This window comes from Canis lupus, chromosome 5, assembly GCF_011100685.1.
Source record: "Canis lupus familiaris isolate Mischka breed German Shepherd chromosome 5, alternate assembly UU_Cfam_GSD_1.0, whole genome shotgun sequence".
In the NCBI taxonomy this organism is placed as follows: Eukaryota; Metazoa; Chordata; class Mammalia; order Carnivora; family Canidae; genus Canis; species Canis lupus.
The window spans coordinates 17,705,356-17,770,939 of record NC_049226.1 but is presented as its reverse complement, the minus strand read 5'-3'; the positions used below and the strand labels follow the sequence as shown (position 1 = coordinate 17,770,939).

At 50.6% G+C, this 65,584-nt stretch overlaps 2 protein-coding genes across 3 annotated transcripts; one reads left to right on the top strand and one right to left on the bottom strand.

Moving 5' to 3' along the window:
- The first annotated feature begins 5,388 nt into the window (after positions 1-5,388).
- On the top strand, positions 5,389-62,017 carry LOC119876283. The gene is made up of 4 exons (XM_038535572.1): positions 5,389-5,835; positions 47,458-47,519; positions 52,294-52,381; positions 59,567-62,017. The coding sequence occupies exons 1-4, from the start codon at positions 5,389-5,391 to the stop codon at positions 59,822-59,824; spliced, it is 855 nt and encodes a 284-aa protein (XP_038391500.1). The 3' UTR covers positions 59,825-62,017.
- On the bottom strand, positions 39,244-44,181 carry LOC106558795. Of its 2 annotated transcripts, XR_005359251.1 has the most exons (4): positions 43,709-44,181; positions 42,815-42,903; positions 40,850-41,166; positions 39,433-40,510 (listed from the first exon to the last, which is right to left on the bottom strand). XR_005359251.1 is itself a non-coding variant. In XM_038536064.1 (2 exons), the coding sequence occupies exons 1-2, from the start codon at positions 41,557-41,559 to the stop codon at positions 40,249-40,251; spliced, it is 972 nt and encodes a 323-aa protein (XP_038391992.1). In that variant the 5' UTR covers positions 41,560-42,307; the 3' UTR covers positions 39,244-40,248. The 2 variants fall into 2 exon arrangements, 1 of the variants encoding a protein (XP_038391992.1); XM_038536064.1 differs by lacking the exons at positions 42,815-42,903; positions 43,709-44,181 and having other exon boundaries at positions 39,244-40,510; positions 40,850-42,307.
- Positions 62,018-65,584: the final 3,567 nt, after the last annotated feature.

Sequence of the window (65,584 nt, the reverse complement as noted above, 5' to 3'; positions counted from 1 at the left end):
TGCTTGGTCACTGGCTGCGTGACGCGGGAAAAGCTGCTTGATTTCTCTGAACCTGTTTCCTCATCTGTAAATAGGCACCTCATCCACTCTGCTCATTTTTTCATTAAAAATACAGGAATGATTTCGAATAATGATCCGAATAAATAAGAGGATGCAGGTGATTACAGGGAGGAGGTGGCACTGCCATCACTTCAAGCCACACCCGGGTCTGATGCCGACAAGAGATCTGCACTGGAGATGACAGGCAGGGGGTGGCTTGCAGAGCACAAGAGGGAGGAATCTGTAGGAAAACGAAGGAGGGCTCCAGGGGCACAGACATGGGTGAGAAATCCCAAGCACGTGGGAGCTGGCAGCAGAAATTTACGTGGTGGTGACTTGAGGACGTCCTGCCAATGGAGCCAGACTCAGACCTCATGACAGGACACGGCCTGGGACCTGTGTCTGCGGGCAGAAGTCCCGCAGGGCATTGAGAGTCAGTGCCAAGCCAGGCCATCCTAGGAGCAGAGGATCAGATCCGAATTCAGGAAGGGAAGCTGGAGGTGGAGTCCTGGCCCTGCCCCCGGATGGTCCACACCACCTCTCCATCCAGGGTTCCTCGTCTGCGAATCTCAAGTGGTACCTGCTCTACCTGGTGGGCATTAATGTCAAAATGCTCTTTAAACTGCAGAGAGCTGAAGAAATGACTGCTTCTGGTCCTGCCCTCCCCACCCAGGCAGCTAAAAGATGGTGCTGTCTTCCCAAAAATACTTGCAGCTGTTGTCATCAGTTCTCGGTCTACAGGGCCCCCCCATCTGCCCAAGACACTTTGCTGTTCGCCAGCTTTGGCTGCCCAGCTTGCCTATAAAAACTAAGAAGATGTTATGAAACCTGCCGTAAGGTTTTATGAGCCCTCTTTCCTTCCCTGGGACCAATCTCGGTGCTGTGAGTCACAGCAGATTCCATGTGAGGGGCTCAGAGCGTGGGGCCGGCAGGAGGAAGCAGCGCAGATGGGCAGATGGGACGGGGACAGGGGGCTTGGTGGAGCGTGCTGCCTCAAGTGGGCTCTGGCTCCAGGTGACCTTGGCTGACACTCCTGCCACCTTGGTTGGGCCATCCAGTCTAGCCCAGGGGAGAGGGAGGAAAAAGAAAAAAGAGAGAGAGAGAGAGAGAGAGAGAGAGAGGTGGAGAGCGAGGGATAGCCGTGCAATGCCAAAGAGTGGAATCAAACAGGCCTTGGTGCGCAGCTCACCTCCTGCACGTTCTGGTGTGTGACAAGGCAGCTCACTTAATCTCTCCGAGCCTTAATTTTATCATCTGTCCAATGGGAATAATGATAGTACCAAGCTCCTGGGGTTGTTCAGCTGAGATAAATGGGGTAGGGTGATCAATATGTGTCAAACATTATTATTTTTTGCACAGTGTTTAGCAAAGTAGCGAGTGTCCAATAAATCTTTTCTAAATGGGTAAGTGAAAGAAAGAATAAACACAGCCACAAAATAGAACCTTTGAAGAAGAGGAGCAAGAGAAAGGGAAGAGGTCTCACCTGAAACCTTAATCAGCTCCTGCTTCCGTTTCCCCCGCCCGCAGACGGAGGGGCTGAGATCCGCTGGGCTTCAAGCTCTCTTTCAGCTCCCCTGCTTGAGGCCTCTTGATTCTTTTCCTTACGCCCTTCCTTCGTCCATTATTTATTGAGCACCTACCATGTGCTAAGTACTGTTCCAGTCACTGTGCACAAAACACAGGAAGCCCCTACCCCTCCCCCCCTTTTAAGATTTTATTTATTTAATCATGAGAGATACAGAGAGAGAGAGAGAGAGGCAGAGACACAGGCAGAGGGAGAAGCAGGCCCCATGCAGGGAGCCCGACATGGGACTCGATCCCGGGACTCCAGGATCACGCCCTGGGCCAAAGGCAGGCGCTAAACCGCTGAGCCACCCAGGGATCTCAGTCCCCGCCCTTTTGACACTTGTGGTCTGTTGGTAGCAAAAGGGAAACTCCACAAAACATAATGAATAACCAAGTTATATAATGCACTAGGTGTCATTAAGCGCCAGGGGGAACTGGAGAGGAGGGTGAGGGGGTGGCGAATGCTGGAGAGGGTATTATAGTGCCAAGCGGGGAGGTCAGGGGAGGTCTCCATTGCTGCCTTGACATGACCCCTTTGAGGCAAAGACTTAAAGGAGGTGAAGGAGTGAGTTATGCTGATATCTGGGAAAGTCCAGGTAGAGGGAAAGCCAGTACAAAGGCCCTGGGGCAGGAGATTATCTGGCATGGCTAGAAGAACAGTAAAGAGTACCAACACCATCTTCCCTGAAAAAGAGAGCAGAAGACAAAGTGCATCCCCCTTAGTTGACCAGGAGATGACTCCAGCTGTGCTCCACCACCTGTCTTCCCAGCCTGTGCCCCACCCCCCCATTCGTCTGGTTCCCAGTCTCTCTGTGTCCTGTCCTGGCCAAATCTCTCCTGCCTGAGAGCAGATGGGGTTAAGGAAATTTCTTTTTGAATTAGATAATTCAAATATTATCCATTTCTCACCCGGACAGCAATGAAACACGAAACCTTTGTTTGGGTGGGAAGGATGGAGGAGCAGCTGCCGACCATGCATCCTCACCTGGAAGAAAGAGGTGGGCGGGGAGGGCGGCCAGGGCTGGGCGAAAGCAAGGACGATGAGCCACTCTGGCAGGGCTAAGTGACAGAGCCGGCTCCTAGTTGATTCTGCCTTGTAGGGGGAAGAGCACTGGACTGGGAGTCAGGACACCAGGTTCCAGCCGTGACCCCGCCCTCAGCATGCTGTGACACCTGCCCGAGGCGGTTCCCTCGCAGTCTCTCCGCTATGATTTCAGGCTGTTTGATGTGGAGACGTCTAATGTTCTCCAAGCTTAGCAGCTGTGGGGCCCCTCCAGCTCAAGACCACAAACTGCTAACAGGGTAACTCCCATCCATCCTTACGCCTCAGCATTCGTGTCCCCGGGATGCTTGATGGGTCAGTGTAGGCCTTGGTCTCAGGGGAAAGGGCTTGCTCACAGCCCGGCCTTGGCCAGGCACGCCTTTCTCAGGAGAAAGCCTGGACTTGAGCCCTTGGCCTGTTCTGGTCTCACAAGCCCGCTTGACCGCAGACTGACACCTCAGCCCACAGGACTTTCTATCGGTTGATGGGAAAACTGTTTACTTTTCATTGACTTTTCCTAAGCGGGCTGTGTGCAGGGGGAGAGGCTGCTGGGAGCTGGGTAGATGGGTGGACCGGGCGCCGTCAGCCTGTCCCTCAGAGGGGGTCTCTTCTCTTCCTCACTAGTCCTCAGGTCAAAGCCATGCCCCCACAACGCCCCCGGCCCCCAGTCCTAGAAGTGTCCAGGCTCACTCTGGCCTCACTTGGAGGCCACCTGCCCTAATAAAGGGCACCTATGCTTCTGCATGCGTCCCCACGCGCCTCCGGAGTGAGGCCCTGCTGGCTGCATGCAAGGCCTAGTAATTGCCCTGGGATTGATCTGTGGATGGTAATTCCGAGGCAGCCATCCGTGCTCCATGGGGGAGCGAGTGGTGAGGATGGGGTGATTATGGAAGAATGGCCTAGACTGCCAAGAAGTCTCCGGGAACTTGCAGTGGCCCTCAACCCTGCGCAGCAGTGCCGAGGCGCTTGGGGATGGAGCCTCTGAACCTCCACACTCCCCGGGCAGCAGAGGGTGGGGAACAAGAGGAAGGGTCTCACTCCTTAGGCTGATTGGTTGACGAAGTGGGGAGGGGGAGACAGGAAGTGGACTTTTCATCCAAGACCTGCCGATGCCTTTTCCCATCAAGGGGTTGAGGTCCTGTTGGTGACCTGAAAGTGATATTTCAGGCTAGTGTGCCAAGTTAAGTTCCCTCCTGTGGGAAAGCAGCTCTAGATGCCTGGGCCACATCCAAGTGGAGACAGTACCTGAGCCATTGACTTAAGAACATAGTGAGTGTATCCGATCACTGTGCTGTGCACCTAAAACTAATATAACATTGTGTGTTGGACAGCCCGGGTGGCTCAGCAGTTTAGCGCCACCTTCAGCCCAGGGTGTGGTCCTGGAGACCCGGGATCAAGTCCCACGTCAGGCTTCCTGCACGGAGCCTGCTTCTCCCTCTGCCTGTGTCTCTGCCTCTCTCTCTCTCTGTGTCTCATGAATAAATAAATAAAATCTTAAAAAAAATTGTATGTCAACTCTACTTCAATTAAAAAAAAAAAGATGACAACACCCTCTACCCATATTGTTGGGTATCCACCAGGGCCTTTGCACCTGTTTTCTTTCCCTGATTTATAGGGTCTGGCACAAAAAAAAAAAAAAAAAAGTGAATGAAACGAGGAAATGAAAGGTGGCTTCAACACCTTACTTGTACGTCCTCAGTCTCATGCAAGAGAAATCCCTGAAGCCCTGGCGGGTCTCCCCAAGAAAGGCTCTGAGATGAGATACGGTGGGAAGACGCTGGGCTTGGGGCCTTAGGTGTTCCAGTGACAGCTTGTGCCCCGCCCCTGCCCCCCCCCCCCCCCGGGAGTTCTTGGCCTTGTCTGAGTCTTGGTTAGCCCCTTCGAAAATGGGGATTCCCACCAACAGGATAGGTGAGAGAATCCTGTGAGAAAGCAGATGGGAAAATGCTTTATAAACCATAAAGTGCTCATGAAAGTTAGCTATTGCTGCTGCGTTCCCTTGTAGCAGTCACCAATGAGAAGCATTTCAAATCAAGATTTCTAATACAAACTAGGGTTTTCTACCTGGGTCATAGAAGCCCACCACAATTTCCGTCCCCAAAAGGCAATAGGGCTGCTAGGGCTTGGATAGCTAGCTCTCGGCTCTCTTGCAGGCATCCACCCTCACTCTCCTCCACACCTGCCAGCTCTAAGACCTTGGATAGTGACCTAATCTCTATGGGTCTCATCTTCCCTAAGCTTTGCTAGCGCTGACATTATTCGCTGGAAGACGGACTCCACTTATCTTCTGTGATCTCTCTCCACCCCTGCATTTCTTTCCCATCCTGCCCGGAAACTTTTTCTCCTCTTCCCTGGGGAATGTACTTTTGCCTTCCGGGATCTTCTCTTTGCTACCCCCCATCCACACACCCCCCTTTTCTCTTTGGTCTTCCCAGGTTTGGACAAGAGAGATCTGTGTCCTTCCTCAAGAGATGTCCCTGCGAGTTCTTCAAGTGGCTGGGAAGGGAAAAGGATCTCATGTATTTTTGGTACCAGAGATAATCAGATAATTGTGCAATTAGCAGTAATTTTATCGCTCCTGTAATTTCCTTTTAACAAGAGCCCCCTTAAAAAAAAATAAGAGGGATTTCTTCCTTTTATTTTTTTTTTTCCCCTTGTGTTGTTTTGTCTGGAGTGTCTGTCATCAGGAGTTTGGTGGGACACCCACGCGCTCTGCTAGGAAGCGGGAGAGAAGGGGAAAGATGCGGGAGCAGCCCTCCGGGGGGGGGAGAGAATCTGCGGTGGGCGCAGGCCGGGGGAGCGGGCCCGGCGGGCGGGAGGGGGCTCCTCTGGTCCCCAGGGACCGTCTCCCGTCTCTGCACGCCTGTCTCCCCGCGGTGACCCTGCGCTGGGAGGGATGCTCGGGGAAGCCTCCAGAGGCCGGAGGGTGCAGCGGGGCTCACGCGGGACTCGGTGAGCAGGAGGGGGCACCCGCCGCCCTCCTCCCGCCTCGTGGGCTGGGACACAGCGGAGGCCGACACCCCTCGGGTCTCGTGCCAGGTGATTACCCAGCGCACCCCCGGCGATTTCCTCTCCTCCCCCGGGCAGTGCCTGCGGCGCGTTCCCTGATTCGGCCCGGGCTGCGCAGTCGGCGCCGGGCAACCTGCGGGGGCCGCGTCTTCGTGCGCAGGTGCCTGGGACCCTGCAAGGTAAGCGCTCGCCGCCCGCGTCCCCCGCCCCGGGTGCGCACCGCGAGCCCGCGGACCCCCCCCCCCTACCCCCACCCCGCGTCCCGGGCCCCACGCTGGGTCCGCCGGAGCCGGGGGCTGCGGGGCGCCGCGCCGGGCCAGGGGGAGGGGGAGGGGGAGGAGGGGGAGGAGGGAAGGGGAGGGGGAAGGAGGGAAGGGGAGGGGGCGAGCTCCGGTGCGCGGAGCTCAGACCGCAGCCGCTCTGCGTGCGCTCCCGGGGCCCGGCGTGGAGAGGCTGGCGGGGACCGGGGCGACTTGTGGCAGGAAAGGGGCCACCTCGCCACGGCCCCAGGAGGAGGAGGAGGAGGAGGAGGAGGAGGAGGAGGAGGAGGAGGAGGAGGCCTTCGCGGGACATGGGACCCTCCCGTCCCTTCCCTCCGGTGGAGAGGCGCCTCATTGATGAGCCTTGTCATCATCCTTCAAGTGTAATTTTTTTAAATTGCAAAAATCTTACAGAGCTATTAACCTCAAAAGAGTTTAACATATGGCAGACCGAGTCTCCCTCTTACCCTAATTATAAGGCTTGCAGTAATGGGGCTGTCTTTTAAGTTACAGCTGCTGCGCTTTTGGCTTTCGCTAACATTACATCCTATTAAAGAGCTACATTAAATGCATGCAAATTGCCGGAGCGACCGCGCTCTCCCGACCAATGAGGGGGACGGATTGCAGCCCAGGCGGCGATATCGAGGGTCAGACTCACCCTGCTGCGAGCGCCATATGATCTATCAATCAAACTCCTCTCATTAATTAACTAATTCATTAAATATCTTTATATATGAAGGCCCGGCCAGGCGGAACATTGTGTTGACAGGGACGTCCCGTCAGCACTTAGCCCAACGTGCGCCCCTCCCCTCCCGCACAAATCACCAGATGACTAAGAGAGGTCAACTTCACAGAGTCTGCAGGGATCCCACCCCCTGGTGCCCTCCTTGGGCCTCTCTGTGTCTGATGCCCCCGTGTCCCACCTTCTCGTTGTGCACCTGTCCTGCACTCACCAGGCCATGGTTGTCATGAGCGCTCTATGGGTCTGGTGCCTCATCTTCTCTGATCCCCATAGGGGCCCGGGACTGGACCGGCTCTTGCTCATCTCTTACCCCCAGTGCCTAGCACAGAGCCTAACACATGGTAGGTATCCCCAGTGTTTGTGAAATGAAGGAAGACATGCTGTAATGAGTGTTTCCCTCTCTCCAGTACCCCCAAGGAGGCACCTACCTGGCCCTACCAGGTAGGTACCTACCAGGCCCTCCCTTGCAATGCTCTTTGGGTAGACTGGTCACTCTAGGGAGGAGAGGATGGTGAGTGAGCCGGTGGCATCTGTAGAGAGGGGTGGGGGAAGAGAGGAACTCCTGAAGTTCAGAGCTGGTAAGCCATGTAGCCACAATTCACAGCTTCTGAAGCAAACCCTTACCGGAAGAATGAATGTATGCCATTCTATGAACAGCAGAGACGGTTTAGAACCAATAGTGGGCTTGGAATGAATAGTGGGCTTCCTTAGTTCTTTCTACAGACACACACACTTATGTGTATGGGTATATCTATTTGCTGTGTATACATACATAAATGCATATGTATTTCTGTGGAGCAACTGTTACAGAATCATTCTTTTCCTGTATTTATCTCATTCAATATTGACAACTTGGCCAGGTGGTTATTTTTACTTCCAGGCTACAGGAGAAGAAACAGAGGCTCAGAAAGCACGAGTAACTCATCCAAGGTCAAGCAGCAGAGCCCAAATTCAGACGTGGGCTTGCTGGATCCAGGACCAGTGCCCACTGGTGTGTCATCAGCACGTCAGAAAATGCCTCGGGGTGGGGTGGGGGGGATCAGTGGATGCGCTGCTCTCCTGGGGGCCTGCTGTTCCCCTTTGTCCACACAGTTGTCTTTCTCTCCTTGCATTGCAGCAGTCTCTGCACCACTGCCTTCTCTGCCGGGCTGGTAGGTTTTTGCTCTGTTTGGGAAGATGGATGTCACAGCACACCCTGTGATCAAGGCTGCTGGCTCTTGACTGACTCGGAATGATTTTCCATATAGGACACCTAGGGCGGACAGAGCAGGCTGTCTTATAGCAGTGTGTCTGCAAGGATCTGTGCCCTGAGCCACTGGGTACAAGGAATGGGGATGGGATGGGCACCCCCAGGCTGGCTCCTTGGAGAACACTCCCCAAGCGGGCTCTGGCCCCTGTCAGAAAGGGCAGTGGCAGGTGAGGGCTGCAGGGTCAAAATCATAAGGGTCTGTACAGGCGTTAGCTTTAAGTCCTGCTATTCAGCTCATGCAAGTTCCCAACCCACCCAAATGAAATGAGATGTGCAGGCAAACTTCCAAACCCTAGAAATACCAGGGGGAAAACACATGCCCAGATCTTTTATGCTCCTCTCTCCCCGTCTCTCTCCATCTCACTCTCTTGCCCTTCTGAGACATGGGGCTAATGGACTTTAGCTGTTAGCACCTGTGAGGTTGGGCACCAACCTCGCCGTGGGCCTCTATAGCTTCCTCTGGCCCCCTTGGATCCCAAGAATAGTTTTGGAATGGGGCATGCTGTGCTAATGGGGGTTAATGCTAACCTCGGAATCAATTTTCCCTCCCAGAAGAAAATTCTCCTGGCTTAGGCCGCGCAGACCGTAATAGTGAAAATGGCTCTAGATTTGAAAAATTGGCACGTTGTAGTCCAACAAGGCAATTTTTCAATTGTTCTGTGCGGCTGTGTGCCTCTGGATGCTATGCCGTTTGTGTCCTGGAGCTATAGGATGGAGAACGCTTTCCAGCCAAAAAACAGCTCAGAGGTGGCCTTTACGTCTCCCACACCAGCCTGAATTTGTTTGGCTTTTTTGTTGTTGTTCTTGTTCACTTGCCCAAAATCCTTGGAGCTTTGTCCTCTCTACCCTAGCAGCGACCAGAGCTGTTGGATGAGGAAAGAGTGTTGTGGCTCTCTGCAGGACCTCACTCCTGAGGGCAAAGGGCCAGAGGAAGAGGGGTTCATGGGTCTGTGCTCAGGCAGCAAGGAAAAGCCAGCCAGCCCAGGAGCCCAGCTCCCAACCAGCTTTTCCTGGCCAGTGTCATACCAGTGTCCTGGCCCTTCTCAGGCTCAATGATGAGAACCCAGAAGAGGAAATGTCTGTGATCATTGTGCAGGACCCTTGGTTTTGATGAGCTGGGTTACCTCTATTATAAAATGCAAATCATTTTGTCTTGTTTTCATGAACATTACAATGCAAAGCAAGGCATCTTAGAATAAAAATATAGGATATGTATCTCAAATACGAGAACTTCAGGATGAGAGCACTGCAAGGCAGTTTACCAGTTCCTTCGTAAATGTCCTCATTGTACAGATGGGGGGGATGGAGGTTGCCCAAGGTCACACATCTGGTCGGTGGAGAACATGCTGTCCCGGCGTGTTGGGTAATGATCCACGTTGCCAGGGAATGCCGTGGTCGGCTTTCTTTCTCCTGTGGCCACAGCTCTAGTCTTTCAGATCATTTGCCCTTCCGTGAGTCCTCTTAAGGGTGCGCTTATTTGGTGACTCAAGATCAGAAGCGTGTGACGTGTTGAAATGGAACACGGGACAGGGCTGAACTGAGACCTGGCGGCGGGCTGGTGTCCTACCGCCGGCAGTGCTCCCCTCTCCCCCGCTTCCCACAGCACATCCTGTCATCTCCACCGTGCCGGGGATCACGTGGTCCCCTTACTTCTCCATGAAGCGCAGGCTCCCTTCTGTGGCTTTCCCCGTGGTTCCCCAGGTCTCACGGCCACTTGCCTTCTCACCTGCACTGCCCTGTGTCCTCCCCTCACACCCAGGTAGCCCCTCACACAGACGTTTCTGCATTTCCTTACGTGCATCTTGCCTTTGCTCACCTTCACAGTCCCTGTTTGCCTTTGCACATTCAGTTATCCCCTCCTCCCAGAAGTACACACCTCCCTGGTCCCCATATGCCCACCAGCCACGCTCGCCTCCCATCACCTGGCTAGGTCCAGATTACCCTTCAGGCTCTGGAAATACCAGTTTCTCTTCACTGAACCCCAAGGTCTCTACCAGCCGCTCTTCCTATGAGCTCCTAAAGCACGCCTCGCTTCCCCTGGGCTGTCACTTATGACCCTGTATTGCGATTGCCTGTTGACCAGTTTGAATCTTCCATTAGAATGGGAGCTCCCAGGGGGCGGGGCTGTGCCACGGGGTCACTGTTTTAGGCGGGTGAAGATGGCCCGGCTCAGGGCAGGCCCTCCTTGCGTAGTGGAATGGCTTCTGTAGAAACCGTGCTACTACTGTTAGAACAAGTAACAGCAGCTGATGCTTAGTGAGGCTTTCATGTGCCAGCAACTATGCTAAGTGCTTTCTGTGCATCATCTAATTTATGTTAGTTTCTGTATGAATTGAGTGAGGCGAGAGACAAGGGTTCTAATTCTGGCTCTGCCACCAGCTGACTGTGTGACTTTCCACAATTACCGTGGTTTTCTCATCTTCGGAATAAAGGAGAGAGAAAGGGGGCAGCCCAGACTTAATTTCTCCGTTCTTTTTTTCCCAGGCAAAGAGGGAGCCAAGAGTCAGTCGACGTGGGCCTAGGGGACTCAGGATTCAGAGAACCAGCAGACAGAGGGTCAACTTTCTAGTCTGGGAGCAGGAGGAGAGGAACATGGCTGAGAGGCTGGGAAGGGCAGCGGGTTGCTCTCTCATGCTGTGGTGGAGCTTCCAGATAGAGAAGCCCGCTGCTAGCTGAGTCATTAACGCTGGTCTCCTCGCCGTCACCTCGGGCATTGTCTGATTTAAGTGTAATAGCTTGTTTGGTGGATTTTGCCTTCTATAGAAATCCCCCCAAGAGTGAAGTGCTTCATTCAGCCGGGAGAGCACAGGCCTTTGTGTGCTGATGGCCTGGCCTCGGCTGAACGTGTTTGGAGTTGGTTATCAAAGGGGAGGATAAATTAGAGCTCAGAGCTGAAAGGAGAAGGAAGAGGGGGCCCTTTCATGAGCAGGGCTGAACACTTAGGCAGCTGACTTGGGGCCGAGAAGCCCCAAGGCCAGGCCTCTTGCCTTTTGGCAGGGGTAGTGCTGGAGGCAGGCCTGGCTGGGCTCTGGCAAAGCCCAATCTCAGACTCAACCAGGCCCCCGCAGCTGGAGGAGGGGTGGCAAGTGAGGTTCCTAACAAAATGGCCTCTGGTACCTGGAAGGCTCGCTGCTTCCCCCGCCCCGGGACCCCCCGCCCCCACCCCGCCCCCCGTGCCACTCACCCTGGTGGCCCTGTTCACATAGTTCATTTATTGAAATCATATTCTGATGGTGCCCAAGGGTCCAAGGGGCCTTGTTAGTCTGTGGGGCCCCATTCCGGGGCTTGGGCCCTCTCTTTATTGACCTATCCCCATGTGCCTCCCTCTTGTCCCCCAGTACTCACAAACAAGCTGGTCCTCAGGATGGTTTTATGGAGTGCACCGATCAGCCAGGAATATGGAGCTCCTGGGCACCCATCCCTCTCCACGGATATGGCTTCTGCTGTCCAGATTCAGAGGCGACACTGGGCACAGCTGTCAGCTGAGTCACAGGCAGGGCAACCTAAATAGGAAATTGCACTGAGTGCTCAGGTTTTTCCTGCAAGAATGCCTCTCTCTGGTTTTTGGTGGGTCTTCTTCTCCATCAGTGACAGGTGCTTGCCACCTGAGATCTAGAGCCACAAGGTCATTCCTCAAGACACCAGAAACCTACCTGACTTCCGTTTGCCCATTGGCGACAACGTCTTAGGTGCAGATCTGTTTCCGGCAGGAAGGAACCCAAGACACCAAGCTGTAGATTTGTTTGGAGTTACAGACATTTTAAGGGATTGTCTGAGAGTGATGACCCCGCACCCCAGCAAAGCACATAGATTCTCACGCAAACAAAATGCAAATGCATGCACAAAATGCATACCTGCCGTTTAGGGGATAGGGTACTTCTACCCTCCAAATCTATGAATACATCCCACCCTGGCTGCACATTTTACAAAATTCTGAGGTCTGAGCCTTAAACACAGAGACTCTGACTTAATCGGTCCAGGATGGGGTTTGGGTGTTAGTATTTTTTTCTAGAACCCTCTAGGAAATTCTTATGCTGCCAGGATTGAGAATCATCACCTTAGGGCCTCTTAGCAAACCACCCCCCTCAGATTACGAACCCCAGCTGTGGACAGTCAATGCTTGTGCAGAGAGACACATAGGAAGGCGCATGCTGGGGCAGTTGCAGGGAGTGGGTTATACACCATGAGCAGATTTATTATTTTGCCCACTGTGTTTAAAATCCTTTCCTTCTTTCTTCACCCCTTGAGGGGTGCTTCCTTGGTGTTCACTTAAAATAATTTAAGCACACCACAGTGGGAAGGGAGCCTGGTTGCCTTGATGTGCTTCTGTCATTTCAAGGAGCTCAATAAAAATTTAGTTTCGGTGTTCGCTCAATGCAACTTCCACATAGAGGTCTTATGTTGCAAACCAGATTTCTCTTTTCATCTGGTCACCCCCCGGGGAAATTGTGTATTTGAAATTCAAACAATATTTGGGCAAAAAGAATTTCTCATTATATGTGGTGGGGAAGGCCAATGAGAGGAAAGCACTGAGAAATGATTGAGTGACATTTCTATTTGCTGGTTTGACTTTTCCACCAGTGGCAGCCGTGCTTTGGGGCTGCCAGAAAACTCCTGGTGTGGACTGGAAATGCCAGACCCCTGGAAAAAATAATTTGGAAGAGAAAAATGTGAGCAGGCGGTTAGACGTGGGTTTGAAGAGTCAATATGACCTCCAGCTGACATCATCCACACCAGTAAGTGTAAGATGGAATTCTGTGTTTTGCATTAAGGTCTCTCCAGGGAGGAGGTTCCTTGAGTTCTAGACTCTCAAGGTTGAAGGGAACTGAGAAGTCATCTGGATCTTACCATCTTTGGTAAGTGAATCTCCTCTCTGCCATCCTGACACTGGTCAAGCCTTTGAAGTAATTGACACAAAAAGCATTTATCGAACCCCAGCAACGTCTGGCACTTGGCATGGTGTGTACGGGAATTCAGAGACTGATGCTTAATGCCTCCCCTAAAGTGACATTCGGTTTTCTGAGGACCCAAAAAGCCCAAATGGCGGGGAGAAGTGGTAAATGCTGTGCCGTCAGGAAGCAGAGGTGACCTTGGCTGAGAGTCCATTAGGAGTCAGGTACTCTCCCCAGATGACTTTCTTGAATCATTACAACAATTTTGAAAGTAAGTACTATTATCATCACCCTCTTTTTACAGGCAAGGGAACTGATGGTCAGAGAGGTGAATTTGCTTTCTTACGGTGACAGAGAATGAGCATTTTGACCTGAGATGTCTGAACCCAACGCTTTTGCTGTTATAATAATCTGCTTTCCTAAAATAAGGGAACGGGGTTCAGAAAAGGGCAGAATGGCTTTGGGTGGGGGTGGGGTATGGCAGGGAGGGCTTTGGGCAGGTGGAAATGGCTGAGAGAAGATGTGTCCAGAGCACAGGTACCCAGGCTAGACAGTGCTCGGGGAAAGGAGGACCTCCCCTTGGGCTGGAATGCAGTCCTAGGGGGAGACGGAGGAAGGTAGGTGGCCTAGCACAGATTTTTGAAGGCCTGGAAGCTAAGGATTTAGGATCTGTGACAGGACAGGCAGTGGGAAGTCCCTAAGAAGTTTCTGAGGAGAGACAGAGTATAGAGTGATCATTGCTACTCCTGATTTAAGATTAACAGGGGAGCTTCCCAATCCTGGTGCTCATTGCCTAGCTGGGTGATTTGAGCAGATAATTTTATTTCTATGTGCCTCCCTTCCCCCATCTGTGCAATGAGAATGATCAACAGTGGTCACCTCGTGGAGCTGTTGTAAGGATCAAAGAAGTGATGTATAGGGCAGCCCCGGTGGCGCAACGGTTTAGTGCCGCCTGCAGCCTGGGGTGTGATCCTGGAGACCTGGGATCGAGTCCCACGTCGGGCTCCCTGCATGGAGCCTGCTTCTCCCTCTGCCTGTGTCTCTGCCTCTCTCTCTGTTTCTCATGAATAAATAAATAAAATCTTAAAAAAAAAAAAAGTAATGTATGTGAAGCGCTTAGGATAATGCCTGGCACACAGTAGGCTCTTCCTGTAGGTTAGATATGGTTTTTACCCTTTGGGGAGGTGATTCTGATAATGGTGTGTGTAGGAAGTGGGGAGAGAGGTGGGCCTGGAGTTTAGCTAGGAGGCCACTGCAGTGGTCCAGGCCAGAGAGTCTAAGGGCTTCACCCTGAGTGGTCAGGGTGGAACTGCAGAGGGGACAAGAACACGAGGGTCAGCATTACTCTGCCTCCCATCGGCGGTGGGGGTGCCCCGGGAAGTGCAGAGAGATCTCTGAGCTGGGAGAGCAAGAGTGCCAGCACAGACCTTGGCCCCGGAGGAGCTGCCGGCCAGTGGGGAAAGATGAGAAATTTATCTTAAGCTTATGTTAACCTGGAGTGAGAAAGCAACCCTGAGAGGGAACAGGGGACCTGGGAGGACAGTCTAGCCTTGCCCTTGGCCTCATTCCGCATGGCTGCTCTGCTTCTTTGCATCCCCATCCCCATGCTGCCCTTGACTCCTCTGTTCCTGCCTCCATCAGCCCTACCTGGGCTCCCCACATGCCTGTGCCCTCTACAGCTGCTGCCCAGGAGCTCGGGGCAGGGGGACCCCGGGTCCCCATAAACGCAGGCCAGTTTGGGGATCCCTGGGTGGCTCAGCGGTTTGGCGCCTGCCTTTGGCCCAGGGCGCGATCCTGGAGACCCGGTATCGAATCCCACGTCGGGCTCCCGGTGCATGGAGCCTGCTTCTCCCTCTGCCTGTGTCTCTGCCTCTCTCTCTCTCTCTCTCTCTCTCTCCCTGTCTCTCATGAATAAATAAAATCTTAAAAAAAAAAAAAAAAAAAGCAGGCCAGTTTGGATGCGTGGGTCTGACACCAGGTCTGATGCTGGCTAGAGGGATGGGTGGGCTGACTCCCCAGGGTGTGTGTTTAGGAGGCAGAGGGAAGGATTTAGGAGATGGTGGTAGGTAGCAAAAGGAAACAATCCTGCCTTAGGAGGAGGAAATAGGTGAGTGACCAGCTGTGCAGCTTTCAGGGTCTTCCCGCTGCCACAAGAATCTCTGCATGTGACATGCAGTGCCTTCCCGTGCGCCCCGAGCCTGCGCCTGTCTGATGCTGCTTGTGTGGCATTGGGAGGGGCGGCGGGTACAGTGACAGGCTGGGAGCGGTGCCGCCGGAGGCAAGGTGGCCTCTGGTGAGTCGAGGGTGCTCTGCCTGGAGCCCCCCATCCCCGGCCCCCCATCCTCCAATGGATCGCATCCTGCCTACCCGCTGCCTTGCTGCCGCCACCACCATTGCCATGGATTCAAGTGGTTCCTGGCCTTGTGCATCAGACATTCAGAGAAAACGAGGCCTGCATGGGGAACGGGGCGTCTTGCAGCAGCATCACCAGCCTGCTGTCAGCCAGGCGCTCTGCCTCTGCAGAGCAGACTCCAGACAGGTTGCTGTGTGTCAGGCCGGGCCTGCCTGGGCTTGGCAGGGGGTCTTGTGGACAGGCACAGTCAATTACCCAGAAAGGTTCCACTTAACTTCCCCAGCTATTTGCAAAGCCTGTCCTGGCCTCCGCGGCCGTGCTGGCCTCCGCGGCCGTGCTGGCCTTGGCCAGAGCTCCATCAGCCTGTGCTGGAGGCAGTTGCCTGACAACCCTGTCCTCAGACGTGTCCAGCGCCACCAGTTCAGGGGCAGGGGTTGGGAGGAGGCAGTGGGTGGGCAGACTCGGGCCCTCGTCAGCTCTGGGGTCACCGGTTCTGGTCCCAGCCAGTGGATTTCCATTTCTGCCCTGCAGACCTCCTGGAATCATCAGTGAAGGCTGCCTCCCCTCCATGTCCACTTTTCTCCTCTGGCAGGCATCCCATGCGCTCTCATCCTTCCCAGTCACTTGTCTAGCCCAGCGGATGATTACAGTCTGGGCTCTGCAGTCACACAGCCGTGGGTTTGAAGCCTGGATCAGCCACATACTGCTGTGTGGCCTCGCATTTCATCTGTGAAATGAAAATTAATAATAATAATAATAATAATAATAATAATAATAAAAAATCTCTCATGAGATAACTACAGGGATCAAAGGAGATATTGGGTGTTAAGTATCCAAAGTACCCAGCACAGGATAAATGCTCAGCTAATATTCTTACCCCCTTCCTCTTCCTCTCTCCTCTTCTTCCCTTCTCTTCCTATTTAATTCTTTAAGAACCTCACTTATCAGGAAGTTGGCTGTTTGTTTCCTCCCTTCTGCTATAGAAACCTGAATTAGCATAAAACCCAGCCTCTAGCCCAGCCTTATCTACCACATCTCTCCATACGGAATTTAGTCTACAATTCCAAAATATATCATGAAGTGAGGCTGTGTTTCCTCCAGCTGCCTAATGCGTGGGTCCAGGACTTTGGGATATTTAAAGTCTTGATGGTTCTACCTGCTTTCCCACTGAAGTTTTGTATTTCCCGGGCATTTCCTCTCTGGGCACCACCCCCAACCAGCCCAGTCATCTCCCAGATGTTTGCTATTGGGCAGAAACATCCAACAGGTGCATGTGGGGCTCAGCAGGTATTACACGATCCTGAGACTTCAGCCTGAAACATGCGCGCTATGGCCGGAAGGCAGAGAACGTTCAGTCATTTGGTCATTAAGTCATTCAACAAACATGGAGTATCCACTATGTGCTGAGGGTCTAAGGCAAAAAGACGCAGCCCGGGCCCTGAGGTGAGCAGTCTGATGGGGAGGTGGAAAAGCATGCGGATGATTGCAATACAACATGCTAAGACCGACGTAGGATAATGTGGCTGAAAAGGGGTTGGAGAGGCTTGTGTGTCTAAATGGGAAGCCAAGTCTGCACGGCGAGTAGGAGTTAGTTTAGATAATGGGGAAACCCAAACCATCCCCCCAACCTTTGGTGAGCAGCGGTGTAGCTCCGAAGGGAGCAGCTGACCGAGTCCAGTGTAGCCGCCAGGGAGCTTTCCCAGCGTGGACTCGTCTTGCAGCCCGTTCACAGGGCTCTTCGTCCCAGGACCGACCCGCTGCTGCTGGTGACGCGTGGCCAGTGCAGGAGGCTCCCCTTGCGTACATCTCAGGTTTGGGGCGGTGTCCCCCACCCCCTGCCTTGCTCTGGAGGTGGGCTGTGAGGTGGGACTTGCGGATTCCGGGAGCAGTGGCTGCACCCCAGCACTATCCTAATTGTGCCAGACAGAGCTGTTTAAATACCACCAGATAGAATATTACTCAAATTAAAATGAGGCCTTAAATGTCATTATTTGTGTCATTATTAATAGCCCTTAATTGTGTTCTCTAATCATCATGAAATTATGTTAGTATTAATATTCACGTCAAAGCTGCCTAGGGAACTTGGAAGATTTCAGAAAAAAATTATACCATATGTCAGTTCCCATGAATGTGAAGCAAATGCTGGTTTAGAGCTTAGTTGAGGCCGGAGATGAGACGGCGCCCTCGACACCTGGGGGCCGCGACGGCCGCCAATGGCCAAGGTCACTTGGTTCCTGCTCCCTGGGTGGTGGCCTCCCGGACCCCTGCACCCGGCGGGACCCCTCGAGGTGTCAGTAGGACCTGTTCTGGGGGACCCTGCGCAGGGCTGGGGCCAGCTGCCCCGGCTGCTCAGGGGATCGGGGTCCACTCGGACTGGCGGGTGTCCGGGGCCTCCTCTCCTCCTCTCCTGGCGGTCTCAGACCTCCTGGGTGTAGACACCACAGGAGAGGACCGCGGCCACCCCGCCTGTCCTCCCGCTCCACCGCCTCGCGGACCTCACCGCGGATTCTGGGCCCGGCCCAGAGGGCCCGTCGTGGCTCGGGGAAGCAGTGCAAAAGGCGTCAGGCTGACTTTCCCAGGGAAACTTCTGCACAAGCAAAAGAACTTTGAGAAAGTGAACTCAGAGACCTGGAATTTGAAAGGAGTGTGTATGGAGTGTCCCTAAAAATCTGGAAACAGGTGAATGGCTCTGTGTCCTCGGGGATGTCTTTCTACTGTAAGGAATAAAATAGCACCATCCGTGTTTCCACGCTTTGCGGACAACCTGTGCTTTGCCCCCCGCCAACCTTGCCGGGGCTTCTTTGGGGGGTGGCGGGGTGGGGGGGACACTACCTCCCAGTGTAAGGACAGCAGTCCCTTCGGATGCTTTCTTTTCTTATCAGAGGCTTCAGGAGTGAGAGCCTCAGTTGGGGAGGAGCAGGATCGTGCCTCTCCTCACGTCAAGCGGGACTCTAGCTCTGCCTCTGCTCACAGTGACACCGGGTATAAGAGGTGGGGTGGTGACAAGGCAGGCGATATTGCCAATTAGACTCTCCCTCCCTGTGGGGATGTGTGGGGCGAGTGCCCTGGGACCCCCAGAGGCATCAGCCTCCTGCTGACATCACTCACTGGCTCCTCTTCATCATTTCTACAACATTCCTTTAGGCTGCCTGCCTAATGCCTCAGTCATCCGCTAATGGAGTCCACGTGACCACGATGTGTCAGACAAATCTGGGGCAACCGCCTCACTCTCTTCCCAGAGCCCTTGGAATTCTCTGGAACTGAGAATATTCAAATGCCTTTCTTGGTGAAACAGCAGGCTTCCAACCCCCCAAATATTATGACTTGAGTTAAATATAACCCAGAGCATGAAAATAACGGCACAACACTGGGCTTGGAGAAGCCACGGAGGGAGCGGCTCATACACAGTCACACTCTCTGTCACCCTAGGGGTGGCGGGCTGTCCACAGGACCCGTGGCCACGCGGGCAGAAGCCCACAGAGACACGCGGAGGCCTCCGGGCCTTCTGGGCTGGTGAGTAGCGACGTTAGCTGGGCTGGGCCTTACAGGCGTTGGTTGCTGGATATATTCTCTCTCTCTTCTTCTAATTAGACGTGTGACTTCAAGGATGGGGAGGAACTGTCTTAGCTGTGGTGTGGAAAGGGAGACTTGCCAACTTTGTAAGACGCAGAGGAGGCCAGTGTGCCAGTGGGACACCAGGCCAGCTTGCCGATGCTTATTTCCCAAGCCGGAGGGACGACGCCATGTGCCCTCCGTGGGCACTGGATTGCCTCTCAAGATAACCCAGAAGGAGGGGAGGCTGGGGAGATGCCATGTTTGGGACCCTGAGCCAGGTTCTCCAGCCTGCCTCAGTTTCTCTTGTAACTGCACGCAGAAGTGTTCGGTGAGAACTCAGTGGGTGGTAGATAAGCACCAGGTCATCTGAAAGTCAGACTCTCTGAAGTCCAAACCCAATGATCCCAGTCATCATTTGCCTGGAGCTGGATGTGAACCCGTGACCCTAGAGTAGGATAGTGGACTAGGCCCCCGCTCAGGTCCACACTACCAGCCGGTTACCCAGCAACATGGCCACATGGCTGTTCTTCTCTCTTCCGCTTTGGGCCAAACAGCAGAGAGCTCAGGCCAGTCCAAGAGAGCAGATAAATTGGCATCTCCTTTGTGTTACGGACGCGTTCTGCGTGTGGGAGGGTTGACGGCATTCCTTTGGTCCCTGGAAGGCAAGCAGGGCAGATATAATTACCCTCTACTCTGCAGATGAGGAAACTGAGTCTCAGCACAGGTATGAGCCCAAGGCCATATGGCTTACAAGCGACACAAGTGGAGTTGACCCCCAAGTGTTCTGATTGCCAGGGCTGTGTTCTGAATTAGGTACATCCCTCTCCAGCCTTAGCCCGCAGCCCCACGCAGAGGCCGGGTGGGAATTCCGAGGAAAGTCTGGGGGCTGGCTCACTGGCCCATTAATTCTATCAAGACGGCAGCAACAATGTTATTAAGCTCTCTGCCTTTCCCCAAATCTTTGCTTTTTTCCCAGCTCTCTTGCTCAGGCGTGCATGGGAGGAAGTCCAGAGCAATGTGTGGGAAGGTGCGAACGCGAGGTGGTAAGAAGGACTCTGTCCTGTCAGGGTCTTTGCTTTCGTGCTCTATGGTCCTTTTCTTGAAGACAGCGGAAGGAGGCCCTGCTCCTCTGGGGTCTGAGAACAAAACCACAAAGGCACCTCCTCTCCCCACTGTGCCCCCCACCCCATCACCAAATCCTGAGATGCCTTATCCTGAGAGGGAGCTTGGGTGATGATAAGGGGATTCCTACTTCCCCTGGCTGCTGGCCTGAGGGTCTTAGGTGATGACAAGAGCCATGGTGGGATAGCTCCCCTGGACTCACACGCGGAGCTGCCCGCCCTGCTCCCTGCATGAGGAAGTAGACCCCACGAGCTGTTCTGGGGGTGCACAGAGCACCTCCCTCGTCCATCCTGAGACCCACTGTCCAGCTCCCCACCTCTGGGCCCCCCTAATCCTTCCTCCACCCCCATCTTCCGCCGCTACAAAGCCCCTGCTAGAAGTTGACAAAGCTGACTGGCTGTTTAATGTGCCACAGGTGTTGTTGCTAGGCAACCACCCCACTCGGTAGCTCAGACTCTGTCAGCCCAGATCAAACCCCTGGTAGCACTTAACCCCATAACTGCTTACCGCAAATGCTAATTACCCAGGCCCACCGAACAGCAGATTTAACAGTGTTTATTTATTTATCAAGGATTAGGAGGCTGAGTTCTCAGCCAACACTCCTCACCATGGAGCCTTGGGTCAGGCTGCCCCAAGCAGGATGTGGAGGCCTCGGGCTTGTAAGTGTCTGTCTTCTTTTCTGGCCATGACCGGTGGACGTAAAATGGCGTGTTGGCCACTTGACTCCACAGGATAGGATTCTCCCTCAACCAGCCAAATGCCTTGACTACTCTCTGGTCTCCAGGGTAGAGGTTGCAGAGCTGGTTCCTACATTGTTGACTACTTCCAGGTTCACGTTCTTGATCCAGAGCCTCATAGTTATGAGTGGAAGTCATTTCTTTGGTGTTGGTACTCAGCAGAGTAGGGGATGATCATCAATTTTTGACAATTCTTCTAATACCTGAGTGTTTTTATGCACTCCTGTTCTCGGGTTTCACTTCCACAGGAGGAGATAACTCACAGTTCTTTAGCTCGACCAGGAATTACGGGAAGCTCTAGACATACATAGATAGATATTTACACTAGATATACATCAAACTCTAGTAGAATTGATCTATTCTGGAGCTGGCCTCCCTGTCTCAGGCTGTGACCACCCCGCCCAACCCATGATAGGTCCTCAGCAACCACTGTTGGATGCATGAACACAACCACGTTTCTAATTATTTCCTAACCCATAGAATAGGGTTGGCAGGAACAAGAGAGACCATCAAGTGCCGGAACAAACTCCTCTGTCCCTTCTTCCCCCCTTTCCCCAAGAAACTAAACTCTGCCCATAAGCCAACTTGTAGGAGACTCCCCTGTGGCACTGAATCTCCCTTCTGATGGCGAGGTGCCACACAAGTGTAGTCCTGGTTGTGAGGGATAGGTCTAGGCCTACTGGGCCATGGGAGTGGAGCATTCCACATATTCCCAAAAGGCAGTTTCTCCCAAGAGCATGTTGGCATCTCCCTCTAGAGCCCTGGAATAAGTTCCAAAGCATCCCTAACTGCTCTCCTGTCTAGCTAAAATAAAAGTCAGTGAACCCTTCTGTTGCTGAATGTTGTCTAGTTATTTAGGGTTGGAGGGGAAGGGAGACCTGACTTCTACTGAGCACTCATGTTCGTTATTTAGAAACAGATAATTCAACCCCGGAGCCCCATTGTGATGTAGGTACCATGCTCCTCGTGAATGCGTTATGTCAGGTGCCGCACTAGTGCCTACATACTTAACCTTTACTGTAGCTCCAGTATGTAGATCTGTCTCTATCCTGCATGTGAAAAACTGAGGTTCCGAGAGGTGAAATAACCTGCTCAAGTTTGCACAACCAGCAAGGGACACAGCTGGCACTCTGTATCACATGATCTCCTTTGAAAACCACAAGTGGGGGGAGGTTAAATGACTGGCCAGAGACCCCATGGCCAGGGAGTGATGGGACAGAGTTCTCTCATTGCTCTGACTCTAAAGTTCTTTTCATATTTTGACCTCTACAGTTTTTAAGAGTTGTCCTTCCAGTTTCTGTGTTGGATGGTGAAAAATTCATGTGTCTAGCATGGAGGAGGAGTGGGTTCTAGGGAGCAGCAGAAAAGGCTGTATCCTGAAGTCAGATCTCTTGTCTGTCTCTTTCCTGTGGCCTCAGAGGGATCACATTGGAGAGAGCTGAGAGGGGAAGAGAGAGAAAGAGGAGAGATAGGGAGGAAAAGGGGGAGGAAGTGGCAAAGGAGGGAGGGAGGAAGGGAAAGAGAAAGACACGCAGAGAGAAAGATGGAGAGGAAAAGGAGGGGGACAAGGAAGGGAGAGAGAGGAAGAGATGAGATGGAGGGAGAAAGAGAGAGAGAGACAGGGAAAGAGAGATAGGAAAAAGGAGGAGAGGAGGAAGAGGGAGAAAAGAGGCGGCAGGGAACGGGCACACGTGCACATGGACGTGCACACATACACACACGCAGGCCTGCTCCCAAACCCCTATGGCTCCCTGCTTCCCTCCAGCATCTGAGTCAGCAATGCCTTGGCTTTGGGCTAAGCCACTGTTGCCAGCTGGTGGCATTAAGAGTTGGGATTGCCAGTTCGGTCACAGGTGACAGGATTGGGAACATCATCATGGCCCTGGCTCCTTCCCAATAGACCCAATGGGTCATGGAAAACCCCAGTTGGGGAGTGAATTCGGGGGCAAAGAGAGACGCCATATTCCGGGTCCCAGTCCGGAGAGGGGGGTGACGGGCTCGCCTCATGAGTTTAACACTTTCCTGCAAGTGGTTTCTCCATAAAGTATTAATAATGTTCCTATAATTGATACTTCAGGGCAATAACCTCTGACAAAATGGCCCTGATTAGCAGATAATTGAGTGTGTTGGATTGTGTCCTGAGAGAACTGAATGCCAGGCAAGGCCCATTAGCCCATCATAATGACCCCTTTTGCCAGGTATTAGTGTCATTAAGAGCCTGCTCTCTGAAATCAGTCCCTTTATTTAACTCTTTTCCCTAATTATATGGATCATTTTACAAATCAAAGCAAATGTTTGCATACAGCCCTGGTCATGCGGTGGAGTGAGGGGCTGGAGGAACAGGCTGGAATCTCTGAGTGAGTGGAGAGTCCTTGGTGAGGAGGATACTTGTGGTCACGAGGAGTTTCCAGAGGAGATGAGCTCCCTGGGGGAGCTTGCCACCAGGGCTGGCCCACCTTGCCGGCTCAGGTGCTCGTGTGGGGGAACACCTGGATAGGGGGTGCCTTGCCAAGAGAGCTTGCAGGCCACACGTAGGCCAGCACCTGCACACTGAATCCATCTTGGTGAAACATCTGGCTTCCTGGACTCCAGAGAGCCGGATCCTTGACACAGAGGATGCTAGGATGGAACAGGTGGACCCCAGGGTCCAGACGCAGGGCACCCAGAGGACACAGGACACCTGGGTCGATCATCAAGTTATGCTCAGAGCTGGCTCACATCTCTATCTGGAAGCAGGAACCTCTCTGGAAGCGGCCAGGGAGGCCAAGGAAGGTCCACAGCCTCCGATCAGGGAACATGTGGCCACAGTGGCCGCGCGTCCACGCTTACAGCTGGCAGCTAGGTAAGCAGCTACTGCTCCTGGGACTCCCAGGGCCTCAGACTCTGATCAGCCCCCAGGCCACACGCACAGAAGCTGACACAACAGCAGGCTCAGGGGACCGGAAGCTGCTTCTGACCTGTTCTCCCTAGCGCCTTCTCACTCATTAAAAAGTATGGACAGTTTCCCATTTATGTGAGTCCACTCACTGCTTGACACCTGCCCACCCCCCACCCCCCAGCTCTGTACCAAGCTTTTTATCCCAGGGCCTGCTCAGTGTGGGGGAATCAGAAAGCGGTCCCGGTGTCTAGCATGAATTGCTTAGAGATGAGGGGCTGATAGGTTGGTTGTTGGTAGCTAAGAAGGGTATTTTTTTACATATACCAAAGATGAAGCACAAGGGATATCATTTGTCACTGGCAGGCCCCAGAGGTTGCTGAGCTGGGGATAATTTATTTATTTGGCCGAGTGATGGGTGGATTTCCGGAGGAGAGTGAAAGGCCTGCCGTGGGTCCTGGGCTGCGGCGTGTGTGTGGACCGTGTCTCCTATGCCGCCCCCTCTCCACAAAGGCAATGCTCCTTGGGTTTGCTCTCCCTTGTTTTAATCACAGAGGAGCTTGTGCTCCTGTGATTTGCGTTGGGCCCAGTGGATTTCCCAGCGTCGGCCTTGGGTGGAGAGCTGCCAGCCGTGCAGAGAAACCGCCGGGGTTTCTGCCGAGGAAGCAGAATTTCGGTGGTAGAGTGTGACATTCCCCTCTCAAAAATAATACCTTTCATTTAAGGTAGGAGAGAAGGTTTGACGTCCCGTGAAAATATGATTTTCAGCCCGGTTCTGCTTGGGGCCGACTTTTTCTTCAGGGCTTGCATTGCTGAGGCAGGGCAGGGGAGAGAGCCTGGGAGCTGCAGGTGGGAAGAGGCCATCCGGGCACACGATGAAGGAGGCCTCTGAGAGTGGGCCTGTGCGAGTGGGAGCCCTGCTCCCTGGCCGGGGCTCCCTCGGGGGTCCAGTCCAGTTCTGCTCGAGCTCCCAGGAATGCTGCTCCCAGGGAACAAAGTGTGCACCTCACCTCACCAGTCAGAATGCGAACTGAAGCTAGAGTGACATTATGTGTGTTGAGACAAACAAATGAGCAACTATTCTATGTCACAGGCGTTTCTGAGGATTAGCTTAGAACTAACGCGATGGGGCAGCCTGGGTGGCTCAGCGGTTTAGCTCCGCCTTCAGCCCAGGGTGTGATCCTGGAGACCCGGGATGGAGTCCCACGTCAGGCTCCCTGTATGGAGCCTGCTTCTCCCTCTGCCTGTGTCTCTGCCTCTCTCTCTCTCTCTGTGTCTCTCATGAATAAATAAATAAAATATTAAAAAAAAAGAACTAACGCGATGTTCATTGACAGATGTGTCTTGAACATTATACTGCCCAGACCCTGATCTAGGTGCCAGGGGGACCTAGATGAGCAGGATATGGAACCCGCCCTTGAGTAGCTCACGGTGTCCAGGCTGTATGTTGGTGGTGGTGGTGGGCCATGCACAGACACCGAAATGGAAGTGTGGGCTGGGTGTTCTAGGAATGCACAGCAGGAGAGAGAAATAACCCCCTCTGGCAGGGAAGGAAAGGGAAGGCTTTTCTGAAGGTGTAATACTAAAGCTCAGATTTGAGAATTTGTCAGATAAAAAAAAAAAAAAAGAACTAAAGCATCACAACAAAGAGCAGCTACATTTATTAGGGATTCCAGTCTAATAATCATAATACCTAATCTTATAGAGCAATTACTGTATGCCAAAACACTTTGCATAATTTATCTCATTTAATCCTTACAGCAACCCTGTGATAGGTATTATTGATACCCCCACTTTCGAGCGGAGGAAATGTAGATTTTGAGGGAATTTGTGGAGATTAAATACTCTGCTGGGACCATGCAAGTTTGTGAGTGTGGGGAATCAAAGCTGAACCCAGACTTCTGAAGTCAGAGCGCATGCTCTTTTACATGCATCCTCCTGACTTTCTACACACTGCCCACATGTAATCCATTTGATCCTCACAACAGCTCAGAGAGGCACGCATCCTCCTCCTCACTTCCAGGTGAGGAAATTGGGAATGCAGGAGAGTTAGAGATCCGCCGTAGAAGAGGTGAAAGAGGCAGAGTGTATTGGGGGAGCTTTCAGAGGTAACTTATGGTTTCCTACAGATCCCCATTCCTACAACCCTGGATCTTTATTTTTTTTTAATTTATTTTTTATTGGTGTTCAATTTACTAACATACAGAATAACCCCCAGTGCCGTCACCCATTCACTCCCACCCCCAGCCCTCCTCCCCTTCTACCAACCCCAGTTCGTTTCCCAGAGTTAGCAGTCTTTACGTTCTGTCTCCCTTTCTGATATTTCTCACACATTTCTTCTCCCTTCCCTTATATTCCCTTTCACTATTATTTATATTCCCCAAATGAATGAGAACATATGTTTGTCCTTCTCCGACTGACTTACTTCACTCAGCATAATACCCTCCAGTTCCATCCACGTTGAAGCAAATGGTGGGTATTTGTCGTTTCTAATGGTTGAGTAATATTCCATTGTATACATAAACCACATCTTCTTTATCCATTCATCTTTCGTTGGACACCGAGGCTCCTTCCACAGTTTGGCTATCGTGGCCATTGCTGCTATAAACATCGGGGTGCAGGTGCTGTACGTCTCACCATGCTTGTGGCTAAAACATGAAGTTGGGAGTGACAGGTGGAAGGAAGTGAGCTAGGTGATAGGCAGGATAATGGTCCTCCAAGGCTAGCTACTTCCCAATCCCTGGCACCTGTGAATATGCTGAGTTACACGGCAACAGGGTTGCATGTGGAATCAAGGTCGCTGATCAGTTGACCTTGAGATGAAAGATGACCTCGGTTTGTCTAGACGGTCCCAGTGAAATAGGCAGGGTCCATAGAAGTGGAAAGGTGAGGCAGAAGAGAAAGAACTGCAGAAAAGGCATGAGAGAAGGACTCCTCTGATGTTGCTGGCTGCGAGGATGGAGAAATGGGGTCAAACGGAGCAAGTGACTTCTAGAAGCTGGGAAAGGCAAGGAAATAGATTGTTCCTTAAAGCTTGCAGAAAGCAATGCAGCTCTGCCACCATCTTGATTTCAGCCCAGTGAGACTCCTTTGGGACTCCTGAACTCCAAACTATGAGATAACAAATTTGTGTTGTTTTAAGCCACTACATTGGTGGCAACTGGTTTTAGTAGCAGTGGAGTCGGAAAGCAGAATAGGTCAGCCTGAGGATGGCCTTGTATAGTGGACTCATGAGTATGGTTATTGATTAATCCATTTTATTTTTAAATTTTATTTTAATTTATTTTAATAAATTTTATTTTATTTATTCATGAGAGACACACAGAGAGAGGTAGAGACATAGGTGGAGGGAGAAGCAGGGAGCCTGAGGCAGGATTCGATCATTCGATTCGTTGAATTCGTTGATTCGATTCGTCGTCCCAGAATTGACGCTGGGATCATGACCTGAACCAAAGGCAGATGCTCAGCCACTGAGTCACCCAGGTGCCCTGATTAATCCATTTTAAAAAATGAATAAGGAGACCTCAACTCTGCTGAGTTTGTCTGTGACTCAGAGTATGTCATATGTCAAGATCATATGTTCTTTGTAGAACAAACCCAGAAACAAAAGATCATTGTCACTTGGTCATAAAAACATTGGCACAGTTCAAGATGGTGGGCACATGGTAAGCCAGTTCTCTTGCAGGCTGCATCCGCTCCTCATGGAAGGCATATGGGCCAAGAAGTTATCTTTTCATTGGATTTAATACTTATTGACTGGTGACTTATTATATACCAGATACTGTAAGTGGGAGATACAATGGTGACCAAGCAAATACTCCACCATAGTTGTCATGGAGCTTATGGTTCTGTAGGAGTCAGATATTCAACAAGAAGTCAAAAATAGATATGTAATTATAAATTGTCGTAAGCGCTACAAAACAGAAGAGTAGGGTGTGATGAGACAATACACCAGAGGCCCTTGTTTATATTGGAGGTTTTGTGAACGGTCTCTTGGGAAGTGACATTTAGGCAGAGAACCATGCATAAGAAGGACTTTGTGGGGTAAAGGGTATGAAATGAGCATTTCAGAGAAAGGGAATGGCATGTTTGCAAGTCTGCATGTAAGAGGAAGCACCTTCAAGGACCTCAGAGAAGACAGGTGTGGCTGGAATGTGGTACATGGTGGGGAGCATGGCACAGGATTTCGCTGGAGAGGTGGGCAGGGGCTAGGTTGTGGCCCCTTGAACAACCACTGAGTGGGAGAAGGAGTGGCATGATCTGATCTGCACTTTGGAGAATGTTCTAGAAGACAGAGAAACCATCTGGAGAACAAGAAGGAGGCTGTGGCAGTAGTCTAGGCAAGAGATGATGGTGTCTTTGCTAAGAGTGACAGGGCTAGTGATACCAGGGCAGATCTGCCATTATTTTGAAGATAGGCTCATTCAGATGTGGTGATGGGTCAGATATGGAAGCAGAGGGAGGGGCCAGGAATAATTCCCAGATTTCTGGCAGAAGTGGCTAAATGGATGGAGGTAGAACTTGTCGAAATGCGACAGGTTGGAGGAGGAGAGAGGTTGTCATGAGGGAAAACTCCAGGGGTTTTGTTTTGAATATGTTAAATTTCAGAAGCTGTCGATACCTTTTGAAAGCTGTCATGTAAGCAGTTACACAGATGAAACTGGAGCTCAGCAGTGAGGCCAAGCTCTGGGCTGAAGGGATGTGTCTGTGAAGTCTCATATACAGACCCTAAAGCCATGGGAACAGACGAGGATGGAGTGACACCAGATGAGGCTGGAGAAACTCCAACATTAAAAGTTGACTCTTGCAGGTATAGCTACCCCAGCGAACATGCCATTCACTCCCCAGTGTTTCCCTCCCCACCTAGTACTTGTTCAGTGAAAATGAGAACACCCACGTATGATTTTTCTGTCTTTCCCCTTCCTTCCTACAGCTATAAGTTGGTGGGGCCTTTATGGGTCTCTGAGTGACTGCATGGAACCCGTTCCCTGCAGAGATGTCTTGGATCCAGAGCACAAGATGGAAATAATAGCTTGTTATATTAAGCTACTGAGATCTTCAGGTTGGTTGTTATTGCAGTTTGTTCTCTCCTAACCTTATTAATGCAGTCAGGTAAAGAGACAGCATCGTGTAGTGATTAGCAGCATAGAACACAACCCAAAATGTCTGTTTCAATCTTGCCTTTCACTAAGATTTCTAGCTAAGGAAGCTAGGGGAAAGTTGCTCTATGTGTCTTCATGTTCTCCTCTAGCAAATGGAGAAAACAGCCTCTGTATCACAGGACTATTTTGAGAATTGAAATAGTTAAAAATATAAAGCACTTAGAATTGGATAAGTAATAAGGAGTCTATAACACTCATTCAGGAAGGAGGAGGCTGCAAAAAAGCACAGCAACAGAGTTAGGGAAAATGTGAACCAGGACCAGGAGAATGTGACATCACACAAATCACAGGGAGAAGGCCTTCAGGAGGAGGGAGGGTTAACTGGTAGGTGCTGTTGAAGAGAGGCAAGAGGATGGAGACACCGGAGAGTGTACGTGAGATTTAGTGACCTGGAGGTCATGGGTGGTTTTAGCGAAAGCATTTTCAGTGATGTGTGTGGTGTGTGGTGGGCGGGTGGGGCTGTGGCAGACACAGTGGAGTGGGCTGACACAAGAAGAAGGGAAAAGCATCTGTATACAAGCTTTTGGGGGCAGCTTGGTTGGGAAGAGACTAAATGGAGAGATAGGAGGGTAGAGGTGGGTATAGGGTCTATGAAGATTTTTGACTTTAAGATGAAGGATTCTAGAGCATAGTCAGAGGGGAAGTTGAAAATTTGACAGTTCGAGGGCAAAGTCAATGCCACAAGCCCTTGAAGTTGTGTTGAGGTAGTGGGGTCAGCAACACAGGTAGAAGGAGTGGCCTCTCCCTCCACTGGGATGGGAGGTGGGCGGACAGGATGGGTGCAGGTGATGGGCACAGGTGCAGGGAATGTGTGGGGTCTGGAGGCACGAAGAAGGGCGGGGCTCTTCTATAAAGCATGGAAGTGCACGGAATGGGAACATTTGCTCCTGCAGTGCTTAAATGGTCGTGTAAGGCTCCGACTGAGAGGTGAGGAGTGGTCCTCAGGAGGGAGGCAGGACGGGAGCTCTGCTGCCGGTGGAGGGTGGGCATCCATTTGGAGATGCATTTGCCGCAAATCTGTGTCTGAAGCTTATACGTTAATTCAAACCCGAGATCCTTCTCTCCTCGGTAGGAAGAGCTAGGACACGGTTCTCTGATAGAACAGGGATCAGCCTGGGACTCTTCAGTGGGGTTTGGTCCTCAGCTTACATTTTCAAACAGGTTTCCCATCTGTGTAGTGTCTCCTGAGCATTTTCTTTGCCTTTCTGATCGGACCCCCTGCCTCATGGGATTTGACCCTCCTGGAATGTCTTCTGCACCCATCTCCTCTTAATGAACCCCAGATCCTTCTAAGCTAACCTCGAGTCCCGGGACTTTGGTGAAGCTTCTCCATCCCTTCATCCACAGTAACCCCCACCCTCTGCCCCCACCATTTGTGTAGTGCCTAGTGTATACCTCCTCCAGCTGTGAGTACCATGGTGGTGGGCATCACTCCCAGGGCCATGTGCTGTGCTCCACATGCCCAGGAGTTGTTCGGTTCACACCTGGGTAGCCACTGCCATGCCGGGGATGTGTCTCCTCAAAAAAAGTCTGGAGGACAGGAATCTTGTCTCACACATCCGTGAGTCCTCTGTGATGTCTCTTCCATAATAGATGTTCACTAAATGCTGCTTGGTGGATTTGCAGCAGTCAGTAGGTGTGAGAAGAGCTCAAAGGTGAGGCTGCCAAGGCTTCACCTGGATTTGTTCTCTAAATGGCAGCATTTTCCTTAAGCTCTGAGCCTGGATTGTAACATCTTCAATTTGAGAGAGGAGTAACTCTATCTGGACCTCCCTCACCCCCAAGGAGTGGGCCAGGAGAGGATTCTTGTGGGCAGGATCTGTGCTGACCTTGGGCAGAAAGGCCTGGGGTGATGGGAGAGGTGAGCAGTGTTAATATGCTCTAGTGCGTTGCTCCGGGCTCGCTAATTGCCAGCAAAGAATGGGAATGGGCAGGCGGATGGAGGCAGAGAAGAAACCTGTTTGTGCAGAGTCAGCAGCAGGATGTGGGTCCCCCTCAGCTGTCAGGCTGAGATCTTGTCCTCTCCGCTGGCTTCCCAGCGGAGATGCTCCCTAGGAGTGCTGTGTGGGCGTGCAGTTTAAAATAACACTGAGTGTCTCGGGTTTGTTTGGCTTTGAATGCGGAGCCCTGGAAATCTGTAGCCAGCATGCCCACCTGGAGCTTGTCTGGGGCCCGGAGTCATCTCCAAGTGAATAAATCGATGCAGGTGAGCTGGGGGAGCTATCCAGCTCTGCCCTGGCTCAGCCCCGACCTTCAGGGACCATGAAGGTCACCCAGTGCAAGCTGCACTACAGGACGCACACTGATGCCAAGGACAAAACCATGTCCGGCAAAAGGCTGATCACCAACTAAAGGACATAATGTGCATCACCCTCTCCTTTGCTTACATTTCTGCCCCGGCCACTGCCTCACTCTTCCTCCTTCACTACCCAGAGCCATTGTTCTCCTGAGGTGGGATCCTGGTAAGAGAGAAATAGGCGTTGTTGCAGCAAGGGAAGACGTCCTCAGTAGTGAGGGGAAAGAGGGAGGAGGCACAGAGTTGGGGCTCAGTGACTTTGCTGCAATGGCCTGGGGAAGGCGCAAGGGGTGGGCTCCGACAGGACTGCTGGCTGTCTGGAAGGGGTTCCTTAAGAAGGGAGCCAAAGGAATCGCTGATTGGGGATTGTAAAACCACCCCGTTAGTTCTTTCAAAGAGAATTTCTTTCTGCAACTGAGACCCCACTGGGAGTGAGAAGGGCCAGCTCAGCAAGGTTGTGGGGTCAGGCCGTCTCTCCCCAGCCCATTCCCCCTGCTGATGGCTTCCTGAGGCTGCCTCCCTGCCCTGCTCCCCCTGTACCCACAGGTCATCAGGCTGTCTCTTATATTTCTGTTTTAGCTGTCGGGCAGTGCCCGGGCAGGTTCCCTGCCTCCCCGGAGGACTGTTGTGTCCACACTGAAACTGCCTCTGTTCTCCTTGGAGGATCCAGAATATAGGAGAGTGGGCTCTTGGGACAGGGGGGACAGTCACAGGGCGTGGCTGATAGGGAATCACTCAGATTTGGGATGAAGAGGAAAGGGCGTTTGGATCACAGTTGGAAATTGCTTACATTTCTGTCCTTCTTGATCCTTCACACACTTGAAAGGAGCAGAGAATTCTGAACTCGTCTTTTCTGAGAGGCGCTCCTGGTGAACTAGCTGCCAGAGTCTGAGAGCCACAGTTCGTCTGAAGCTTGGAATTCAATTGCCCAACAGTGAGGGGCCTTGAGGGTAGGCTGGGGGAATTCTTTGGGGATTCGTTGCCCATGCTTTTCCCTGCTTCTCCATCCCTGCCCACCTGGGAGCCTGAACTGTGTTTTGACAACGGGGAGCATTCTTTGTGTTCTGACCATAAGGGGCGATTTGTGGGTACCTTGACCTCACCTCCACCATCACTGGCCCAAAGAACAAAGCAGACAGCAGAGGAGATAGGAGGGGAGATGGGTGTGTCAGAGTGAGGTCAGGAGTGCCTGTTTTCTCTGTTCCTCCCACAAATGACCTCATTCATTATGGAAAAGGTTTAACTGATACGGAGTCATAACGTGCAAGAAGAAACAGCCCAATCGATAGCTCCGGAGCACCTGGGGTGGTGGATTGCTGGGGGTAGTGGGGTGGGGAGGAAGCCGAGGGGAAGGAGGGAGAGTATTTAGAAAGTGATCTGGCTTCAGAAGCAGCTCTGGAGCATCTGTGCTTCTGTTAACCGTGGAACATGAGCATCTAATCCCAATTAACTTCTGCCACCATCTTTAGTCTCCGCTTCTCTGTTCACGCCAGTGACAAGACGTTAGCTGCAGGCAAGGAAGCTGGGAAGACCTCATGTTACCTAGGTGGGAAGAATCAGATGGTCCCTGTGTGCTGGGGCCTTGGTGGTGGTGGCGGAAGTGGCAGAAACAGTACTTGGGTTATCATCAAAGGGCTTATCCAGGCCTCCAGCTCTTCCTAATTCAAGCAGAATCTTTGGCCTTTGTCCTCAGGCCGTGTGTAGGGACTATTAACATTTCTGGATGTGGATCCCCCTTCCAAGCACTGTTTATGTACCAGAAAGCCATAGTAGGATCGAGTCTTAATGAGCTGCTCATGTAAGCCAGCGTCTGAGCTTGGGTGATGTCCAAAGGCTGCTTTTCCGGGCCTCAGTTTCCTGGGCCGGACATAGAATTTCAGTAGATGACCTACAGCTGTACTGTCTCATATGGTAGCCACTCGCGCCATGTGGCTATTTGAATTTGAATTAACTGAAATAAAATTTAATTAAAAACTCGGCTCCTCAGTCACATTTCAGATACTCCACAACCCCACGTGGCTAGTGGCGACTGTGTCGGAAAGCGTGGATATGAAATATTGCGGTCACGGGGAACATTTCTATTGGACAGCACCCGTCTCTAATGTGGCTTCCTAGCCTGCCATTGCTTTACTCTATAATCGTGTTATTAAGAGGCCCTCAGAATTATTTCCCTGAGTTTCCTCCTCCCACCAGCCGCTATTCCGCAACCGCATACACAGCACACACGTGCACACACATGCGCACACGCACAGAGCCCATGCACACTGCTCTCTTCCATCAGGAGAGTGTGGAAAAAGCTGATAGCCTGTGTCAAGGACAACTGCCTAACTGGGTGTTGCTCCTGACTTCTCATGAAATGTTATGGACCTTATGGGATTACGCATTGTATACACATTTCCTGAATGCCCACTACGTGCCAGACATCGTTCGGAGCATTGGTGGAGTGTGCAGTTGGGGGAAGGTCCTTTATTATATACAACTCCTTTGCCTGTAGAGGAGGCACCATCACCAGGAACATCAGCGATCGCCTTTGGCGTCTACTTGCTAGCTGTGCAAAGAGAGCTCTGCAGAGGTGGCCTCGCCCTGGAAGGACTGGCACTGTACAAACCACTCTCTGACTGTATAAATACTTGATAGAAACAACTAGGGAGGCTGTGAAGAGTTAATGGTTGTGGAGTGTGGTAAGTACTCGGCTGGAGGCATGGACAGTGTATCCTGGGACAGAGGAGAGGAAGGTGCACCCTCTCGGGCCTCAGTTTCCCCATGTGAATGGAGGGGCAGGGTCCGTTGACCTCCGAGGCCTCTTCACTGCTAAGATGTTCTCTTTCGGGAGTCTTGATGTCTGAGAGCTCGTTAGAGGAAAAGGCTTTCTCTGTGCCAATTTCAGGTTGCACAGGTTTTTCCTGTATCTCCCAACGGCGGTGCCCTTTACTTCTTCTAAATCCTGAGGAGGCCTGGAGGCGCCTTCCCTCCCCTGCACCCCTCCCTCCTCCCAGGTTGCACAGCCCCAGCCTACTTCTTGTCATATTTCCTACTGGATCGGGTGTTTAATTAAAATCATAATTAAAATTGATCTCCTCATTAGCATGCACCTGCTCTGCCTCTCATATCCTTGTGTTCCATTATCCACTGAAGATGTCAGGTCTGACAGGCGAGAGCCAGACCCCAGGCCAGCCCTGCCTGATGGGGTTGGCCGATGACAACATCTGGACAGAGAGGACTTTGGTGGAGAAGCTGCATCTGCAGAACAACACACAATTAGCACCAGGTGGGCTCTCCGGGGAGAGGCCAGGCCTTGTGATGGCCTGCAGGCAGCTGGCTAAATCTAGTGGTCCTGTGGGAAGGACACCTTCCTCGTGTGCTTTTCTGGCCCACACACGCGTACGTGCACCCACAAGCACACCTGCAAGGGTGATGTGTGACAAGCCAACAAACTCCTTGCCCAAGAGAATCCAGAAAGTGAAAGACGAGGGGGGCTTCTAATTTCCCTGGGGTGAACCCTGGCTCTGCCCTCAAGGAGCCTCTAGCAGGGCTCTGTTTCCACTGCCTCGGGGACTTGCTGTATTCCAGGCCCCTAAAACAGAACCTGGCATACAGTATGCACTCACTTTAGTTATTGAACATTTGTTAAGTTAAGGAATACCTTTCACTCCTGGAAATCACTAAATGAAATAAGATTTTTCCACAAGGGTGGTGTGGATATGCATGTGATACGAAATGTGATATCCTGTCTGCTGTACCTTTTTGCAAATCCTGTGCAAGGTCCTTATTAAAGGCTAGGTCAAACTGACCTCACATCAAAGGGTTTTTTTTTTTTTTTTGTAAGGATTTTATTTATTTATTCATGAGAGACACAGAGAGAGAGGCAGAGATACAGGCAGAGGGAGAAGCAGGCTCCATGCAGGGAGCCTGATGTGGGACTCAATCCTGGGACTCCAGGATCATGCCCTGGACCGAAGGTGGCACTAAACCGCTGAGCCACCCGGGCTGACCTCGAAGGGAGTTTTGACCACTGTAGCAGGAATTTAGGCTTTGGGGTTAGATCTCATTTCACATCCCAGAGCTCTGCCTCTCACGGGCTATATGGCCCTGGGTAATTTACCTCTCTCAACCTCAGGTGGCAAATATGCAAAATGGGACTCATGAGGCCTGCCCAATGGGGTGGTCACAAGGAAGAAATGAGGCAATAAGTTCCAGCAACTCATGATTCCCTGTCTTGCTTTTCTTCCTTGTTATTCTAAAACTCTCATTATAACATCCTGCAAGTGCCAGCACCAGGACTTACATTGTCCGTTGGGTTAAGTACATCATGTCTGTCTGTCCAGCATTCTGTATGTGATACTGCACTTGGGAGGGAGGGGGCTCAGCTACGGAGGCCGGGGTGCCAGGGGAAGGCAAGGCCAGGGTGAGGAGGACAGCTCGAGCTCACAGCTGCAGCTGCCCTGAGCTGGCTTTGCAGGAAGAGTGGGGGGAGCCTGACAAGGCCAAGAGAGTTTCCTGAAGTGGGAGGCATGGCCTGAATGTCAGGCTCCTGTGTCTGTACCTCCTCCCACCCAGTGGAGGCCACTGAGAGGGCCTGAGCGGGGGCAGAGCAAGGTGAAGGCTGGTGAGGACCAGCTGGGCTGCAGAAGAATGCGTGGAGATCAGCCAAGGAAAAAGAGCCTCCACGCCATGGGGAAGTTCTTCCTCTGGGCTACTTGAATTCCTTCTGCTGGAATCTTAGTTTGTTTTCTCTTCTGCAGTCTTTGGGGGAAGGAGAGAAATGCTAATGACTCTCCTCCATTACCCAGCATTGATTTGTGGGAGGGGAGCTTTGCCATTGCCTGGTCTTCCTTTCCCCGGCGCATCCCTCTGGATGTACTAACAAGGGCTTTACCAGAGATGAATAAGCGCCAAGCAGTCTTAGCTCGCAGCGCTTCTCCAAAATTCCTCCTCCCTCTCCTCTCCCTCCTTCCTCTCCCCGCTGCTCCTCTACCTCACCAGTCCCTGTCCTTGGGGGGCGCTCAGGGCAGAGGTCCCCGTCCTGGGGGAGTCAGTCCCCGCAGCCCTGCCCGGGTGGGCTCACCTCTGCTCCTCCCCGGGAGCCACCAGCAGACAGCCCCGGAGCCCTGGGAAGTCAGGTCAAACGCAGACGATGCAGGAGCAAGAGCCACGGGGAGGCGGGGTGTCCACCAGGGAGGTGATTAGCTCCACGGCGCCTCTAATAATAATCTGCGAGGCTAACAAACAGCACGGAGGAGGAGGCGGCGAGGGCAGGCTGTGTGCCGGCTGCCTCTGTCCTTGTTAAGGTTAGATGAGGAGGGAGCCCTCGGTAATTGCAGACTTCGCCTGATTACTACCAGCTCGCAGCCAGGGAGCCGCGGGAGGCAAGGCCAAGGCTCAGTGAGGAGCCTGGGAGCAGCGAGAGCCTGGGGGGGTAGGGTTTCCTCCTCTGCTCTGGGGACCCAACTTGTGAAAAAAGCCTGGATTCACAAACTCAGTTCGTTCATTGGTCAGTATTGACCGGCTGCCGTGGGTTCTATAGAACATTCAAAGTAGAGCTGAATTTCATTTTTTGAAGGATAGGAGACGAGCCAACAAAGATGACTCTCGGGGCGCCTGGGCGGCTCAGTTGGTGAAGCGTCTGCCTTTGGCTCAGGTCATGATCTCAGGGTCCTGGGATCGAGTCCTGGGATCCGGCTGTCTGCTCAGCAGGGAGTCTGCTCCTCCCTCACCCTCTGCCCTTCCCCCCGTTTGTGCTCACCCTGTGTCAAATATATAGATAAAATCTTTAAAAAAAAAAAAGATGACTCTCCAGCTATCTCATCAGAAGACTCCCTGCTACCACACACACACACACACACACAAGCAGTCATGCACAGACACTCTCACCCTCACACACGCTTGGTTCTGAGCCCTCTATGTTAGACACTATAAATATCCAAGGCTCGGAATTAAACTTGAATTTGCACCTCGGGTGAAGGGATGCGGCTGTCCTCACTCTGGCTTCCCTGGCCCCTCTGCTGCTCAAGCCTGTAGCTGGCTGGGGAGGAAGAGAGCACAGGGTGAGGTGGGAGGACCTTTCTCAGTTAGGAGGTGGGTAAGGCCTCTGGGAGCCAGCTGGCTTACCATGAGGGGCAGGAGCAAAGGCAAAATAAAGGCCAGGCTGGGAGCCAGGGGCTGGGAGAGTGAGGACAGGACACCACACCCAACCTCAATGCAAATTCAGGGTTGGATCATGACCAGAGCAAGAACCCTGCTTAGCCTCCTATAGACATGACCAGGTCAAGCCCCATGAGCAGGAGCCGAAATGGCTGAGTAGGGGGATGACATGTAGGCAGTGGATGTTGCCGGATGTTAATACGGGCAAATCTGGAAAATGCAGTTCTCTGAGGCTAGCCTCTGACAGAGAATGAGTGAATCTTACCCCAGTGGATTATAATTTAAAGACCTCAAAGGGGCTCCTAGAAATAAGAAGCTTTAAGGATGATGCTGGAGAGAAATAGGTAGAATTTTCTCCCTGTTGGGTGGAGGTTAGTCTTGTGCAGAAATCGCCTCATCTAACTGCCTCTTGTATCTGGCCAGCACATGGGAACAGCATGACCCTGGGGGTTCTGAACTGCCCCGTCAACTGCTTAGACTTCCCCTTCCTCCCCTCTCTCCCTGGGCAGCCCTCCCTTCTCTGCAGACCTCACTGCTGCCTGCAGCGGCCTGGAACCCATCTCTTTCCTCGGCTTCCAAATCTGACATCGTCTCCAGGATCATTCTTGTGGTAGTAGGACCAGGAGCAGTTCCATTAAATAATAATGACAATGAATGAATGAATGACAATTTATTAGGTTCTTTGTACGTGCCAGGGCCCTGAGCTAAGTGCTTTAAAATGCCTTGTTTCATGTAATCCTTCGAATAATCTCATGAAGGATGATTTAATCTGTTTATGAGACTTTGCACGACTTGCCCAAGGTCTGGAGAGGACTGGGAAGCGGGGAAGGCTTAGTTCGGGCTCTTCCTTCTGAAGTCCCAAGGGTTTAGGGTAGCTTATCCCCCAACCCTCCAGTCCCACCTCTGGCCCGTGCTGGCCAGAGCCTACTTTCTTGGTCTTGGTGCAAAGTACTTCCTTCCCTTGGTCGGATAACCAAAAACCCACCACCAATGATCATATGTGGCTTTTGTCTGTTTCTTATGAAACTAATGAATACAGACTTTGGAGGAAGTGACTTTAATCCTTCAACCCCCCCTTGTTTTTATAGGGGAAAAAAAAAAATCTCAGAAAGTATGTTCTGCAAGGACACCAGAATGGGGCATGGGATTCTTTTGTGCAATTGGCCCCCAAGGCGAGAAGTCCCAGGTAGGAGCCTCTCTGGGGAGTCCCTCTCCAGGCTCCATGGCCTGTCCCCCGGGACCCAAGTTCCTTTAATACTTTTCTCCTCACTTCCCAGCCTCTCGCTCTGCTGGCCCTGCCCTGAGAGATCATGAGTCATCACTGGCTCAGAGCAGGTGAAGGCGGGGAGAGGCCGCCAAGCCGGGAACTTCCCCACAGCGCCCTCCTGTTCCCCCTGCGCTGGTTTTCCTAGTTCCCTTTGACAACGGTGGTTATTGCTTATTGAACAGTTGGTGCTGTTCTGATGTCTTACTGCTATCAACTCATTTCATGGTCACATTAATCTGTAGGGTATGTGTTGTGCCCATTTTGCTGATGAGCAAATGGTGGCACAGCAACATCAGTAAGTTGTCCAGGGACACAGCATGGAAGTGTCGGCGATAGGGCACGACCCTCCACAACCCTTGCACAGCTCAGACTCCTACTTCTTGGTACTGGATGCTGGGGACAGTTATACGTGACTTTTGTTTTCTTTTTTTCTTGGCAAGCTGGCCTAGGAAACTTTCTACTATGAATAGCAGCACTCTATATGCCAAGTTCCTAGGAGCTGACGTGCTAATGAGTAGAGCTGTGGCCTGCCTGCCTTTTTGTGTCCCCCTCAGACTTTGAACAAAAGACACGCTCCATGGGTGTTGGGTGGGTGGTTGATTGATTGAGTTTTTTTACCTGCGGGAAGCTCCACTGGCTTCCACAGCTGCTGAGGTCGGAAAAAGGAAGGAGGGGAGGAGGTGTGGCAGTCGGTGTGAATGGGTCCCCCATGGGGGCTGCGCCTTCCCGGAGTGCATGCCTGGCCTCCTCCTCAGGTAGGTATTCAAGGCAGACACTGTGGGTGGCTTGTGCCCCCACCTCTCTTTCCCAGTGGACACCCCGTTCCTCTCTGTGAGCCTGGGAAGCTGGCCGCCCTGGGAGTGCACCTCTAGGATGAGCTGAATTGGCCTTTACTCAAGGAAGATAATCCTTGGGGCCAGCTATGCTTGCTTCTCTCTGCTTCTCTAGGGCTGGGGCTGCCATGGGTGGGAGCCCCCATAGATCTCCTGGGCCCCCAGGCAGCAGGGGTAGAGCCAAGGAGGCTGGGCTCCTGGCCCCCAACCCTGGGAGGGAGGCCGGCCTATGTGCAGAGACACACCGGTTGTTTTTTTCCTTTTTTAAAAAGATTTTATTCATTTATTTGACAGAGAGAGAGCAGAAGCAGACGGAGCAATAAGCTGAGGGAGAGGGAGAAGCAGGCTCCCCACTGAGCAGGGAGCCCAATCTCAGGACCTTAAGATCATGACCTGAGCCAGAGGCAGATGCTCAACCACTGAGCCACCCAGGCGTCCCATAGGGTGGTCCTGACAGGCATCTGGGTTCCACCTCCAGCTTGGGGGTGAGGGGCAGGCCCTCCCCTGCTGCTACCTGTCCAGGTACCCCAACTACTAGAACTCCACCCCCGACCGCCTGCCGTGGGGCAAGCTGGGGAGACCAGGGGCAGAGCTGGGAGGAGGGGGAGGAAGATGTAATGCACCGAGCCGAGAGCACACTTGGGGAAATAAAAGATCTATTTTTTTTTTCGTTTGTTCTCAGCAAACATTTGTCATTTAATTTCTTCCTAATTACACAATTACGTAATTATGTAGTATTAGTAAAATAAAGCCTAAAGACGTTTGAGTAAAGAATTACTTAAGTAAATAATGTCTGACTGAAGTAATTATTTCCTGGGTTTTCTTTTTTAAAGTCGAAGTGGATGAAGTTTGTTCAGGCGTTGTTGTGGAGCTGAGTGCGGGTGGGGGCCGCACAGCCAGGGCTGCAGCATCGGGCTCCCCTCGGCCCCCTGGGCTTTAGTCCCTGGTACCCTGGCACCTTCCTCTCTCTCTAGATGGGACTCTGATGGCAGATTCCAGCTCTGTGATTGGCTGCATGGCTGGGGCCCTGGCTTCTGTTTGGAGCCTCCCTGGGCCTGCCAGAAGCCATAGTTCCTACCTTGGTCGGGGGACAGGACGAGGAAGAAGCTCAGGGCAGAAGTGGGTGCTCAGTTACCGAAGGCTGTGCCTTGGCCTCCCCAGCTTGGCGAGCAGCAGCAGCCACACAGGAGGCCACCGGGTCCACAGAGAGACTATGCCAGCTGTCGGATGAAGGACGAGGTCCCAGGACCTGCGTGGTGACGTGGTCGCAGACGTGGAGGCAGTGTTTCAGGCTGCAAAGCAACCTGGAGACCTGACGTGGGCAGGCCCTGGAGTCAGGCCACTGTTGTCCTGGGTGTTTTCTTCTTGGTCTGGAGGGTGCAGAGAAGACAGACATATTCAGGGTTGGCCTTCAGCTCTCCAAAGCCCCCAGGGGCCCGAGCAAGTTCTTTGGTGGACTTGGACCTGGTAGTGTGCTGGAGCAGTGAGGAACCAGTCCTCCTGGAAGAGCTGTCCTGGCCTGGGATTAAGGGTGCCACCCTGCCTCCTGGATGCTGGCCCAGCCCAACCCGGGAGGACAAGAGGCCAGCTCTCAAGCACAGGAACCCACTTGGAATGTGATGATGGAATGACCCAGCACCTTCTGGAATCAGGCCAACCTGTGCCCCCTAAATCACTCTCCTATTCCCATCCTGCCAGAGCTTGCTCACCCTTCAGAGATTCCTTCATTCCATTGATCCTGAAGGCCCTGGACAGGGTAAGTCCTTGACTTCTCAGCTTTTTCCTTAGGGCAGTAGAACCAATATATTCCTCCCCCGGAGCCATTTTGAGTTTCCTGAGGCCTCGTGGTTGCTGCTAAATCCCTCCAAGGCTGAGATACAAGCCCAGAATCCTCAGTATCCACAGAGGTGGTGCGTGTCAGTGAGGGCTGACACCAGCTTGGAAATGCAGCAGGTAAGGATGACTCAGTCTTCTCAAGGGGCCGTGGCTTTGGGCCTTTGATGGGCAGCTCACCTAGACCAGCATCCTGTGGGAAGAGGACAGACACCACAGAAGCTTCTGGAAACTGACTGGAGCCACCAGGACAGAACTGGAAACGATTGCTGACACAATCTTTCAAAAGCCAGTTAAAAACATCAGCTTTTCTTGAGTGCTTTATCTGTTCCCCAAGCAGCAAAACTTTGGCAATATTTAGTAAAATTGAAGATACATTTCCCTGCAATCCAGCAACTCTACTCCAGGCATATGTTTGGGAGAAATGCATATAAGTGCATAAAGAGACATATACCAGAGGAATCATAGCAGCATTGTTTATAATAGCAAAAAAAAAAAAAAAAAAAAAGAAGAAGAAGAAAAAAGAGAAGAGGAAACAACCTAAATTTCCACCAACGGGAAAATGAATACGTTGTAGAATATTCATCCAATGGAATTCTTTCCAGTAATAAAAGTAAATGAAGTAGAGCTACATGTATCAACATGGGTGATCCTATAAAACACCATGGAGCTAAAAAAGCAAGTTCCAGAAGAATATATATGCTGTGATACCACTTATACAAGCTGTAAACTATGCAAAACCATACTATGTACTGTTTATGAATAATACATAGGAATATAAACACCAAATTCAAGATGGTCAAATGCAAGACAGTAGGAATACAGGGTAGGAAGGGGGGTTTCAAGGGAGGGGATGCACTACATGGGTATCCAACTATGTTGATCATGTTTTATTTATTAGGCTAGGAGGTAGGCACAAGGGTATTTATCATACTATCCTTTAAATTTTTTGAATGCTTGAAATATTTTAAGAAATGTTTTACTACAAAATAAAAATGTGAAAATCCAAACAACAACCAAAGATCCTGTGGGCTCTCCCCCAGAAATGCCGGAATGTGGGGTGTGTGTGTGTGTGTGACGGCAGAGGTGGGGGTGACAGTTGGGGTAAGGGGTGGTGGAGAAGACCTCAAATAGAATAGGCCACAACTGGCTCCTGGGAAGTTTTCTGGGTTGAATACTTATTCAGTAAAGTTCTTCTCTTCATGCAATATTTGCCTACGTAACAAGCTAAATATTCATTGAGTAATTAGCCAGTTCAAATTTGTGGTATGAAAAGACAATTCCTTCTAATTATAGGGATGTCAGTTAAAAGATGCCACACTAGGATGCCATTCACTGCCAAGAGAGCCTTAATAAAATTCTCGCTGTGATTTAGATTCAAAAAGGTAAAAAAAAAAAAAAAAAAAAAAAGGACACCATTATTTTTGATAATTAAATATTTACCGGAGCTGAGAAAGTAAGTCACACTAATGTTTCAGGCTAATCAAAAGCTCTTTTTAAAAAAAGTCCCAGTAAAGATATTGTTGCTCTCACAGCTTTGCCGCCGGGTTCTAAGATTTCTGGGCTAAGACCACGGCCAGCTTTCCTGGAGAATCCGCAGCAGGGCTCCGACTTCCTTGCACAGTCCTTTGTGTCATGACTGCAGATCTGTGTCTTTTATAGGGGGCAAAGGGGAGGAGGGATGAGGAGGAAGGGTATGTCATCGGGAACCCAGTTCTCTCTGGAAGGGAAGCTCAGTAACCGCATAACTACTGTGTTAGCTCGTGTGGTGGAAGCTGTGCCCTGACTTGAGATCCAGCTCCCATGCTCCCCAGCTGTGAGATGTTGGGTGAGTTACTTACCTTCTCTCAGTCTCAATCTTGCTTCTGTAAAATGGGGATATTGCATAACGGCCTTACAGAACTGTGGGGAAGATCCAATGAGGTAACAGCTGTGGAAATGATTGGCATGTTGTAAGGTGCCGCACAAATAGAACGCATTATGCAAAATAAAATACCACTATAGATGGCAGTGATATGTGCCGGGAATGGGGAGATAAGGGAAGTGAAACCCATCCCTTCTTAGAGTAGATTCATGGATGTTGTCGACATCTGAGACCTGCCACCCCTTCCTCTGCAGGCAGCGGCCAGCGTGGGAGCCACACTGTCACCCCTCAGCTCCTGGCCTTTCTTAGGTCGTCGTGTGGCCATGACCACAGCTGTTTGGTCCAAGGATAAGGCTCGGCCAATCTGAGTACTTTCCATGAATTTTGCCAAGAACTGAGGAAGCTAGGCAGACCATCTCTGCTTAAAGATGCTCTAAATGGGGAGCATCCTAACTGCAGTGTAGCTGTTGAGATTAGACTTTGCTGCATTTACCTGAACCCCCTTCCCCCCTCCCATGCCACAGGGAAACAAAACTAAACAACAAAAAAGTTATTAAATAAAACAAACATATGTGTCCCTCTTATGTAAAGAAGTCCCAGAAGTAGGCAGTGCAGGGCCAGCCAGAGAGCTCCGAGGTCAGTCTCCCATCTGGATCAGACTCCTTGGATGGAGTCAGGGTCTCCATCCTCAGCGCAGTGCCCCCGCCCCCCCAGTCATCTCCGTCTCCCCTGCCAATAAAGGTGCAGGGGTTTTAGTGAACTTATTTGCATGCCAGGCAGTAAGAAGGATTCAAGGGAGGAAAAAATAAACAACAACAAAAACAATCAAAAACCCTGCCCCTGGGTTTTCAGGACTAACTCTTCTGCTTACCTCTCATTGGCCAGAACTTAGTCACATGGCCAAGCCTAGCTGCAAAGATCGCTGGGAAATGTAGTCTTTTAGCCGGGGACCGACGCTGCCCAATAAAACCGTAGTTCTGTCACTAAGGAAGAAAGGGAGAAAGGATGTTGGGCGAGGCTACTCCTAATCTCTGCCGCGGGGAGCAATTCCCGCAAAGGGACCAAGTTGTTCTGTTGTAGCATCTCAGCATTTCCCACGGTTTGATTAGTCAGTCTTAGCTCTGATTATAGGAAATATTCAGGATCCTTTTAATAAATTCCTTCTTTTCTTTTATTAAAAAAGTGTCAGTCACAATTGTAAGGGTCCTGATATTCCTGTCCTCCAAGACTCCTTTACAGCTCCTGGTGACACGCGATTTGGGAAATGGAGGACTTTACTGGTATTCAGAGTTTCTTTCTTTCTTTCTTTCTTTCTTTCTTTTTCTTCTTTCTTTCTTTCTTTCTTTCTTTCTTTCTTTCTTTCTTTCTTTCTTTCTTTCTTTTTCTTCTTTTTTTCTGTCTTTTTCCTTCTTTCCTTCTTCTTTCTTTCTTTCTTTCTTTCTTTCTTCTTCTTTTTTTCTGTCTTTTTCCTTCTTTCCTTCTTCCTTCCTTCCTTTCTTTCTTTCTTTCTTTCTTTCTTTCTTTCTTTCTTTCTTCTTTTTTCTTTCTTCTTTCTTCTTTCTCTTTTTTTTCAGAGCCCTCAGGACGCTGGCAGTGTCACACTAGACCTGGTAGGGAGGGGCACTAGCAGACCTCGGACTCCTGTCTGGGGTCATTTGCCTAACGTGGTGGTGCTTTGTCCTTTGCCTTAAGAGCTGCTCCCTGCTTCCATAGGTCCTTAATCCAAGACTCTGTGGCTCTCCCCTTGGCTCTGAGTCCCAGAACATTGCAGACAACTTGGAATTGTTTCTGCTTCCTCGTTCCTTCCAATGTTGTCTCAAATCCCTGTTGTCTCCCTTCTTGGCTCAGAAGTGCTTGGACGGAACTGGAGCTCCAGTGACTCAAGCTATAAACTGCTTCCTCTCCACCCGCCTGGCAGAGGCCCAGGAGAGGCCTCTAAGAAGTTTTCTGTCTGCCTGATGGTGCCAGGGATCAGCACACCCTTAACTTGGCAAAAAGCAAGGTGGGAATACGGGGGGAGGCTTCCCTTGGCATGTCTCTGGAGAGTCACTTATACCACAGCTCTGGTGACATCTAGCCTGAGGGCTCAGTTGACTTTGAAAGAGCCTGGAGGCAGGTTTTGGGAGGATAGCTAGGCATTCTGTATGTTATTTTTTCAAACCCAACAACTAACTTGAAGCAGAGCCCACCTCCTCCCACCCCTACACCCCATCTCAGGGAGGCTGGAGGTGGAGCTCAGAGCTGATCACGGGATTTGCAAGGGCAGGTCATTGTGGTTAGTTGATGGACATTTGAGAATGCATTTTGTGCTGAGTCGATGGGTAAAAAATACTTCTCTATGAGCTGATTTTATTGCTGCAATGAACCTCATCTCTGTGAGTCAGAAGGTCATCCTCTGTAGCAATCATGTGACTGGGAATCAGAGAAAAGAGGAATAGACAGGCCTCCACAGAAGTAATTTTATATGCCTCTTCCACTATTCCATTAAACCCAATTGCCTAGTAGCTAACCATTTTTGAGCATTCACTACCCGCAAGTACTGTGTTAAGAGCATCATTTTATGTAATCTTCCCAACAACCCTCTAACTCAGTAATGCTTAACAGTCCAGTTTAGCAGATGGGAAGACTGAGGCCCAGAGTCATTCATGAAGTAGACAGAGCCCGGATACAACTTTAGTGTTGGTTTGATTGCCACACCCGTCCTACTCGACAAGCTCTACCACCATCTGCAATGTTTACTGGGGGTTCAGGGTACAACCCCGAGTTGCTGGTTTCTAGATGCCAGCCCCTTCTCAAGGTTGCCATACCCATCTCCTGGGAAACCCATTTCATGCTTCCCTTACTGTGAAGTTCCAGAAGCACGTTATCACCACCCAGAGCTAACACTGAGCAATTCAATGGAAATATAATGGGAGCCACCTATGCATTTTACATTTTTTAGTAGGCACATTAAAAAAAGAAGAAAAAAAGAACAGGCACCACTGTAACTCATGCTGTTTGCATGAAATATTTAAATAATCACATTATAGTGGTAGATAGGTACGCAGGAAACAAAATCCTTCAAACTGGATCAATCCATTGACTCCTACGTGATCCGTGATGTGTCCTTAATACTAGAAATGATTCATTTTTCCAATACTCATGCCACAGTACAACAATAATATCTTATGGAACACCATGGCTAAAGCGAAGTGTGGTTCAATCAAAAAAATAAAGGTGTATCTAATGCAGAAATTCTTTACATTGCTTCTGCTTTTTAATTTAAATTAAATAATATTTTAAACATTCAGTTCCTTGGCAGCATTGGCCACGTATTCAGTGCTTGATAGCTGCATGTGGCTGCTTCAGATGGCACAGGCCTAGCAAGTCACTAAAATTCCTCATCCTGGGCAAGGAGAAGAATAAATCCCTCTGGAAGGAGATCTCTGTACAGAAGAGAAGTAGAGGCTGGAATGGCATAGGGGTCCAAGGGAAAGGAAAACCACCATCAAGTTTGGAAACAGAATAATATAATGGGAATGGTGCTTTAATGAGATTAATCTGGAAGCATTGAGCAGAATGGGCTGTGGGGGAACAGATTAGAGGCAGGAAGATGACGGGGAGGGGAAGTGGTGAAGCCACGAACACGAGAGTAGCCAGAAAAGGAAAACAATATGTCTGAGAAACACGGAGAGTGACCATGAGTCAGTGGTTGGCTGCATAAGGGGAACCAAGGGAGAGGCGAGAGTTGGAAGGGCCTGAGATTTTAGCCTCAGACAATAGAAAATGATAATATCACTGACGAAACAGGGAAGTGAGGAGGGGAAGCGAACTGTGGTTGGGGGGGGGGCGGCTAAGGGGGAGCCTACCGTGAGCTCAGTTTTGCTCCTCCTGCATCTGAGGTGAGCTCTTCAGAGGTCTCCCTCCTTGACTCTCCTCTTCCTTCCTTCTCTGTCTTTCCTTTCTTTCTTCCCATTTTTTTTTGCCTCGCTTCCCCATCCCGTTCTTCTCCTGAGGTAGATGGAGCACCTGCCATGTGCTGGAGGCCAGTGGGTTTACCAGGCACTTCCCAGGCCTGGGGAGGAATCATTGAGAAGGGGGAGTGGGTGCTCCTTCATCCAAGACAACAAAATAAATGTTGTCTCTCAAACAGCCCCTTTTGCCACTGCTGGGCATAACCATGGGCATTTGGCCTGGTGTCTGGAGTGCAGGGGGAAGCATGAAATGAGGATAAAAATCATTCGTGTTTCCTAGTGTGGGTCAGGTACACATCTTGACATTTATGAAGAGCGTTATTATTTCCCAGCAGACAGGTGTGGGAAATGAGGCATAGAGCCATGACGCGACTTACCTAAGGACACACCACTGAGACGTGGTGGGACAGGATTTCACTCCTACAGGGTGTGTGGGATACCCACTGCGAGCTAGTTGGGTGAAAAGGCCAGTCCCCTTCCCTGTGTTGTGGGCTGGTGTTCGTGTCCTCTGCAGGATCCATCTGTTGAAGCTCTCTACCCACCCCCTAGTGTGATGCTCTTTAGAGGAGGGAAGTTTCGATGAGGTCAGAAGGGTGAGACCCTCCTGATGGGATCAGTGCCCTTGTGAGAAGAGAGAGACTGAGAGATCTTGCCCTCTCCACCACAGGCACCCGGAAAAGGCCCTGTGACCGCACAGCAAGGAGGTGGCCATCTCGCCTATGCCAGGAGGTGGGTTCTCACTAGGAACTGAACCTGCCCACACTTTGATCTTGGACTCCCAGTCTCCAAATCTATGAGAAAGTAATGTCTGTTGGTTAAGCCCCCCATTTTGTTAAAGCAGCCTGAGCGGACCAAGACATCCCACATCAGGGGTGCATCGCCTCTCCAGAGCTTTCTGAAGGGGAAGCTCTTCACAGAGTGCGTGGCCCCCATGATGCCTCTGCATGGCTTTTCCTTCCACAGGTGGGGTTGGTGGCCAGCAGGCCAGGGAGCTTGTGTGGGGAGCAAAGGACTGATGCCCCTCTTTCTAGGGGAGGGAGATGCAAGATGGGATGGGGTTAGGGGGATATACTCCTCAAGTAGCTTTTCTCATTGTTCATCAAGTGACTGTTCCCAGGGATCTGTTTTTCTGCTCTAAATGCTATGTTTTGATGGTGTTGTTCTAATATAGTCACCCACCTTCAAATACACACCAAGAAAAAAAAAAAAAAAAGACCTTCAAATGAAATAGGAGCTGAGGGAAGCAATGGAGGGAGGAGAAGATGGGAAATATTGCGCTGCTCCTGTACAGCAGCTCAAGGGATTTACTCTGGGCTTTCAGAGCCAAGTGAATATTGCTTATTCATGTGCAATCTAATCCTCCACACGGCCCAGAGGCTGAGGGCAGCAGGGATGACCTGGATGCAGAGGGGCGAGGAGGGGCTGGTGGATCTGTCCCTGAACATGAGCACTGTGGGTCGGAACAGGTGTTGCGTGCTCTGGGAGGGCCAGGGTTGGAAGAAGTCGTCCCTTGCATGGCTTGCATGGGTGCAGGGGTGATGTCAGAAGGAAGTATGGGCTGGAGGTGGGATTGGTGATCAGATACAGGTTCCGAGGGACTGGTGCAGTGTGTGGCTCCAATGTCCAGGGGGATGGAATTGCCAGGCACCCCGCAACAGTGCCCCCCCACCAAGGACAGCGGAACCACAGATTGATGCACACTCCCAGGCAGAGAATGTCTTAATAACCCACTCAGTGGGTGATGGATCATCAGAGGAGGAGCAGCAGAGCTACGGCTTGGCCACCCCGAAGCTCTGACTTGATAACATGTGATAATTCACTTAGGGGCCCCAGGAAGAAGATTTCCCAACTGTGGCTAACCAGTGTTGAAGACCTGAAAACAGCCACTTGGGACTGCTTTTATGTTCAGCTGTCGGCTTAGAAGCAAATGTCTAAGAGAACCTGGACACGGATCAAACAAATGTGCTGGGAACCGCATGCAATGCACAGATCTGCTATTATACCCTGCTGAGGGCCTGTGTGCCCGGCCTGCTCCCCTCCAGCCACCCGGGAAGAGGGAATCAGAGCAGGGAGGATCTCTCTGAAATATTTGATAGGGCTCCTCCTGCATCTGGCCTGGGTCTGGGGGACAGTTCTAACATAGAGACATCATGAGCGGTAGGCAGTCATCTTTGTAGTGACTTGAGTGGATAAGGTAAAAGTGGCCCTTTCTTGACCAGTGGAAACAAAAGGGCAGAGGCCTGCTCTCTGGCCACAGGGGCCTTTGACAGTCTAGGTGTGGGGAGCCAGGGTACCCGCACCAGAGACCCCTGTTTTCCATGGGGAAAGGAAGGGATCCCTAGAGCCGCCACACAGAAGAAAAGAAGAGAAGACATCTTGCCAATCCATCCATCTGTCCTTCCTTTTCTCTGCCTCCTGCCAACAAAATAACCTACAGTAGTCTTGTTGAAACCAAACACTGAGTTCACTTGGTGGTGGGGGTGGGATAGGGCTGGGATCCTGTGGAATCCTTTAACAGCACAAGTATAAGAAGAAGAATAGGAACACCAGCAGATGCCATTATGTCTGCCATGCACCAGGCATTGTGCTAAATGCTTTGGGAACAGTCACCTCCTCCTCCGTGAGCTCCTAGTGTTGACATAGACCTCCTCTGACTCACTAATACTTGTAACCACATTCCCTTGGACTGAAGTATCTGGGGACTCTTGCCAAAAATGAACCCAGGTGATCTCTGAGCAGGTGTGTTACCTTGGGTTGGCTTCAGATGAATTATTACTCTGTTGCTACCATTATTAGCTGGCTCATGGCAGGTGGGGAAGAGAAAGCAGTAAAACAACTGAACAAGGTGAAAGGTGACAAGATACCTGACCAAGAGTTTCGGTACCGCAGCCACACCATGTAGTTCATAAACAGTAGCTTGTCCTGATGGAGGTTTTCTAGGGTGGCAGAAGGACAAAAGGGAGGTAAAACGTCTCAGCTTCCACTTTACATATGGAACAGCTGAGGGTGAGAGGGATAGAGTGGTTGTTCCAGAGTCGTGTAGCAAATGAGTTACAGAGTCAAGATTTGGACCCATGTCCACCTGCCACCACAGCCATGCACGTCTCCTGCTAGACCAAATCCTAACTCAGAAGACGGCATCCACAACATCCAGACCAACAGAGTCCACACTTTATGAGAGATATTGCATTGGGGATGAGTAAGAATAGGAAAGGGGTTTATTGCTGTAATGGAAAGCACCTTTAGAGTTTTGGAGGGTCACTTCCTAAACCAGGTGCTCTTGTCTTTGGATAAAAGTTATAGCTAGGGCAGCCCTGGTGGCTCAGCGGTTTAGCGCCACCTTCAGCCTGGGGTGTGATCCTGGAGACCTGGGATCGAGTCCCAAGTTGGGTTCCCTGCATGGACCCTACTTCTCTCTCTCTCTCTCTCTCTGCCATGAATAAATAAATAAAATCTTAAAAAAAAAGTTATAGCTATAGCCTCTCAGAGGTAGAAGGGATGCTGGAGGAGATGCCTGATTTCATCCTCTCTTTCTATAGAAGGAAAAGAGGCCCAGACAGAGGAACAGGGTTGTTCAAGGTCACACAGCTAGTAGAAGACATGGTTGAGTCTAGAATTGAGTTTTGACTCTTAGCCTATGCCCCTCCACTGTTTCATGAACATTCTTACATCTTTGGGTTCTTCCCACCATGAAGGACACATGGCAACTCACCCTAGTCTTACTTAGTCTAAAGATGAAACTTTCACGACATATTTTTCTACTCACTCCCTACCTCATCCCCTCCTCCCACCCAGCTAACTGGACAGATGGTTTAGAATCAGCACAATCTACCTGAGGCCAGGAAGGGGGCACCCATTTTCTCAATGCTTAGATTGGGAAGATATTGGTGTTGGTTTTAAAGAAACGTATCCTAAAGATTTACATAAAAGTCTAGTAACAAAGATAGTGTGCTACAGATGAAAAGGTAGACCAGATACACCACCCACCTGAACATAGTACAGGCTAGAATCAGGCCCCCACACATATTGGGCCACCTATTTATGATAAAGAGAACTCTGTAGTATTGTGGGGGAAAGGATGATCTTTTTCCATTAAGTGGTGCTATGTAAACTGGATATCTTTATTGGGAAAAAAAAAAGAAATTTTAATCCCTGACTTATGCCAAACAGATACATTTTAGTTTCAAATGAAAAAGGCAAAGTGATAAAAGCTTTTAGAAAAAAGAACTCAAACCATTGGAAGATATCTTCAGGACCCAGGCTAGATAAGATTTCTTAGGACATAAAAACCCTAAGCATAAGGGGAAAACATTGATTAATTGAACTACATTAAAATTAATTACTTCAATTAATCAAAAACACAAGTTAAGAAAGCAAAAGGGCAAGCCACAGAGTTGGAGAAGATATTTGCAAAACATATATCCATCAAAGGACTTACATCCGGAATATGTGGAGAGCCGTACAAATCAATCAGAAAAAGGCAGACAATTCAATAAGAAAATGGGCAAAAGACTTGAAATGGCCTTTCTCCAAAGAATATCTCCAAGATCTCCAAGCCATTTGGGTGGCTCAGCGGTTGAGCGTCTACCTTTGGTTCAGGTTGTGATCCTGGAGTCTTGGGATTGAGTCCTGCATCAGGCTCCCCATGGGGAGCCTACTTCTCCCTCTGCCTACGTCTCTGCTCTGCCTCTCTCTCTCTCTCTCTCTCTCTCTGTGTCTCATGAATAAATAAAATCTTAAAAAAAAAAAAAAAAGAAGATCTTCCAGGGACCAATAAACATATAAAAAGGTGTTCAACTCTGGTAATCAGGGGCACATCCATTCAAATCACAGTGAAATATCACCACATTTTCAGCAGAATGGTGAGAATAAAACGGACAATACCAAGTATTGGGGAGGATGGGGAGCATTCAGAACTGTCAAACGCTACTGGTAGGAGAGTGAATTGAAACAACCACTTGGGAAGAGTTTGGCAGTACTCACATACGGATGTCATGGCTAGCTTAGACGTGTGTGCATTTACCAAAAGACACACACGTGATGTCCCGAACAGCACGTTAGTTAGGAGCTAAGTGCTGAAACCCATCCAGCTAGCTATCAACAATGGAATGGACAAATAAACCGAGTATATGCACACTCTGGGGGTACTACATAGACGGGAGAGAATGAATGGGAGCCAATGAGAGGCATGAATGCATCTCACAAATACAATGGTGAAGAAAAGAAACCAGACCCAAGAGAGGACCTGCCGTATGATGCCATTTACATGAGAGTCAGAGCCGGTAACGCTAGCCTACAGTGTGACAAGTCAGGTTGGTGGTCACCCCTACCGGGGATAGTGAGTAGGGAGCGGTTGGATGGGGAGCCTCTAGGGGAGGTGGGAGTAGAAACGTTCTGCTCCTTGGTCTAGTTTGCAAACACATGGATGTGTGCATTTGGCGAAGAGGCACTGTTAAACTACAACCAAACATCTTCAGTTTTTTTTTTTTTCCCTCTTCTAAAGTGGAGAAAAGCGAGGAGGGAGAGAAGCCACGTCTGTCTGTACATGGTTCAGGCCTGCCACCATGCCGGGCTGTCAGGTGAGAACCCAGGTAATCCTCCCAACCCCCCTAGGACGTGGTGGAACGTCGGTTTTGCAGATGGGAACACAGAGACACAGAGAGAGGAATTGTCCAAGGCCATGCCATTAGCAAGTGCTAGCACCACATTTCACTTAGGCTTGGCATCCGCGTTTGTCCGGAGCTCCTTCTTCTTTCCTCTGCATGGTGGTGCTTTCAGGGAACGAGCACTCGTGTTGGAGCCCGGGAGTCTGGATTTGAATCCTAGCGGTCACTCCCCTAGTGTATGACCTTGGGAGAAACCACCCAATTTGGCCGGTTCCTGATGTTCCCATCTGGGGTTTGGGGAGCTGGGGCTGGGGAGGGGTTGGTAGGGGGAGAAGGTGATGCTGGTGCAGGGCGGTGGTGGTGATCACAAAAGCACTAAGGGAGCCCAGGACCAAGCAGGTGCAGAGTACATGCTGCTTCGCCTAGAGCCGGGCTGGGCATTCCTGCCCTTCCCAGCAGGGCTGTGGAGCTGCAAGCAAAATCCGCCAGGCCCCTCTCCCTGGTGTCACTGTTCTAGTGAAATCAGACGAAAATGATCATCAAGAGCAAGTTTGGTGGAAGAAAGGAGCAATGTTCAGCCTGAGGGCGTGCGTGAAAAGTGGGCAAAAGGCTCTGCTTTGGTGTTGGGGGAGTTTACAGGCGGAACTTATGTAAACACGTTTTCCATTTACTGTTCTGACACCAGCTGGCAGAGCTGAGGCCATTTTCTCCCCTTGAGTTCTCTCCTTGAAGGAGAGGGTGGGACCGTGGAGAAAGAACCCCCCAAACCCACTAGAATCACTTTCTTAAACACAGGGGATCCAGCAACCTCCTTCCACGGCAGAAATGAGTTCAATTTTTTTTTTCAAATTTTTTTTTAAGTCCTCTAAGAATAGTCAGGAAAATGGATGGAAGGTAAATAGCAGCTGTATTTGCTCAACATTATGTCACCTGTCCCCAGGTTTCCTGTGTCTGCTGAGGAATTGGGGGCTTTGGGGTGGGCGGGGGTGGGGACGTGAGTTTAGGTGGTGCCCTTCAGGGCAGGACATGCAGATGGGATTTTATATGAACTTATTATGGTCATGGTCACGTTCTATACGTGAGGCACATGAAAAGAGGTGCCAGTTTCTCGCCTGGCCAAGGTGAACGTGGAAGAGCCGTCCTTCACGTCCACGGCTGAAAACCGGCTCTTCTCCTTGTAAAGGCTCGGACATCACGATGGGGCGGGTGGAGGCAGGTGAGGGCAGGTGAGGTTTAGCAGGGGGGCCTGCGGGGCCCTGAGTCGGAAGCCAGCCCACTGCCTGACTGCCCCCACCCCACCCCCACCCCCCCGAAGCTCACCAAAGTCTTCATTTCTCTGTTGCTAAATTGCACACATTGATCTGATGTGTACAAAGTTGCAAAGCAAGTTGGCAGGAGCACTGGAGTGTATCAGGTCTACTAGGGAATAAATATACTTGGGTTTTTAGTTTAAATGTGTTGAGAGTGAGGGAATGGCTTGACAGCCACGGGGAGCCCAGGCGTCTGTTCCCCACCAAACAAGTCCCTTTGTAAGTTGGGGCCTGTCAGTCAACACTGCCCCATGGGTACTTGCCCCTGGGGACAGATGTCCCGGCCCACGCTGCTGGCCTGCCACTGTGCAGAAGTGTGAGCAGGGAGGAGGCCGAGGTGGTTGGCCGTTGGGAAGGCAGGCTTTGAAACACTGCTTTGACCTCTCCCCAATGGAGGTCTGATCCCCAGTGCGTGAGCCTTTCCAAGGGAGAAGGGGAGGGGCGTGTGGGCCTCAGGACAGACCCCGGCCCCAGCTCCGGGCTCTTCACCCCACAGCAACCTGGGGACGGCCCGTCTGCCCTGCTACCTTTTCTAATATTAATATCTTGATTAATTCTAGACCAACTGTTCTTTTTTTTTTTTTTTTCCTTCTTATTTCCTAGGCTTTGCCAACCACCTACTCCTCTCGGAGAGTGACTTTGATTGAAGTTTGAAGTTTTCAGGTTCAGCTGTTTTCTAGTTACTTGTTATTAGAAAATGTAGCAATTTCCCCCCAGTAAAGAGGAAAGAGCCCTTCCTCCCTCCCCTCTTCTTCTCCCCCTCCCCCTGGCACCCCCCCCCCCACATTTCCTGGTGTGTCATCACTTAAAAAAGGCCTGCGTGATATAGTTATTCATTCTTCTCCATCCTTCTCTCCCCTCGATCTTGGGCTGAGGCCAAAACTTGGGGGAAACAAAGAAGCGGTCATCCGAATAGTCTCCTTCCAAGCCTGAGTGTTTTATTTGTGTGACCGTGGCCCTCCAGGGTGGGGGGGGCACTAGTGGGGAGGTAAGGGGTCGCCGGGGGTGCGCTCAGCCGCCTCCGCTGCACGGGCCGCCCCGTAACCCGTGGCCCCGCACCGAGTGGCCATGAAAGGCCCCCTTGTGCTGGAAGCAGTCCGTCCAGAGGGAGCCTCCTTGGAAGGTAATTGCCTCCTCCCAGGGTCGGCCTGGCTGAAATTTATAGCTTTGCTCAATACGGCGATTGTGTGGCTCCTCGGGCAGCCACGGGGGTGGATTAGTGCCGGGGCACCGGGAGCCCAGGCAGGGCTGGCCCCCAGCCAGAGAGGTCAATGCCCGCCTCCCCCACCCCAGCTCCCACCTTCCAGGCTGTGCCTGGTTTCTGAAGGAGGCTCCAGCGACCTGCACATGCTGGGAAGCTCGGCTCTGGAGGCTGCTCCAGAGATGAGGAGGCCTCAAAGGGAGCACTTGCCTAGAAGGGATGGGTGCAACATGCTGTTCGCTGGAAGAGAGCGGGGTGCTCTCTCCCAGATCAGCTCCACATCACGGAGAGGCCAAGCCAGAGGTTATTCCCAACCTACTGATACCGGGGCTCTCTGCTGCTGATTTATTTTACTGCCATTCACACACACACACACACACACACATACACACACGCCAGCAACTCAAAGGCATAATGAAAAAATGATTGGTTTCAGAAAGCTGGGGAGGTCAGAACACAGGCCCGAAGCCTGGAGTTTGCCTGCAGGGTGCACAGAAGCCCAGGTGACCACCACCCCCCCCACCCCGACTGTTGCCCGGCCTTCCTCCTTCCTCCACCATCGCTCTGGTCTTCTGAGAGCAGAGCTGAAGCCACCAGGTGCTGCCTGGAGCAGGCAGCTGAAAGCCTGGTGGCTGGGGCTGGGCTGGGGGAGGTGAGGTGCTGGGGAAGGTGAGGTGCGGGCCCAGGACTGCCACAGGCTTGGGTGGGAGGCCCAGGGAAGGAGCGCTGGCGGGGGGGAGGGAGACAAGGTCCGAGGCTGACCCCCAGAGGGGAAGACTCACTTTAGGTGTAGGGAAGGATGGAAGGCCCCATCCCAGCTCCAGGGGGCCTGCCTCAGAGTGGCCCCCTTGCATGGGGGTGGGGAGAGGCCCCCAGAGGGAGCCCAACCAGTTCAGAGGAGCTCTGGGGGCCCAGAGCTGGCAGGAGCTCAGCCCCTGGTAGGTCTTGCCATTATCAACACATATTTGTCTCCGGACACAATGAGGCTCAAATTAACCAGTCCTGTCTCAAAATTAAAAAGGAAAAACTATAAGCGTTCCCACCGATTCCTGAGTTCTGCTCCGAGCGGCTCAGCTCCCCCAAGGGAAAGTCACAGGGCATTCCCGTCTGGGGGTTCAGGCAGAGGTGGCCTGTACTTGTAAATGCTGTTTCCTGTGGCTGATTTGGGTGTTGTAAGGGGTATATTTGTTAAATTCTAGTCGATTTCCAAGGGGCCCTGTGTTTACTCCATTAGGAAACCAGATAGAGCTAATCAATGCTAGAAGGACTCTAGTTAACTCCTGAGGGAAGGCAAATATAAACAGCAGCATTCAAATCGATGTAAAATGACCCCCACCCCCCGCATTTGGTTAGGGTGGCTGCCAGCAGGCCTGTGCGGCAAGCTCCGGCTGTCAGGGGAGGCAGGCTCCGTCCTCCTTGGAGGGCAGGACTGAACGGGGGACCCCCTGGCCATCAGGGTCCAGCTGCATTCTGGCTGGGTTCAGGTTCCACAGAAGCCGTGGCCTTGGGCAAACTAGGGGCCCTCCCTGGCCCTCAGTCTCTTCATCAGAAAGGCACTCCCTAACCTTGAAATGCACTTCTGGTTCATCAGAGGCTTTGAGTATCTTCCTTGATACTCCCCACCTTCTCAGGTGGATATCATTTCACTATTTCCACTCCGCAGATAAAGGAAATGCAATTCAGAGAAATTAAAGGACTTCACTTGGGCCTTAGGCAGGGAGAACAGGAGGGTCTTAAATCCAAGTCTTGTGACCTCAGGTCCCATATGCTTTCCTCTAGGCCCTACCATTCTGTGAAGAACTTCACATAATATTACCTCGGACGATCCATGTAAGCCTGCGAGATAGTTGCTATTGCTACTACCTGTTTACCAATTAAGAAGTAAAATCCCCAGGTTCAGAAAAGAGACCGATCCAAGGTCACATAGATTGTCCGAGTTCCCATCCCTGCTTGCGCAGATCATTATACCTCCCATACCACCATGGTCACAAATTAAGGTCCAGTGCCACTGGATGGAAGGACAGTAAGAAGGAGACATGGAGAGGCTGGGCCTGGGGTGGCCCCAAGGGGAGCCACACTCTCTCCATGCTTTGCTGCTGCCCCACGCTGCCCTCTCCAGCTGAGGAATATCCTTTTCTGGTCTGGAGACAGCCCCACGGGAACAGCAACTGTCCCTTTAGGGCCATCTGCAGAGATGGTTGTGGAGCATCCCAACCAGCATCCTGGAACCCTGGCTGGGCGTCGGATCTGGGGCTCTGTGACCTTGATTAGCTCCCCCAGGCTGAGATGACTTATTTTGCCAGCGGTCAAAGATTGCTCCTGAGGGTGAGTTCACCGTACAGTAAAACTCTGACTGTTATTCCAGCTACTTCTGAGCTTGAGTCCCTTATCTGTGCGGTGGTGGCTAGTTGGATCCAAGTCTCAGGGGGGAGACACTCCCAAGATTAAGGAGAGAACATTTCTCTCCCTCCTTTGGAAAGGGGGGCAGTCAATAGGTATCTCCTTCTCCAACATCATTTCTTTCTGTTCATTTTATACCTTGCATAGGGACACCGGAAGAGTTAGCTAGGGCTCTCTGACTATTATTAATAGTGATTTATTTTTTTAAAGATTTTATTTATTTATTTGAGAGAGAGAGAGAGAGAGCAAGCAGGGGAAGGGGCAGAGGAGAGGGAGAAGCAGACTCCCCTCTGAGCACGGAGCCGGACATGGGGCTCGATCCCAAGACCTCGAGATCATGACCTGAGCCAAAGGCAGATGCTTAACTGACTGAGCCACCCAGGTACCCTGATTTCTTACTTCTGTAGGTTGTTGCACATGTAGTTTATAGACAGCCTTCCCCCCAACCCCAACGATATCCATCTACTCCTCAGAATCAGTGTGGGGTATGAGATCATTTTAATTCCTGTCCTACAGATGGAGAAGTCCAGACTTAGAAAGTCCAAGTGACTTGTCCGAGGTCATGAACTAGAAAGATGCAGAGTAGAATCTTCCCAGCCCTTAGTCCAGAGCTTTGCTTCCTCAAACTGTCCTTTGGAACCCTTTAAAGGTGTCCTGGGGATCTGCCTCCTTTTTGTAAAAGCACCAGCTGTGGCCTGAGAGGTAATAGGTCTTAGGGAATGCAGGAGGCACTGGGGTTATTCCCGGGATGTAGGGCAAGGCTTCTCACACAGGAGGCTCCTGTCCATGTTTGATGTATAAATGAATGAATGAATAATTAAATAACCAGATCTCCGCTTTCCCAATTCCTAGTCGAACACGCCTCCCAGTACACCTCTCTCATCCTGCACGTTCATTGATCAGAAAATCTAAAAATCAGTTTTCAGCCTTCAGAGGGCCCTTTGCCCAGAGAAGACATAGCAGCAGTTTGGGAGCAGGGAGGAGAGATTTTCCAGGTGAAGAAATCGAGGCAGGGCTGGGCTTGGTGCACAGGGAGCTGCCCTTGAAGCCTGATGCCCCTGACTTCCTGATCCCTGGGGAGGAGGAGGCCAGAGCCAGCCCCATCCTTCCTGCAGGGCCTGGTGGACACGTCGCCTTTGGCGTCCAGCCAGCGCCCATGCTTCAGAACAGAGGACCACTAAGCAGGAAATGTGGCTGCCTCGTTCAAAACCCCTCCTGAATTTCATTTGTGACAAACCACTCTTCATAAACCCCCGAAATGCCCAGCGTCACCAGGGTGAGGCAAGCAATGCTGCGGAGAGGGGAAAAACAATTAGAAATACAATTAATGTTATAAAAGCCGGTCATAAATATTTGAGTTCTCTCTCCGGAGAGGAGGGACAAGATGACAGCTCACAATTCCTTGTATTGACAAAAGAGGAAACAGTCCATGAAACTGGTCATTTGCCTGGGTATTTTTATCTATCAGATCCAAGAGTCGGAACAAGGGAAGCATGAATGATTGGATTAGCTGCCCGGCCTTTATGTGCTTTTGCAGCATCAGCAATATGCAATTACTGCAGCCCTCAGACAGACGTGGGCATGTACACACAGACACACACGCAGGCCGATGTGGGGTGGACACACTCCCGTGCAGTTGGGCAGACGTGACCCCAGGTTTACATGCTGCCATCCGGCAAGACAGAAGGCCAGATGTAGAGCCCTTCCTCTGCACTCCTGGAGAAGTACGATGGAGCCCAAGGCATCAGATAACATCTCGTCTCCCTCTCAAGGGCCCAATCCCCTCATGATGCCCTTTGAGTAGGTACCCTTTGCGCCTTGGCCCTTTCCTTCCAAGTGCCCATTTGGTTGTTCCTTGGGTGGTCTTGGCTCTGCAACATGCTGGATGCGGCGAGGCCTGTTCATTTGGCAGCCCCAGCCCCTCCAGTGTCTCGGCTCGCCCTTCCCATTCTCTGCAACTCCCTGCTGCCTCCACGCCTCTGGTGGGACTGGTGTGCAGTAAGCAGGGCAGAGACTTAGCATGGGAATTGCAAGAGCCCTGTGCCTTTTGGGACAAAGGTCCCCCCTTTGCAGGCATATGCAGCCACCTGGAACCTACGCCCACCAGCAGGAAGCACAGCTCCCTTTGCTGGGGGCACCGTGCCAGTGTGGCAGATGGGCATGTGTGTCAGCTGCCAAGGGACCTCAGATAGGATCCAAATAGGTCTGCATTTTTGGAGGGCAGGACATTCTCTCCTTTGCTCCCCTTCTCAATTGCAGGACCAGCTGATGAAACCATCTCTCTACGTGAGGCCTTGGTTCCCGTGTGCATGCATTTCACGTACCCCCATTCTTGGCGCAACTAATGGGGAGCGTGAGAAGATGGATGGGGCCTGCTCGCCTCTTCCAGGCTTCGTGTATACCTACGTCTATTCTGAAGATGGGCACCTCTGTACTGAGAAGCACGAGATCCCCAGATCTGCTTGCTGGGGCGTCGCTTTGGCTTCTCTAACAGTTGATTGCACAGTGTCAGCTTGATTACCCAAAAGTGGTGGGATGCCCACTGCCTCATGGGCAGCTCCTCCTTTGCTGGACAATTTTATTCTGTAATACAAAATCTACATCCAGATTAATTCCAGCTCTGCCCTGAAGCAACCGAGAACAGATCTGTCTTCTCTTCCTGTATGACAGCTCTTCAAATATTTTAAACCAATGCTCACATCCCAGAAGAGCCTTTACTTCTCTAGGCTAAGTATTTCCTGTCCCTTCAATTCCTATAGTCATACCTTGAGTGACATAGGACCCAGATTGCTTGTTAGGATTGTGTAGTGGAGTCTTAAAAAAAAAAAAAAAAAGGTGCTGAATGCAGACACACCTGAGACTGAGTGAGTCGCCTTCGTCCAGTGGGGCGGACCAAATGGAAGCCTGGTGTTCCCAGTCGTAGCTGCTATCTGCTGCATCTCTTCACCCACATGTTTGGATTAAATAGCATTTACGGGACTGTAACGATGTGATAAGGGATCTATCCTTATTAAAAATGGATATTATTTTAAGAATGAAAAAACAGATGCGACCTAGCTTCTGTTGGGTCATACAGCGAGTCTCTGACAGAGCAAGGGTATGAACTTATTATGGCTTTCGGCTGATTCCAAGTCAAGCAGGCTTTCATGACTAGAGATTGAGCAGGGTACTGGAAATGCATGTGATGTGCATAGGTAAGCCTGTATGTTCGTGGTGTAAGGCTATCCAACAGCTCTCAACAGACCACGCCTAGAGAGGGGGTGTGGGCACGGGCAGGTGTGATGGAAGGGGGAATTCCACTCTCTGCTCTCTGCATTCTTTTATTGTTTGAATGTTCTTAAGAATACAACATATCTAAGTAATTCCCATGTATTTGAAATGCAAATAAGATGCTTATGATTTAGACCGTAGCTGTAAATCGGATAAAATTCAATGGGTGAGCTAAAATATACTCAAGAATAAAGAAAAGCCCCCAGTGTGAGAGGCGGTATGGCCTGGTGGCCAAGACCATGGCCACTTAGAGATCTGAGGCCTAGATGCCAGTCTTGGAGCTACACTTTGCTTGCTTGACCTTGGACAAATCCATCGTTCTACTCCTTTATTTACGCATCTGTAAAATGGTAATACTAATTTTTAGTACATATCTTCTAGGTTATGTTTGTCAAGAATAATGAGCTCTTGGATTTTTTTTTTTGATTGAAGTATAATTTACAACAGTGTAATGAACCCTTTCTAGCATAGATTTATGAGTTTTGACAAATGCATAAGACCACGAAACCACTCCCACAATAAAGATATAGAACAATTCCATCAAACTCCCCCCCCCCACCAAATTCCCTTGCGTCCTTTGTCATTTGCCCACCTGCAGCCCCTGGCAACCACTGATCTGTCTTTTGTCCTTATAGTTTGCCTTTCCCAGAATATCTTATAAATATAATTATATAGTATATAGCCTTTTGAGTCTGGCTTCTTCACTTAGCATAATATATTTGAGATTCATCCCCATTGTTCAGTAATTCATTCTTTTTTTATTGCTGAGTGAGATTCCATTGCACATGAACTACAGTTTTGTATACCTATTCACTAGAGAAAGAACATTGGGGTTGTTTCCAGTTTGGGTGATTATGAATAAAGTTTCTATAAACAGTCACACACAGGTTTTGTGTGCGCATAAGTTCTTTTTGTATGGTGAATACTTAGACTGGAATTACTAGGTCATATGACAAGTACATATTTAACTTTATAGGAAACCGCCAAACTGTTTTCCAAAATGGCTAGATCATGTTGCATTCTCACCCACAAAAATAGAGTTCCGGGTGTCCCACATCCTCCCCAGCACTTGGTATTGCCAGGTATTCATTTATTTATTTCTAATTTCAGCCACTCTAATAGGTCTTCGGTGGTATCTGATTGTATTGTGATTTGTATTTCTCCAATGACTAAAAATATTGAATGTCTTTTCATGGGATTGTCTGCCATCTGTGTATCTTTTTTGGTGCAATGTCTGTTGCTCTTTTTTTTTTTTTAATGGATGATTTGTTTTCTTATTGTTGAGTTTTAAATGTTCTTTATGTATTCTAGATTGAAGTCCTGTGTCAGATATGTGTTTTGGAAATATTTTCTCCTAGTCTGTGACTTGTCTTTTAAGTGTTTTGATAGTGCCTTTGAAAGATAAGTTTTTAGTGTTGATAAAATCCAGTTTGTCAATTTTTTCTTTTGTGCATAACAATGTTGGTGTTACCTAAAGCCCAAAGACTTTTCTTTCATATTTCCTTCTAAAGGTTTTGTAGTTGCAGATTTTGCATTTAGGTCTCTGTTCCTTTTGGGTTGCATTTTATATACGGTGTGAGGTAAGATTGAGGGAGGCCTCTCATGTGATGGATGCTGCTGGACTTCTCTGATCCTCCATCTTCTGGTCAGCCAGGTGGTTTGTATTCTTTAAAGACCTTTCACATAATGCCTGTGCTAATATTTACATCCCTGCTTAACTAGGCAGGGCATTGGCAACCCAAGAGCTGCACTTCAGGTATTTGAATGCCCTGGGCATTTCTTAGGCTCAAGTAGGATGGAGTTAGTCTTTCTGAGCTACTCAGTAGCTATTTCCCACCATATCACAAAACATGCTTCATGTGTGCAGGCTGCCGGGGGTTGGGAGATGTCTAGTGAAAGATATGCTGGGTCTAGCCCGGTCCTAGATAACTCATGGGTTCTAGTCTTGATGTTTGGTTGGTCATGGTGTTTACTGGCCTGGGGCAGGAGAATTCAGCTGTCCTGGGCCTTGCACTCTTGGTTATGACCATCTGAAGAGAGCTGCCTATCAACCGACATTGACGTTCTGAGAGGTGGATGGTGGGGAGGGGAGTTGAATGTAGTCAGGTCTCTAAGAAAATGTGTGCCAGTGGAGTAAACACAAGAGTCTCTTAGCAATAGCCAGTTTTCCCTCTCCCCCTTGCTGATGATTGTAAAGACTGACAGCAGTCCTACAGCACCTGAAAAATGCCTGTGGTCTACTGTGCCCTCTGTTCTGTCCACTTTTCTCACCAGGTTGTCCCTTTCCCTTCCTGTGTGCCAATATCTCAAGCAGGAAAACAGAGGAGATGAACAAAGTAGTTCAGGCAAAGCTTTGAGGCTTTGAAGTGTGAACTCAGCAAGGGCTCCAGATGTTCGTGTTTCTACCCAAGGCACCAAAACAAGATTTAGATGCCTAAGCTTGGGATGGAAGAAAATAAGATCATTGGAGTCCTTAGCCTGAAGAGATTCTTAGAAAATTATTTTGTCCACATCCTCCAGCCTCTGATCAGAATCTCACATGCATTGTCCCAGATAGAGGAGCCCAAAAGAGATGGTTCCATCTCCCTTGGTTACTATCTCTGGCATTAACCTTGATGTAGGCATCTTGGTATTGGTGCTGGCATTTGGGCAGATGGTATCTGTAAAGACGGTGTTAGTTGGCAGGCAGAGGCAGGCTGTGGAATCAGGAGGAGGCCAGAGATAAGGTGGAGATGGGGATGGCGAGAATGAGAAATGGGAAATCCAAGTGCCTATGCTCTTTAACACCCCAGTGATTCCGAACAGTGAAAGTACATGCTCTGGAGCAGCTCCGAGGTTCTGCTCTTCCCTTGGTCAAATTACTGCATTGCCCTGGGCTGCTGCTTCTCCTTTGTAAAATGGGGAAATAAACCACCACCGCCACCACCACAACTAATTTTTGGGAGTGTCTACTATTTGGCAGGTTCTTTTTTTTTTTGGCAGGTTCTTCATATGTATTTTCTGCTTCCATCCTCCTCACGACAACCTGAGAGAATTATTATCATCCCCACTTTACAGATGAGGAAACAAAGGCACAGTGAGGTTAAGTAAAGTGCCCCAAATCCTACTTCTACTGAACCCCCACAAAGGATGAAATTATGTAAGTGGAGGTGCCACCCACCGTTTCTTTGTTTTACAGGTGATCAGTGCATACCGATGTGAGGATGAAGCCCAGGCTGGCTAATGGGCAGTTACTTAGCTTCACGGGGTTCAACGAAGGGCACAGACTACAGGGAGTTAGGGGCCCTGGGTTCTCCCTCTGGAACATGCTCTAAGTGGCCAACTGATCCAGGAACTAGACCGGCCCTCCCTGGCCCTTCATTTCCTTTATGGTAATATAAGGGCTCAGCAGAGATGATTTCTCTGGTTCCTTCTGGTGCTTACCTTCATCGTTTTATGATTCTCATGTATTCATTGTTTTATTCGATGCCTTTACATTCACAAAGGGATATTAGATTAGGCCCAGTCCCTGCGGACTGGCTTCACTGGTCCTGAGGGAAGAAGCAGAAGATACAGAGTCAGATTTCAGTGAAAGGGACAAAATTAAAAGGACTGCTTCCTCCACTTCTTTCTGCAACTCTCTGTCTTATGCATCTTTCAAGACTCTGAGCTCAAGGCCCATATGGCCTGGGAGGCCTTCCAGTACCAGCTTGGTAAATGCACTCCTTTGTAAATATAATCTGTGTGTGCAGCACAGTTTGAGCCGCATTAATTAATTTATTAACGTACTTACTTATATCTGCCTTGTGCCAGAGAGGAGTGATGGTGGCTTACACAGATATGTAAAATGGGGTGAGCTGATATACCTTGGAAGCAAATGGGAAGAGGGGATAGAAAAACAAAGGACTATTCCAGGGGATCAAGAGCGAGGCTGATGGAGGCGTACACAGGGCTTGCAGCCCTAAATGCCTACCCTGGTAGGCCCTAATTTCAGCTCCAGGGCATCTGGCAGCCAACCCGGCCAAGGTAAATGGGACAGGCTCACAATTCATCGTGCCTGTAAAATAGGGGAAAGCAAGAAGAAAGGAAGAAGAGAGGGACAAGGCAGGAGAGAAGGAATGGAAGGAAGGATGGAAGAGGAAAAAAGGAAGGAAGACAGTTAAGGAGAAACGCAACATTCCTGGTGCTGTGTGGGCCCGGGGCTTTCCTGAGGGCCTTCCTGTGTGCGTCCCCAGGAGCCGCGTCCTCAGCAACACCATGCAGTACCCGCAGCTCCTCACATCTTTAGGCTGCCCCCTGTCGCATCATCTGTCAACACAGACCGCACTTCAATTCAGAAAAACAGGGGACCAGAGGGGACACGGTCCAATGGCTAGCTCTCTGCTGACCTGGCTTAATCCTGTGGCCACTGTTAATATTTCTGGAGGGATGGATGGACTGCATACCCTTCAGGCAATCTTCCGTACGCTTTCTTTGTCTCAGCTGGGTTTTTGATGGACACTGCATGGCAGTGAGTTCGAGACTATATTCCCTGCCAAATACCTGAAGTGCAGCTCTTGGGTTGCCAATTAAATACGGACCCATATGCCTTACAAACACACAAACAGTTGGAATCTGCCAACCCTGGGGTAGGGTTGTCATTCTCTTATGAAAATTGATGCGCCTACCCAGAACCTGGACTTGATCAGAGGGCCACCCCCTTGGCTCTGAGCTGAGCTGAAAGAGTCTGCAGGGTGTTTGAGCCCCTCCTTGACCATGTCTGTGCTGTAGGGAAGAGCGACCCCTCCAAGAATGGAGACCCTTGGATGCTGTCATTAAATGCCTAAAATGAGAGGCATTGTCTCCATGATTTCCAAGTTCCCTTCCAGGCGAACATTGCTAATTCCAGAAGGAAAATGCTCCACGGGAGGAGGGCTGTTAAACACTAGAAAATTCTACCATAGGAATGGCCAAATTGCCTGCCTCCGAGATGTAGAAACCCATGCTGTCTGGGGTAAATTGAACAGATCTGCCTGGAGGCAGGGGGGT

Bases quoted from the DNA above. Each gene is read 5' to 3' on its own strand.
- LOC119876283 (XM_038535572.1), top strand. From the start codon at position 5,389: ATGCGGGAGCAGCCCTCCGGGGGGGGGAGAGAATCTGCGGTGGGCGCA. The intron at 5,836-47,457 runs GTAAGCGCTCGC...TCTCCACCACAG, and splicing joins GGTGCCTGGGACCCTGCAAG to GCACCCGGAAAAGGCCCTGT. The intron at 52,382-59,566 runs GTAATCCTCCCA...TCTCAATTGCAG, and splicing joins GCTGTCAGGTGAGAACCCAG to GACCAGCTGATGAAACCATC.
- LOC106558795 (XM_038536064.1), bottom strand. From the start codon at position 41,559: ATGAATATTCTACAACGTATTCATTTTCCCGTTGGTGGAAATTTAGGT. The intron at 40,511-40,849 runs GTGAGCAAGCTC...TGCACCCTCCAG, and splicing joins AATGAAGGAATCTCTGAAGG to ACCAAGAAGAAAACACCCAG.